At 42.2% G+C, this 60,948-nt stretch overlaps 1 protein-coding gene across 2 annotated transcripts; it reads right to left on the bottom strand.

Moving 5' to 3' along the window:
- Positions 1-2,943: 2,943 nt before the first annotated feature.
- Positions 2,944-25,972, bottom strand: BEND4 (BEN domain containing 4). Of its 2 annotated transcripts, XM_042871897.1 has the most exons (6): positions 25,715-25,972; positions 24,656-25,222; positions 12,849-12,940; positions 9,837-10,077; positions 6,453-6,644; positions 2,944-4,156 (listed from the first exon to the last, which is right to left on the bottom strand). In XM_042871897.1, exons 1-6 carry the CDS (start codon positions 25,719-25,721, stop codon positions 4,113-4,115), a joined length of 1,143 nt encoding a protein of 380 aa, XP_042727831.1. In that variant the 5' UTR covers positions 25,722-25,972; the 3' UTR covers positions 2,944-4,112. The 2 variants fall into 2 exon arrangements, with proteins under 2 accessions (XP_042727831.1, XP_042727832.1); XM_042871898.1 differs by lacking the exon at positions 2,944-4,156 and having other exon boundaries at positions 6,552-6,644; positions 9,908-10,077.
- Between the last annotated feature and the right edge of the window lie 34,976 nt (positions 25,973-60,948).

Genomic DNA, 60,948 nt, shown 5'->3' with positions numbered 1-60,948 from the left:
CAAAGCTACCTTGGATGTTTCCTTGGCTTTCCTTTTTTTTCATCAGATTATGTTAAAACTGCTTGTTAATCTGCTTCTGGTTTTTGAACTATCCTTTTGGAAAAAAAATCCCCCTTTCCATCAGTTCAATGAATAGCCAACAGTTGCTGGCTCTTTCAGTTTCACATTCTTTTTTGCAAGCACACTTTTTAGTTTCTCACTAATGTTACTACAAGGCATTTTTGCAAAGCTTAATTAGACCTTTTCTGCTGTGTTTCTGACCCTGTTCCAAATGGAAACTAAATTTAATATTAACTTTTCTAATGGGAGTCATTAGCAGATCTGTTTCCTTCTATTTTCCTACAGACTGCGGTGATAGTAGTGATTGTGTCTGCTAGATGAGTGAGGGGAATTAAAGTGTTTAAGAACAAAGGACTTCTTAAAATTTTTTTCCCAGCATTGTTATGTCATCATTTTAAAAATCTTGACTCAGATAATTAATCTGTTTTATTTTCTCTCTCTTTCCCTTAACTCAATACATCTGCAGTAAAGCCTCATTGCAGCCTTCCAGTACCTGAAGGGAGCCCACAAACAGGAGGGGAGTCAACTCTTTACAAGGGTAGATAACATCTGGACAAGGAGAAATGGTTTTAAGTTGAAGTAGGGAAGATTTAGGTTGGCTATCAGGGGGAAGTTCTTTACCAAGAGAGTGGTGAGGTGCTGGAACAGGCTGCCCAGACGGGTTGTGGATGCCCCATCCCTGGAGGTGTTCAAGGCCAGGTTGGATGGGGCCCTGGGCAGCCTGGTCTAGTATTAGATATGGAAGTTGGTGGCCCTTCCTGCGGCATGGGTGTTGGAGCTTGATGATACTTGAGGTCCCTTCCAACCCAATCCATTTTGTGATTCTATGAAAGCTGCTTTTATGTGCTTCGGATTTTGGTGAGTCTCTGTAGGAGAGGTTTTACGTTCCCTGAGCGCAGCACAAAGATCTGTTGAGTGCTCCATGGGGCTCTGTTCAGCAAGAGGGAGGGTTTCTCCGTGGAGAGCTTTTTGTAATTTAAAGCCATTCCCCCTTTTCCTAACACTCTCAGGCTATGTTAAGGGTCAATCCTTCTCCCATTTATAAGCTCCTTTCAAGTACTGGAAGGTTGCAGTGAGGTCTCCCAGAATCTCCTCCACACAGAACAAGTGCAGCTCTCTCAGACTTTCTTTACAGGTGAGCTGTTGCTGCCTCTGATCATCCTCATGACCCTGCTCTAGGCCCTCTCCAACAGCTCTACGTCCTTGTCCTTACTCTTTGGTAAGAGGCCTGGTTTTGTGTTCTGCATGCACTGCAACTACTCCAGAGGCAGGTTTGTTGTCTTCTTCAAGGGCTTTTCTATTGTGCCTATCACTGTGGCTGAGTTTTTCAGCAGCATGCATCTTCACAAAACCGCCTTTGAAGGAGGAGGCAAAACTATCCTTGTGTCCTAATTCTGGGCACGCTGGCTGCAGATTAAAACTGCAGATTAAATGCTGTGCTCCCTTGCAATGAGTGTTCCAGCCTCTTCTGTGGGGTTAAAGAAACTGATCGTGTTGGGTTCACTCACAGCTGGGTGCTCCATGGCCAACATCAGCCTCCATGAGGCTGGCAGGTGGGTTGCAGCCTGTGCTTACTTAGGGGCTCTACCTTTAGCATCTGAGGGCGGCTTCTGAGGTGAATGACATGTGGCTCCAGTGCAGAAGACATCAATAGGCCACAGAGGGCATCTGGCTGTGAAACCACAGGTTCCTGTCTGACCAAACTCCTGGGAGCTGGCTTTGGAGTTGTCATATTTTAAGATTTTTATACTGTAAATTTAATGTTTCTACAAATAGCTTTATTAGTGGAGTAAAACCTACATTCCTTCATCCTCCCAAGATGTAACAGCTAACTTTTGACCTCAGGTCTTGTTTAGGGTTATCCACATACTTAAGCAAAGATGCAAGCAGTGGTGGCCGTGCTTCTCTGCATGGAGCAGCCATTTAGCAGAGAAGAAGCACAATTTACCTGGTGCCATGCTGCTCTGTTTAATGGGTGTTCAGCATGAGGGTGCTATAAAGCTGTAGTACTGAATAAGGCTCCCTCACCCCTCTGCCTGTTCCACTTCAGCTGTGTCCTGGCACACATTACTACATTTTTCAGAATCACCAGAAATGATTTCTTCTCTGGAGATATTCAAGACCCACCTGCATGCTTTCCTGTATGACCTACTATAGGGGACCTCTACTATAGAGGTCCCATCTGCTCCCTATGATTCTGAGATTTGTGCTGCAGCTTCCCTAAACAAAAAATAAAAGAGACTGAAGTCCTACAGCTGCAACAACAGCAGCTCAGAGGGTTAAACTCCTGCAGGCACCCAAAGGGATGGGGATTTTGTGATGACAGCACCTGGCACCTTCTCTAGGAGAAGGCAGCAGTGTGTGGCCAGGCCTGTCCTGCTTGGCTGGAGTAGGTATCTGCTGCTGCAGAGAACATAATTCCCAGAGCAGTATTCTCCTCCTACTGGAAGCCAGGATTTCCTAAAGCACGTAAGAGGAGATGGTCAGCCAGCACTGGATTTGGGATTAAAATGGGATTTAAATTTCACTGCCTGAAAACCCAAGTCATAGCACCACAGTTGGGCACCTTCTCTGAGCACTCTGTCTAACCAGTGCATCAGTATATAAACACTGTCATGTTTTGAGGCAAAAATGATTCATTTTGTATTCATACTTGAATTCTTCGTAATCTTTCCCTGTGTTTTCCAGCACTTCATACCAAACACGCATTTAATGAAAAAGGCAGTGTTTGAACCTTTTGTATAAATCTAAACCTAAAATGCGTTTATGTTTAGAACCAATGCCGGCCGCTGTCACTGTGGTGTGTACAGAGGGAGACAGAAAAGTTAACCAGAGACAACTTTTATTGTGCATTGTTATGCAACAGAACAAATGGAACTGGAGGTATGTAGTAATAAAACCAATATTCAAATTAGGATTAACACCTGAAATAGTAAACTGCAGGTAACAAATGTCTTTATAATTAAAAAATATTGACTGTTTAAAAAATTCTCTAAATTTTTTATATTTTTTAAAAGAAATGTGTGTTGCCACATAGAAAACAATTCACACATCCTATAGAAAGTGTCACAAAAACCTTACTAGTCTATATTACACTATGCACTTTTTTTGTACAATATCTGGTAAAGGTCTATCCCTAACCTGTACTTACTCTACACAGTACAATCATCGTTAGAAAGTATTCATAGAATTAACTACACCATAACAATAAAAATATCAGGATTAATGGTTTTTTAATCACAGTTTCTCCACAAATATTTGTTATAGAAAATATAGCGAAGGCATGTTGGCACAGATGGGCGTGCGGTACTGCTACACAAAGTTTGAGAGAAGGCAGATACATAAATGACAGTAAGATTAAAGAGCACGGAGGGATAAGACAAGGATCTATCCTCCTGGGATGTGCAGGAGTGACATGACGGATAGCAGCCTCCTGCTGCCAGCCCGCCGCCAGCAGCCAGCACAGAAGGGATGTGCTGGTGTGCAAAGCACGGCGTGTCAATCCTGGTGTCTCGCTGCGCGAGGGCTTACAGCTATCTGTTATTCCAGGTTCCAGAGCGTTATGCCTAACGTCTTGCGGCTACCTCGATGCTTTGATGTGTGCAAATTTATAATGCCTTGTGACTCAGGTAATTGGAGCGAGCGGTGGTGGAGGGTTTTTTTAAATGAGATGGGTGGCTCAGGAGTCAAGTGGCCACAGCAGCAGTTAAAACTAGGGAGATGCTGTTGTTATTTGCTGTTGTTATTTTAAAAACAAGACTAAACCCAAAAAGAGATGAGCTCCCTTCTTCTGATGCCTGTCTGTGGCTGCTAGTCATGTACTGGTGATTGCACGCAAGCGGTTGAGGGAAAGATTTTGCTCATAAATGAAAGGTCCAAACCTGCAAAGCCATTTCCAGCGCTTAGGTGGCTTTTGGGACAAAACTATACATTTGGTTATTTTGCACAGTATGAGAGTGCAGGACTGTGAGTGGTACCAGGACACTGGCTAAGCTTTTTACACTAAAAGTAAAGCTAGACTTACAAGATATTCCAGGAGAATCTTCAGGCTACTAAGTGAGAGAGGTCTGTCCAGTCCAGTAATTCTGTCCTGAGACTGTTAAAAATGAAGCATCCGTATTGTTAATCTCGTATGTTGAAACATTTGAAAGGAACCTTCACAATGTTTACAAAAATACAGCATGATACATATCGCTGTGGACAAATTTACAGTATAATGCTGACTCGCACGCTCTGACATGTTTTACCAAGTAGTTTTGGAAAGTGTCACCACATAGAACATACACCAGCAAGACTTACACCATCTGAGCAATGTAACATCTTCTATAATAGTTCTCTTAAAAAACGTGTAAGTTCAACACAGAAAAGCTACTATAGGATATCTGTACTGTGACGTTTCTATACACCAAGTTTCTCCCCCTCCGCCACAGCACCTCGTTGACTGGTCCAAGCAAGTCACCTCTGCCTGCCATGAGAGATGCTGCCCCAAAACCCCTTGGCCTGGTAAGGTGCAGTGTGACTGAACTGCTGTTAATGTTAGAAAATGAATTGGTTCGTCTGCGTCGGATGAGTGCCTACCAGCCCCCTTTTAAGAAGTACCAAAATTAAAATAAGTCCAGAGGTATTGGACATTTAAAGGCCTAAAGCATATCCTGGCTGAGCAGGGTGTATACTGAAGCCTGTAGGCTGCTCATAGCAGCAGGTGACGAGGAGGCCAATGCCAGGACAGAATGGTGATGTGGGTGAGCTGCCATTTGTGGGAGTGCCCTAGGTCCTCGTCTCCAGCTAGGCCGGGGCTATGGCTGCACTGCACTGCAGATGGCCCTTCCAGGCTGTTAAGGGAATGGGCTGTGTGTTTCCTGCCCTGCCCGGTGCATGGGTGAAGGTTGGGAAAGAGAGGAGAAGGGTGGAAGGAGGAATTAGTAGCTTCTCCAATGGTTTGAGCAAGATGGGTGGGAAAGCTGGGCAGTATGAGACACATGTTCAGGAGAATAAACACTGATGAGGTAGCACTGAAGTTGATCAAAATTTGGATTTTCTTTCCAAAAACCAGTTCCCCATCCCCATCTGTTGGGAAACATCATCCCAAGGAGGCTGGGCCAGGCACTGCCCAATACCAGCAGCAGCCTGGGCAACTGACCAAGGTATAGAGATGGAAACACCCTGATGCTGAAAGGAAGGAACTGTTTCTTTGGCATTATGTATTTCAGGAGTGCATCAATTTAGAGGGACATGGGACTCCTAAGCCTTTGAAATTAAATATTTGAAAAGGACAGATTGTTTTTCCTTTACATCAGCATCCGTTTCCATATTGTACTCTGCTGTGAATTGGCTTCTCTTCTAGAAAACATTGTTTTTTTTTACAACTCTTAGTCTGGATCCCAGGCTTACTTCTCTTACAAAGAAATGCTGAATTAGGTTTTTCTAACTCAGCTCCTCCCTGAATGCACCACTGAACATCTGACTGTTGAGACCATCACACTGCCTCATCTATTTTGAGGACTGGATACAAAATACAAATTGAAGTAAAAACAAGAAAAGAAAATTTAAATCCTCTAAAGCTACACAACATAGCTGCAGAATAGCAACAGACAAAGCAAACCTGTCTTCTGAAATAGCTATTTGTTTTTAGCAATTTTTTTTGGGGGGGGATGAAAAATGTCATGGTCAAGTCTAATTCCCTAGAAATCTAGGTAAACATAGTCTCTATCTAACACACAAAGAAATTTTTATCTATTAGAAGTGCCTGTTATTGTTCTGGGCCTTTGAAGGACTCTGTGGTTGACGACTGGTGCTGTTCGATGCAAGAAGCTTAATTTCTTGGCATAGTTGGCTAAAGGATGCCCCTGAATTTTCTGTCTTACATGGTATTTTAAGGTAGCATTTGTAATTGTGCTACTTTTTGTTATGAAATGAGTGACCACTTCTTTCATTGTCACAAGCAAGGAGATGTGTTCTTTCATCTCCTTCTCAGGAGAAGCAAATAGTATCTGGTTGTTATGTCTGAAGGTCCAGAACTGGGCCTGTTAGAAAGATGCAAATAAAACAGCAGCTTTTGTTTCTTTTGAAATTTTTGTAATTTTTAAGTGATCTTTTCTCTAGAACTAGATGAAGCAAACTGCAGTTTCCCCTTGGGGTGCTACAAAGGGTTTGCAAATAATAGGCACTGAGAAATCCCATAGGGCAGATTTTGAAGTGGATTTTTCTGTAAATGAGGATATGATAGAATGGAGAAGCTGAAATGCACGCAGTATGTGTTCAAACATGCTTTGGACTCTTAAATGACTTCACGGTAAGTATGTTTAACAAATAGTCTCTTCTAAATTAACTGCTTGCTACTGTTGTGTAAGTTTTCTCTCACTGCTGTCAATCACCAGATCCATCTTGCATACCTCTATTGAAGACTTCGTCCTGTGACCCCGGATGGTCAGTCCCTTCGTAATATGAGTTCCCATTGTGAAGGAAAGTCCCCACTGCTCGCCCCTGACGAGCGTGTCCTACTGCGTCACTGAACACCTTGTTGATTTGCTCTTCAGATGGCATCCACCAGTCAGGGTTGGAAGTGCAATGCATTCTAATGAACTCTGCAGGAAAACAGGTAAGAATACAAAAAACAGCTTGTCTTGGCAGCACCCGCTATCGCCCAGACACCAAAAGCCCATGGGAAATAAGAAACAGGGCATCACTGTTCTACTTAAGCAGAAGTAAAGCCTTATGGGAAATGCCATGATAATGCCAACTGGACCTACTGTACTTCTCTACAAGTGTGCTTCTCCACATGCATGTCTGCTCTTCTACCTGATGGGACCTGAAGATAAAATCCCTTCTTGTAGAAAGAAAAAGAATTAATTCTAAGTGACATTTACGATTCAGCGTCTGCAATACATGTAAACGTTAGAAGTTAAAACTGGGATGCGTTTCGCTTGAAACCTGTCATGTATGTGGTTATTGTCAAGGACCTTTATCATCTCCCTCTGCTGGCTGCCGGAACACCAGCAGGATGCAGCAGCATGCTACCCACTCTAAAATGCGTCCACTGGCATTTCAGTTCTGTGCTACTTTCTCCTTGGAGTTTCTTTCCTTTGAAAAGAGTCCTGCTCTTTTCATCTTTTGGAATCTGACACTTGTTTTTTGGAGTCTAAACTGGCCTTAGAAACAGCTAAATGAGATGAAAGGGCTAAATTGGGGAGCCATGCAGTAGCTACCAATGTGTGGGAAAGTGAATTGTACTGTATGCAATTTGGCCATTTAAGCTGCTGCTGCTTCTATAGACAGCTGTTCGTGTGTGATGATTAGCTCTTAAAATTTCCTTCCAGATTGTTTGATGTGCAATAACTTCACTTGCAGAAGGTGCCTCACCAATTCTGGAATGGTAACTGCTAAACAGATTTCCAATAGGTGTTATTCGGACTTTGAAACATCTAAGTCCAATTTTAAATATGTGGGAGCCTCATTAGATGTATTGGATATATTTTATCTTATAAGGTAACACAGCTTCTTATTTATTCTGTAACATTAGTTATTCCCTCATGCAGTGCTGCATCTCCTAGGATATTTTTAAATTCCATTTTCTCCTGTTGACAAGCCAGCAGCGCACAGTAACTGGAGTAAGGTAACTTCATTACTGTCACAACATCTTGAGACCAGGTAATGCTGTGCTCCTACATGAGTTGCTGTGCCTGCAAGATATCTCATCTGCTGGACAATTAGGATGGGATTTTTGCATAGCTCTTCCAGCAGTGTGTCCGCAGAAGTGATAGCTATCTAGGATTTAAGTTCATGAAGTTCATAAGTTCCCTGAAAATCGACACAGGCAACAGTAATTCCTAGTTATGTTCACATGAGGCTTCACAAACAGATTTCTTTTCTGAAAGAAGTAGTCACTATGTAAAGGATCAGTCTGATAACTCAGGCATGCCAGGCTGCTGGAAAGCTGGTTCCAGACAATGGGCTGTTGTAGGAATACACTGAAAACATTTACAGATGTTTAATCTACTCTGAGTGCAGAGAGTAGCAGTTTGCTCTTCTGGCAGTGGTGTGATACACTGGAAATCAGTCAGACATGTGTTACCTGGGCTTGCAAATGGGTAGGAGCCAATAGCTAACTCTTGGCACTGTGGAATGTCATAATGTTCTCACCCACACAAGAAAGCCCAAAGGAACAACTGTCTATTTAACTTTCTTCACTACACTGAACATTCTGATTTCCTGTTCAAACTTCTGAAAATTAAGGCAACTGGCCTTTCTCTTTCTCCCAGAGAATGCTTCCACATTCGGTCAGCTTAATGCCCAAAGAGGCAATTAGCCATACACGTAAATTCATCTACAGGTGCAATTACTGTTAGTCCTAGTGGGAAGAAGCAGGAGAGAAAGAGGAAGAAAAGGTTATTAGCTCTCCATTTGTGCACAAATCATTAGATGAAATGTAAATCCATTTAGCAAATAGCATTCAGCCCTTCAGCCTTCAGTTTCCAGGAGAACTTCTGAGACCCTGAATCCAGCTCCAAACTCCACTGTGGCATGCTGTGCAATGGCCTTGTCCTTCTGCTGAATGCTCAAGGAGTGTAAGTACTGCCAGAGCATCGTGTAACAGGTTAACAGGTTCCTTCATAGTACAAGAACATCTTTGCTTAATTTGGCTGTGTATAAAAACTGAGTTCTTTACCTGGTTACATCAATGCGCTACAATAGAATTTATGATTTGCTGAGCCTTGCTGGATTCCTCTAACCCAAGTGGGAAGAGGCTCCGTCCTATGAGTAAAAACTTAGGGTTGCTGTTACATGACTAAAAGTCATTACTGTTGGCTGCTGAAAATTTATCAGTTTACACTGCATTGATGAGTAAAACATTCCTGAAGTCAGCTCAATCTAAATTTAAGGCATGTGCTCATAGAACACTACAAGTAAAGTTCATTAAATAAATGATAAACAGATGCATTTAAGAAATGCAGGCACCCATATGACAAAAATACTTTCTTTAAAGCAGAACATTAAAGGGTCCTGCTTTGTATGTTTCGTTATAAAGCACAGTAGCAGGTCTTAAAATTTCAGAAAACCCAAGTACAAAATGCCACAACAGAAAATTCTTCTAAATCTAGGTTCTTTTTCTGTATTGTCCAACATCATCAATGTTGTTGTAAAATGCTTGCAAAACTCTCCTTCTTTTTGAGGCCAGATGTTCCCTAACTTTCACAGTAAATGTTACATGGGTACTTCAAAGAAGTTAAATCCTTGACAATACTTTTGTGCATACCTGTATTTATCTCTCTAACCTGCAGATGTTCTTGGCCCTACTGAAAGTCCAAACTTATTCTGAATCTTGTAAGATTTTGACTCAATGGCCATTCACTGACTTAGAGTGCCATCTGCTAAACATGTTTGGCTAAAAATATTCCTTTGGTTAATTTTATTGTGTATTAGCAAGAATGCCCTGTTGTTTTACTATAAAGGAGGGCAATCAGGACTGTATGATGTTCCTTTGCTGTTTCACATACAGTGGTGTCATGCACTCATTGACCTATCTCCTCCCTCAGGTAAGCAGCTCTGCTTTTTTTCCCCATTCAAATATCTATACACATAAATAAAATACATACATACATACATGTATGTATGTATTAAAAAAAAAAGGGGGGGGAAGAGGGTTTCTGGCTGCTTGTCACTTCTCTCTGAAACCCCTTCTAGATGTGCAACTGTCAGCCAAACGCTTCTACTGAGCCAGAGCCAATGCGGTGAAATGAGATCACATATGGTGGACACTGAGCGAAAGGATGCAGTACCTCTGAGACATGTTACTTTTACTGGATCCAGAGGACGTCTTTCAGGACCTGTCTCTCCTGACTGCACTGACCTTTTCCTTTTCCCAAGGCCGCATGAGTACTTAAGCTCATCGGTTGTGAAAACAAATCTGATGAGATATCGAAGGAGCCGCCGTCCATCTTTCTTGGATGAATTTACAGCCTCATCCCACTGTTTACTAGTGATGTAGACAGGGTAGTTGTTCAGCAACTGCTTGCTCCCCTGAAAAAAGGAAATATTTCCATTGCTTATTTTACAAGGCAAATAGCTAGTGTCAGCTGCAATAAAAACACATGCTTCTTAAGCAGCTGGGATACCACAGGGAAACACACACCGAGGTGAGCACATCACTGCTCTTACTGAGTACCTTTTCAATTATATTTCCATTTTTCATAACTGCAAGTTGGAAAGGTGAAAGGAACACGTTTAAGAGATGGCTACTGATAATTTGCACTTCAGCAAGTAGGTCAGAAAGTGCTGAGAACCAGCGACTGGATTATATATTTAAATATAACCTTTCTTCTTAATCTGTTAAAATGCATAGAAAGGGGCTTTGAAGAGCGTGATCAAATGGAACACTTCACAGCAGCCAGCAGTTTTCTTCAGAGGTGGCTCTTTTGGTCTATTTTTATAATAAACTCATCGCTTCTGTAGTGCACACCTGAAACCTGACAGCAGTTACATTACTGTGAGAAAACATAAAGAAAATAAATAAAGCAACTATGAAAACTAAAAGCTTCATTACTATTAATGAATGCCATATTAACTCAAATTACAGCTTTACAGGAATGCCACCATGTCAGCTGGAAAGAAATTTTGCTTTTAACCTTCGTAATTTGTGTGCTTTAATATTCCAACATTAAATGAATGCTGAGGGACTAATTATGGGGATTCTTGTAATCCACACCCATTATAAACCCTCTTGAGTCAATTGTACCTCAATTGCATTACTGTTATTCTTGCCTCCTATAAAATGCTACACTTTGTGATCAGTCAATTAATATATGATGATACTGTTAATAGACTAAATCAATAAGGAGATTAACCATGCAAATAACCCAACACCATGCCTTCCTAGACACCTGTACCATGATGCCTGCAATAAAAGCACTTTAATAAAGTGTTTCTTACACTTGCATGTTACACTTGTGGTCAACTGCTGCAAAGTTACCCTCCCTGCTTTCACATCTCTGATATCTGAAAACTCTTTTAAGAACTGCTCTTGTCTCTTTTCATATGGTTATAAAAGCATGCTGGGGCAGCTTGGGAGCCTCTTTGAAGCTTTTCCTTGAGATTTCCTTTAATTTTTTGATAGTTTGATAAGTAAGCATGAAGCTAAAAGCAGTGAAGGCTGTGAAGAGGGGGTCACTGAAGAGTCTTTTGGTACGACTTAAAACTTTGTCACCTCCCAGTGTATGGAACACCGCTAGGAGCATCACCTACGTGATGGCATGCCACCTATTTGCCTCACTGCAGACCTAACTGGCTTTGTGCAAACCACCGCAAAGACAGCCCCGGGAAAATCCAAAACTCAGCAACAGAAGCCAAAATATAAAGGAGAAGATGGGCCTTGTTGCTATGATGGCCAAATATCCCAACGCAGTTGGAGCTGACACTAATATTTCCTTGGCTTGTTCCCTCAGACATGAGGCACATCTAACCCTAATGTTGGCACTTTTTTTTTCCAGCAGCTTGCTCCGCATCCCTTTTATTTATACCATAGATCCCTGAAATCTCCTTTTTTTCCTATTAAGAAAAAATACAATGAAACAAGAGCCTTACCAACACTTGTGCAACTGACTCCGGGTGATGCCTCGCTTTTGGGCAAGCCAAGCAGGAGCAGTGCAATGCCAGTCCTTGCACAGCCTTATGCTCCAGGCTCACTCACATGTGTTAGGGATGGATGCTCATGGGTGGCTCTGTTAAGCAGCAAGTTATCCTAAAAGCCACCTTTCTGTTTAAATGTATTGCTCTAATGGAAATGTGGGTTTTTAAATGTAGTGCAGGAAGGCCTTACATCTAAATTTCATGAGAGCTCCCATTACTATTAACTGTGGAGAAGGTAATAAATTTTGCGTAATTTCCTCAGCCCAAATTTTATTATACTTCTCTCTTATTCCCACTGAAATTTAGGATATTTTTCCTTGTTCTTCACCAAAGGCATGATGCAGTGTTATGATATTCTGTTGAACAATTACTCTGTTCCTGCTACACATACACTTTCATTACTTGCTGCCAGAGGAAGGCACTTCTAGGCAAAATATTTGTGGTAAGTATATGATGCAGTTTGATGCGTCCAGCAGTCATTAAACTAAAACAAACAGAAAACCTTCCAGAAATGAAATAAGCAGATCCTGAAGGATGAACTACAGTACAAATGTGTTCATGCTTGTATTTGTACATGATTAAACTTATGAATAAAAGATTAGCATCTAAGTGTTTAATTGAATAAAAAATTCTGTCACATCATGACAAGTGATTCCATGTGGGCATTACAGAATGGCCCCATTTTCACAGTGCCAGAAAAATTTAGTTAAACAGAAGAGCATGAAAAAAGGAAAATGAAGCACTGGAATATATTGGAGTGATAACATGCAATGATATATAAATATAAATATATACGTATTGCAATTTGCGCAGAGTAAAACTGAAGAGAGAAGCACTCTGCTGCAAAGTCTGAACTGCTGCAAAGCATCTTCAGCAAAACTGTGCTCAACTGGACTCTGTGAGACTTGCATGACATGTAATTTATATGATGAGCAATAGGAGGTCAAACTAGACCTACATCTTCCCTCCTGTGATTTTGCTTGCATGAATGATGTGTAGTGACACGTATGGACTATACTTATGTAAGCATGCATAGAACAATCCCAAAATACAGACTTTTTACTTTGTCTGAAAAGAAACATACTGGAACAAAATTAACGAGTTACAGCAGAGCTGTATGAATTTTCAAACACAAAAATAAGTATCTTGTCTTCACTGTATACTACCTCAGTTGGATGGTCTGTTGGCTGTGGTACCATAAGTTGGTTGTGATGCTGAAGTACAGTCTTCAAGTAATCTAAAACAGTCTGGCAGGGCACTGCATGAAACAAATGGCAATTACTGTATATTAGCCAGCTAGCACAAAATAAGAAAACAACATTAAATCAAGCAGTGTTATTCAGGATCTGTATACCTCTGTGAGATTTATTTCAAATAGGAAATATTCCTCATTTTGATTTGTGCTGTCATTTCATTCAATAAATACACAGCTGACTCTGTATTATTATTTCCTATGTGGAGATCTGTGACATTCATTTTATTTTCTGCCTGCTGGTTTGTAAACTAGGCTTTCTCTAGTTTGAAACGACAATTATTACAAATGCAAATTAGGTCAGCAGTAATGATAGAAAAAAAAAATAAATGTGTAAATACAGTAAACAGCCCAAACCGTACAAATAAGAAAACATCCAAGGACTAAACCATGCAGTGATTAACACATAAACATGCTCTAATGTTTCTGAAACCACAGCATGATTAACTATACCACACACATTTAATGATTCATATTCTTTAATTTCTTTTTCCCTTTTTTCTTTTTTTTTAATAAAACTAGGTGACAGGCATATTGATTTGTCTTTCCCTTATCCTACCCCCTTTTCATCCCCATTGCTCTCATCCATTTCAGTAAGTTGTACCAATGCCCTATTCCCTTCTGCTGAGGTGATAGGTTAATTAGGGATGATTCAATTACAGGTCTCTCTTAAGCAGATGCTGCCACATCCCTGATTAACTCCGGAGTATTTTTGAGATACAGTTCTTTTCTCCTGAGCCTGAAACACAGTAGCAGACTTCAACAGATATTAATCCAACATTAAAACTGACTCCTCCAAGACTAAATAAGCATCATTTTAAAGGTACCAGTCTCACATTCTGTGTGGCTTGTTTCAGTAAAGTATTCAGAGATGTTCTTAGCTTCAGCTAAAAATCCAGGAAAAGAAATCTCAATGTTTCTCCTTATTTATTTTTTTAGTTTCCAGCCTTTACAGCTGGCATCTGGGGCTTTGTCTCAAGCTGGCAATCAGAAAGCAAGCACTCAAATCAGCAACATTCTATGAAGGCAGGATTTACAGTAGCCTTCCCCAATATTTTGCACTCTTTCCTGGGCACTCCCAGTGGGTAATAACAAGCCCCTGCCTAGGCAGTGCTCTCTGCTTAGTCCTGTGCGAAGCAGTGTCATACTCAGTGGTCTGCACACAAAGCCATGCAGAGTCCCTGGCATGGGTAACAAATTCCTACCAGATCGTTCCACCTCAGGCTGATGTATCTGTAAAGACTCCTATATAATTTGATATAACAGGTAAGTACTTTGCCATGAAGTTGTGAGCTTACGTGTTGGACAAAAGTTAGCACTTCCAGTGACCTGGACTATAATATCTCTGGTGATCTCACTGCTTATTACTAGACCAGCAGCATAGGTGCTACACAGTGACACTGCTGAAGTGTATGAGGAAGAGAGCATGTGTGCTTTTTTGTAAGAAGAAAAAAAAAAGAGCCTTTTAAAGTAAGTCATCAGATGGCTTTGGAAAATATTTCAATTTCGAAGAAGTCAGAATGGCAGTCAAGCTTAATAGTCTCACCAACCTGCTCGGTAACCTTTTAATGACAGCTGTACTGCAGCCTATAGCAGCAATCAGAAATAAACAGTACAATAAGTTCTTAGGTGGAATAAAGGAGAAAAACGTGCTAACTACAGGTGGCACATTGGATATTCTTCAGAGGGCATAGAAAAAAAGATTTGGCTTTTCTTCCCCATTTTTATATACAGGAAATGGAGGTTATGGAGAAAGAACATATATAAATCTTTTAGTCCCTGTGGACAGGCTAAATGAGACGGTATTTGAATATCATTTCCTTACATTTTGTTCAGCACAACCAAGCCCCTGTGGTCCTGTGCTAGGTGACTGCCGCTTGCCTGAAGAGCTCAACAAAACAGTGCTGTCCAAGTCCCTACAGAAAATTAAATGCTGAGGACATCATAGCTCGGTGAAGAGAAGAAAGCTCCTTTCAACTATTTGACTGTTTCACATGAGGTTGGAAGTGTTCTAGTAGAAAAACTGAAACTGTGCCCTACTCAAAACACATCGCTTTTGCCTGTGTTTGCTGTTTGATGTGTCCAAAATTAAGTCTGAGCTGGGGATGCCTATGCACAGGTTACTCCACGTTTAAATACATGTCCAGGGAACACAAGGGTCACAAAGACTTGTTCCAGGAAACTTCAGAACCTGTGTGATAGGGTCACCAAAACCTCCTACTCAGATACCTGGGATCTTCTGGCAGGTTACAGGAAAAGCGCAAAGGGATATAATGGGTGATTCCACCATTGCTGGAAAGAACTGATCCTCAGACCTGAAGGAGAGCTAAGGAGTAGCTGGGAAACGCAAAGAACGTGAGAAGAATCCTGCTCCTGTCATTGGAAGTCACTGCTCTGAATGTGCCCCTTTTTGCCTAGGGGTTTCATTGAGTACATACAGCTGCCAAAGCATTGGTTCTTCCCTGGAGCTTCAGGGATCTCCAGGCCTTATGAAGCATTCTTCCACATTCTTCCAAATGAACGGGGCAAAAGTGAGAAGACAACAGGAAAGTATTCAACCTGTTGTGTTCCTGGTACAAGTATAGGTCTAATCGTTCCCTGCTGACAAAATGCTTTCACACTGCTGGTAAAAAAATATAAAGGTGCTAAAAACTGGCTGAAGTATGTAAACGTACAATCAATGAATATACAGATGTTATAGTATAGCAGAGAGCTTAGCTACATTGTTGTTACACCAAAGCAGAAAAGACAGGGACACTCACCTGTATCCTGGGCTCACTTAAGAAACTCCAGAGGAGGGATCTCCAGAAGAGATCCTTTCCCCCTGGCAGTCAGCTCTTAAATGGCTCTAGGAGAGGTGCAGCCAGGCTCTACCCTTCCGGCAGCACAGGAGAATTGCCTTCACCTGTGCTCCCAGGGCTGACTCATTGCTCACCTCAGGTGATCAATCAGAGGTTCAGGCTGTGATTCAGCAGCTCCCATACAATAAATAATTCTACCTTCACAAAAGCAATAAAGTTTCAAGCACAAAACTGTATGATTTTTGTATTGTTCTGGTAACTGATGGACTTTGAGCACTTCTGACCCATAAAATCCTCATGAATCACACAGCTTACTGTTGGCACAAGTAACCCCTGCCTTTCAAACATCACATGCTGCTTGTGATCCAGGCTTCTCAGGCTGCCGTTTCACTAAGCCCAAAAATGAAGCCTCAAAGAGGGCAGTGAGAGGCCCCAGAGGCAAAGGTTCAGGTTTGGTTCCATGCCCTTCACTGAGCTTTACAAATACGCCCTTTGCTGAGAGATAAGAGGAGGTGTTTCCTCTGAACTCTGTAGTAAATGTAACTTTAGAAGAGCATGTGGTTCCCAACAAGTATGAATAAAGATGTAAGCCTGGTCACTTATTCATTTTGTGTTTATTTTGCTTTGATTTGGTCTCTAGAGAGTTAACAGGATCATAACCTGGACAGCCAATTCTCTGCATGCTTCTGCATGTATCAGGTAATGTCAATGCCATTACTATCAGGGATCTGTGCTTACTGTAACCAAAGTGAAAGATGCTAATGTAGAAATAATGTTTGATCTGATTTAGCAGAAAGCCTGGGGGCAGGCAGTAATTTTCCTGCCCATTAGGAAGAAGTTCTCATGGCCCTTACCTTCTGTGTGACTCAGGAAAGACAGCAGCACAGCAACCTGGCCTGCAGGGAGGGACAAAGGAGTGAGATCTCTGAGCAAGCTCGACGGCGAGAAGGTGCTAGGAGAATTTAGTACGTTGGAAAGGCTGGCCGTGCTGAGATGCAGAGTAGAGACCAAGCAGAACATTCTCAGAGGTAGCAGAGCTTCATTGTTAATTGATCAAAGTTACAGACCTCATTGTTATTCCACACAGTAAACTTTGTTTCTGAATGCTGTAACAAGTGTTCCTTTGGCATCGCTTGTCACAGCTTTCTCTGTGGAATAGCCTATTTTCCAATAAACAGTTGGCTGTATCAGCCACCAACTATACTGGCTACAAAGTTTCCCATGCCTCACCCATTCTGCAGATGGTGTGAGCTGGTAAAAAGCAGAAACACTAACGGCATCCTAGCCATGCAGGGTCTACTCTCGGCTGGTTATTTTTTGGTACCTACTAATTCTCCATTAAAAATGCACACTTTGTTTCAGGTCTGCAATTTTCTTTTTCTTCTGTTGTGCTTCCTCAGACTTCTGGAGGACAAGTGCTTGTTCCCTGTTACGCACTTACAGTCAGCAGCCAGATTGTTTCTCAATTTTCTCTTTGCTAAGCCAAACACTAACCTTCCTGATTTTCCAGGGAAACAACTCCTTCACAGAAGGCTCCAGATGCTTTTTTTAATTATTCATTTTCTACTGTTTCTCATCCCTGGCTTTCATTCACTACTACCAACTTCTCCTTTACTCCATTTATTACGTTTCTAATTGTCCCTTTGCTGTCCCACTAATGTTATCATTTCTGTAACCAGCAGGAATCTCCACCTCCTATATAGTCTTTGGGGACTTCCAATAAAATGCTTTTAATATTTCCCAATTATCACCCACCCTTTCTTTTTTACTTTCAGCTCCAACAACATTCTTTGGTTTTGTGAAGCCAAATTTTCATAAAGTGCCAAGAATATTTGTAGCATTGGTTTGGTCTGCACTCATTCTTCTCATTATATACATTGACTCATCATCACTTGTGCTCTGACCTGTCAAAACGCGGCCTCCATTGCAACACAATGCAGGCGGGGCTCTGACCTTCCAAGAAAGCAGGTGGCAAGAAATCTGGTTATTCTGTTCCTTAATGAGATGTGGTGGTCTGAAGCTGATACTAGCTAGCATCTTTCCCTGTGCCTCACAGAGCAGAGCATGGATTTCAGCACCACAAAATTGGGAAGTGTGCACACGCACATCCGTCCCATTCCGACTGACAGCTGTTCATTAAGACTTGCTTGTCACTGCAATGTGTCCTCCTTTGCTTGACCTTGAGCTATTCTTCACTTGAAGTTCATTTCAGGGCATTTCTAAAGTGATGTCTGACTGTCAAAAAGATGTGACATATGATATGGGACCTGCTGAAAAGGTGAATTTCTTATAACATTAATTGAGATCCTTCCCTGTCTGAGATTTGGACAAGTGTGCAGCATAACATAACTTGTCTCATTTCAGCCTATACACACATTTATTTCAATAGTGAGCTGAAAGCTGTGTAGATAACCTGTAAAGAGAAGTTGGGGTGCGTTGAATTTGAAAAAGATTGAAGGGCAATGAGAGATGGGAGTTAGTAATGAGTTCCAGATCTCAGTGCCCAAGTCCTGGCCAATTTGGATTCTTTTAATTGGGTAGCAAAATAAAAGCAGCTCTCTTTTTTAGTGAAAGCAGACAGCAGAAAGCTGAGAGCTGAGGAATCAACATTATATGCATAAGGGCATTAAAGATTGGCTGAAGTGGCCCATCACCACTGCCGAAAGCAGGGAAGGAAGCAAAAAAAAAAAAGACAGCAAATATCCTCTTACTTCTAAAATCTCTCTTACTTGTGCTTTCCGGGTGGAATGAAAAACCATGTTACTTCTGTAAATCTGAATCTGAAGAGGCATTTTATTTCTCTTAATTTTCTTTTGTGCAAACATTTATTTCAGAAAGAAGAATGTGCTGCTTCCCAACCTCCCATGGCTTTTATTTCTGCCTCTGCTCCTTCCCTCTTCACTGACTTAATAGAAGTTGCCTATTCTCCTTCAAGTCTCAGCCACAGCTGCAAAGTCTGCAGGACAGGGACCTCTCCTATCAAACACCATATTACATTTACACTGCTAACAAGTAACAGTGAAACCAAAAACTTCCAGGAAGCAGGAACCGCAGAGCGTGTGACACAAATACTAATGCCTGATCTTAATAAAAACACAAACCCAAGTCCAGCTGCAAAAGCCAGACAAGCTGGGGGATGAAAGGATCGAGCACAGCCCTGCTGTGAAGGACATGGGGGTACTGGTGAATGGCAAGCCAGTAGTGAGCCCTCACAGCCCAGAAAGCCAACCATATCCTGGGCTGCATCAGAAGCACCACCAGCAGAGCGAGGGAGGTGATCCTGCCCCTTTACTCTGCCTCTACTGAGGCCTCAACTGCAATACTGCATCCACATGTGGAATCCTCAGTACAGGAGAGACAGGGACCTGTTGGAGTACATCCAGAGGAGAGCCACAGAAATGATCCAAAGGATGGAACACATCCTCTCTGCTGACAGGCTGAGAGAGCAGGGGCTGTTCAGCTTGGAGAAGTCTGACTGTGAAGCACCAGAACAGACTGCCCAGAGAGGTGGTGAAAGCCCCGTCGCTGAAGACTTTCAAGGCCAGGCTGGATGGGGCTCTGAGCAAACTGACGGAACTGTGGATGTCCCTGTTCATTGCAGGGGAGCAGGACTACATGGCCAGTAAAGGTCCCTTCCAACTCTAAGGATTCTATCACAAGTCAACCAAATCTCTCTGCAAATCTGCAAGAAAGCCTGCCTGCACAAATTCCCATGAGTTTTCACAAGGGCAAATCTAACAATGAATGGACCAAAAAACCTTAATAATGCCTGGTGTGCAACACTTAGGTGTTATTAAGTTCAGGCTGATTGTTACTGCACGTTGAAGTTGAAAGCAGAGCCATGCTACAGGCGGATTCAAGCAGGCCCTCTTGCAGAAGAGTCCCGCTAAAGCTGGCGGCAGCTGCAGTTGAAGCTTGTAGGGTAAGGGAACCTCACACTTTGAAGCTGAACAGGCCAGAGATCAGACCAAAACATCCCAAGCTTCAAGGGAAACTATGGAACTGGTTAAGCACGAACATCAAGAAAAAAGAACAACAAAAAGAAACATGAAAAACTGTTCATCATAACCCTTGATGGCTGCTTTATCTCTGCTGTTGCTGTAGTAGGCTCTTTGGAAATGTGATGCTCTGAAAGTACAAAAGAGACAGGATTTCTAGAGGAATGTAGTGTGTCTTTTATTAGATCATTCAACTTAGGGAAAAGTGTCAAGCCCTGGGCACACAAAATGTTCAGGAACACTTGTCTGACTTTTTCATTACCCTGATATTAACTTTATCTGCAAACCCTGCTTTGCTTTGGCTACTTTCAGCTAGCACCAGCATCTTCTTATATTATCACCTCTACATTTGAGGGCTTTGTTCACCCCTGTTCTTCCTCCTTCTGCTACTGGGCCAAGGTAAGAGTAATTACTGCAGTCATCACAGATCACTTTGTCTTACTTCCTTGTGCTTTTCTGCTACTTTCCGGCTGGTTTGCCTGAAATCATACAGCAAAGCAAGAGCACCAGGAAGCAAACACTCACACATGACCCCACACCTTTGCTTTTAATGTGCAGAAGTATCTGTCCTCTCCCTTCTAGGCAGAAAGCCATGAGAAAACCCTGCTGACAACAGTGAAAGAGAACTGCATAATAATCTTACCTATTACATGAGCTAGATCCAGGCCTTACCTGCAGTTTCACACATAAATCTTTAATTTTAGTTTTGGGAATGGATCGCAGCCCTGGTAATTTTAATGCTGAAGACGGAGATTAGGCCACATTTTCTCCCTCATACAGATGGATTTACTCTGCTTTTTACAGTCTTAGAACCTTAAAGAGCTAATGGCAAGTTGGCCAAACTTCCTCCAGGAATTACCTAATCCTTCTAAAATTGTTCTCCAAAATGAGAAAACACACTGAACAAAAACACTTTCTTGAACTGAACACTTACAACACTCAGAGCTTTTGTCTTAGAAAACAAACAAAACAACCCAGAGAAAACTGCACAAACTGCAAAACATCGCATTGCTCCTCAACAAATGCACCGAAGTACAAGTTTTTCTTCATACATTCACATAGCCGAAAAAATTACGATTTCATACAAATTTAGATATTGTTTCAGTGAAATGGGTATTTTTTGAGAAAAAACAAGCACAAATAAAATGTAAGCAATATTTCATCCATGTAATCATTTTTCTCCAGTGGTGATCATCCAAATGGATGATGTTAGGCTATGGGAAAGAGAGTACCGGAGGGCACCTATAGCAAGAGGGCTACAGGGAAGAGTGCTGAAAAGAGACAAATCTTTTTGCGTGTCCATCCAAGATTCTGTTTTTATAATATCTGTTAAAAAACAGAAGTGGTTGCCTTCACATTTCCTGAAGAGACACTCTTCCTGGCTGTCTTTCTGCACGCAATGCAAACAGCGTTCTGCACATCTCCAGTCAGACGTGCAGGGCAGGCATTATTAGCACACAAACTCTCAGGGATTTTGAAAGGCCTTTTGCATACGGAATGCAAAAAAAGAAAAGCTAAGTATTTCAGGAAAGGGATGAAGATTCATTCACAGTTATAGAACAGAAGGGTCGGGCTGATGCTTTCATCTTGCTTATACTGCTGCTAGCATGAGCCTCAGCTTCCATGCTGCAGGCACTGGGCAGCCCTCATTGCCCTCCAGGCACAGCAGTAGCTCCTGACAGGGCCAACACGAAGCCAGCACAGCACTCCTTCAACAGCTGGGTGGCATGGTATTGTTGCGTCCATACTAACTCAGCTGCCTCAATGCTACATCAGTTGCTTTTATGGAGAAATTTCTCTGCACTCACGGCCCTGCTCGGCCTGCTGGACACAAGTGTGAGATGCACAAAGGAGCAGAGAAGGAGGCTTGTGCTCCAAGATGGCTCTGAAGTGGCAGGTGGGACCAACACCATCGAGACATTTCGCTTTCAGGAAAGCCTGTGTGCCTTAGAAAAGAGCCAGAAATGCCTTGATCAGCTCTGGGCACTGTCCCTGCTTACATACGGAGCATTTCAAGTTACGGAGCAATTTCTGTCAGCAGCTCTGGTAGCAGAACGTGGCTAGAGCAGAACCAGGATGTGAGGCAGAAATACTCAGACACAATCTTGATTTGCTTAAAGTCACCCACTAGCAGCTGTGGGACTGCAAGAGAGCCCAGGTCGTGGCCTAGCATGCAGCAAAGTCATATGGGACTTCGTGTAGCTCTTGATGTTTACTCCAACACTTCAAGCCTATACTCATATGTCACCCAGACAGTATCAGGTGACTTGTGATTGTATTATGTTGGCTGGTGAAGTCATTCATCCTTGCACATTTATTTTAGTTTTTTCTGCTTTCTCTGACACACCACTAACAAGGCTTTTCAGTATTGCTGGGGGGTGACAAAGACCATCTCTACATAACTTTACTCACTTTTAAAGTGAGATGAAGGGTAACCATGATGACCCACGTGAGCACTGTTTGCTTGGGCTGGCATTAACCCTGTAACAGGTAAACGCAATGGGATTTGATTGACAAAGAGCCAAAGAGTATGAATAAAATGAATGCCAATCAAAATGTAGAATGCGGATCCCATCAGGCTAACCTGACTGCTGCTCTTTACTGAGGTTTGATTGAAAAAGTTTGGTTGAACAGATATAATATACACAGGCTCCTGAAGGGCTTTTAACTACCATGTGTTACCTGCAAAAACAGCAACATACAACATCAGTAGACTATAGCACACATTCATTAAGAAACTGCTGCTGACATCTCTTGTGTTTGTCACTGGGGGAATTATCCTGAATAAATGTGTTTCTAGCAAGGTTCTACAGGGACTGACAGCAGTCTCAGTAACATTCATCAGTTCTAACCAGGATCAGGAAGTTAATTTAAAAACAATCAAAAATACTATGGATAATTCAAAAAACTGTGAACCAGCAAACAGTGGGAAAAGTAGTGTATCCAAAACAACATGGATTATGTAGTAAATTAATACAGCCAAAGACAAAGTGGGTATGTGTAGGAAGAAATGCAGACAGAAGGAGAAGCTGCCTTCTGGGAAATGAAGAGACTATTTCTCCTTCAGCCAGGCAGATATGAGCATATTGTACATATTTCCAGTGCCCAAACTTCAAAGAAATGAGCAGAGGGGAGAAAAGAACTATAAAGAAGGTTCCAATACATACTGGTAGCTTTAAATAGCTCTGTCTGCTTAGTTTATCTAAAGATGAAAATTAAGCCAACTTTCAATTTCTAAGCACCTTCGTCTGGAAGAAGTGCTTGGTGGTACACAGCACTTGATTTAGCAGAACAAAGCATACAAGCCTGGAAGGAAGCTGATTTCAGATAGCCAGGTAGGGAATGAGGCACACATTTTCACCCATATGAGTAACTGCTGGAGTCAGTCACCGAGGAAAGAAGCAGAGCCACCTGTACAGTCTACAGGTCAGCATGGGTGGCTTTCTGGGATGTTACTTCCATAAAATGTTATACTTTAATCAAAGTAAAAAAGAAATTGGGTTCAATACAAGTCACTGACTGAAAGTCGCAGGTCAAATTATAGATTCTAGAAGAAATCCAACTGATTTCTGACCTCATGTTTCTAAAACTGGAATTCAGCAGGAGCTAAAGTTCACACAACTCCATCACGCAGTGTTTCCATGTGATCACTACTAATCACTACTAAATCCAGCAAGAACATACGAGTGACTCCAGATTTTGGGAGCTCTACAGGGAAATATTCTAAATGTTGAATCTCCTCTGCTCTGAACAATGTTGGTTATGTGATTTGCTGGTACCACGAAGGGTCCAATACATAAAGGAAAACACAATGCAAATAATTAATGGTAACTGGGGAGAATGATGAAAATGAAAGCTTCTTTCCTGATTGCTTTTTGCTCAGATTTTGAGACTAAGTATTCAGGATGCTGCCTTCTTTCTTTCTGCACAGTTAGCAGCTTTGGAGTATTTTCTCTCTTGCAGTCCATACTGAGTTATCTGTACCTTCCTGCCAGTTAGAGATTTGTTTAATGAACTTTGCATGCATCTACTCCTAGCACTGCAAAGTTTAGTAAGCAAAGCTGTACCTCCCTAGCATTCAGAGATGTGCTGGAAAAGAAGTGTGGTGTACATATATTTTCTTTGATAACTTCTAATTTGCTTTAAGTATTACTCGAGGTGCATTTTCGCTTGTCCTTCAAGTTTAGAGGATGTGGGCAGAAGATACCTTGTTCTCTTCTGATCCCACTCTTCAAGTATCTCAATGCATCTTAATAGTGAGCAGTCTAAAGAGTCTAAAGATTAAAGAGATATGAGAAGGTTTTCACAGACAAGCCTTCTATTGGATAAGGTTATTCTGTCTGCTTTCTTTCCTCCAGTGTTGCAACGGAGAAGTTGCTAAGTCTTTTGTTCTCTGGGTTTTATTGGAAAGTGAATGGGGGGAGATATATCTATACCTCTCACAGAACTAAGAACAGCTTAAGAGATACTATTCAATACAAAAGCTGAACTAATTTTGTTAAAGGTAAGGATAAAACTTTGAATGGCTTCATTAAGTAACCAAATCAGGAGCCCGCAAGGGGAATTAGATTCATAAGCTGCAACATTACTTAGAGAACAACACAGGCAATTAGGTATGAAAGTATATATTTGAAATTACCATGATAAAACACTTGATGCTTGGAATTTGGAATTACAAGTATATCCCATCCTGAACACTGCTCATCAGTCTAGAATTCACAGTTCACATGGATAAGTAACAGCAGATAATTTTTCAGTGGGCACAGCTATAGGAATTTAGGATAGAGACAAATGCCAATGTTTTATAACTATGACTGCAAACTTAAAAAAAAAAAAAAAAAGCAATTACAATGCAAAACAGTTTATCACCTCAACTACTTCTATCACTGACTGGAAATACTACATAGCAGGGGATTGTTTACCTGGAATGCTCTCCAGTTTTCTACGAAGCTCCTCATTTTCTTGTTGCAATGAAATTACCTCCTGTTCAAGCTCTTGACAGCGAGGGCAGTAACCTTCCTCTTCTTCTTCCTCTTCCTCCTCTGGAAGCGTAGAAGATGATGGGTGACCATGAGATTCAGAAGTTGCTGGAGATGTCCATCCACCTAAAGTGTGTACTGGAGAGGTTGAAAGTGGATCCACATCTGCCAAATGGCTAAAATCATTTACTGACGAGGTGTTCTGAGAAGGGAAGCTCCCAGAAAGCAAATAGTTCTGAAGCGAATCAGTAAAAACTCTCAGAAAGGCTGAGGTTTGTTGTTTCTTTTGCATATACTGCATCTCTATGTCTAAAATGTCTGACGTCTGACTATGGACCATTTTTCCAAGCTGACATTGCTCTTGTCTTTCACTATAATTTGGGTTTTCCTGCTTTATACAAGAAATCATTGACTGAGAGTGATTGTTGTCCAGTAGTTTTCCACCACAATTTAAAAGACTTAGAACCCGGCTGCACTGTTGGGCAAAGGCATCCAGAATCATTCGACTCTCTGAAACAAAAAAAAAAATGAATCACAGCAACCTAACACAAACAGTTACGCCAGGCAGCAGCAGCTAGATGAATGTATGCAACCATTTACAGTAGCAGGCATTTTATTTCTGAACATATTAAAATTATGGCTTCTGCTTTAATACTTCTGCAACACTGCGATTTAAAACAATCCTGACTTTGCTTCTATTTTGAGAGTGCCCTTGTGCCCTTGCTGTTAACCAGAAATGCACTGTGATGATAGTCAGTGCTTAGTGCCATGTTCTTTCAGAGGGATTAAGACAGAGAAATGGGGGAAAAATATAAATTCCATCCAATATGCCACAATAAAAGTTCACAGGAGCATTTCTTTCAAAGCAGATTTCAAGCTGTGGTGAGCATTGCCTATACCTATCTGCAGGACTTTGTGCTACATCTTCCTCCTATGCCCTGCTCCTCTCCAACAAGGCTTCCAAGCTTCAGTTTTTCTCCCTTTCACTTTTGCCGCACTTACCTGGCATTGGGCATAGGCCACTTCATAAGACCCACTCCATTTACATGGATTTTAAAGGCTCCTTTTGTTTTCGCTTCCAAAGTGGTCCAGAAAAGATTTGGGAACAACGCTGTCTGTTGTGACTGCCCACAGAGTTGTGGCCATGCTGCTATCTCACAGCAGATAAAAGGGGCTGAGCAGTTTCTGGAAGCAAGGAAGCATGCCACGCCACAAATGCCAGGTCCTGCCCCTAGTGATAGGAGGAGCAAAATACACCACCACTACAGGATGGCTTACTTCTGTAGGATCTGTGTGTGTAGAGTTGAGCTGCTATAACAGTGCCCGCACTAAATGCAAACGGCCAGTGTGTCTAGCTCTGATTTATGGTATGACCTGCTACTTTCCCTGATATCAATGTCTTTAAAAAAATTATTTATAGCTTATAGCCGAGTTCCTCTAGGCATCTGAAAGATGTAACTAACATTTTGCAGGAAATAAAAAAAAGTGGTAGATTTAAGCGCTGCCAAATCTGGAGAGTTCTTCTAAGACAGGCTTGACTTTTAGTAAGTGACAAATGCATTCGCTTTTGAAAAGGCAACCTGCTACAGATGTATGGAACTAAGCACCCCAAACCTTCACTTAACTTAAACTTGTCACTAGAGATGAAAAACACAGCCTCGTCACACTGATAACACATAAAGACCAGAAACTTTGGGAATTCAGATCTTTAAGAGATGGTGCTTTTCCCAGCACTTCTCCATCACCCTGCAGTTTTGTTTGCTGGTGGAAAATTACATCATCCTGAGGTTAGAACAGTGTCCTGCAGAATATCTGAAATGACACTAATTTGGATTTTTACCATCCTCCAGCTGTCAATAAGGAAGAACTAAGGCAGCATACACATGCTGCGAGTCTTAAGTACAGACGGAGTAGGCCTTGCTGACACACAACCCAAGGGTGTCATCTCACACAGGTAAGAAGAGAGGCATGAGGAAGACAGAAGGGAACGTGCAGTGCAGTGTTCTGAGATGGCTGGGAACAAGATGAGAGCACATCAGCACGTGAAGTACAGGGGGCTCTGAGACAGCTCTGAGCAGCCCCACAATCTGTGCCAGCAACTCACATCACACCCTCACTTTGAGTTCTGACCAAGCAGGACAGATTCCTCCATCTTTCTGTCATCAAAAATGCGTGGGTGCTTGGTAGCCTCTATACCCACTGTCACTTCCAAAAGCAAGGAGTCCTGGTGACACTGCAGCTTTCTAACTGGTACCTATGGACAAGAAAGGAAATCATGAAACTAAAATACCACTAACACTCTCAACTTGTGCTTTCTTTCCCTTATGTCTTTACTTCACATATTTTCCCTTTAAAAATATGAAAGGATATTGATTGGAACTTTGCAATCCTTCTACAGAGCAGTTTTTCATTCATTTTAATCCTATAATCCGATTCCAGACCTGAAGTCATATTTACTGTTTGTATTTTAATCATTATGGTCCCTGTTGACAAAACAGTTACTCAGTTTTTTTGCATATCTCTCTTGCAAGGGGACGAAAAATGAATGAAACAACTGAAAAGGGATTAGATTAGCATAGGAGACGCTATTCTAGTATCATGGCTCCTGCTAAAACACGGCCAGGAATAACCTGCCATTTCAAATACCAGTTCTGAAGAACACTTTAATAAATACTGCCATCAGTAAAGATAAAATTAGTGATTAGTTTTGTTGTAAAAATGAATGCCTTAACGCATTCACTGTGATAACGGCTTAAAACGTAGCTGAAATTTTATACAGAAATGACAGCATTGATTTAATCTTCAGCTCAGTATCAGATCTACTACAAAGACACAATAACAGCAATTACTGTCTTTTTTCTTAGCTTTAGCCCATACCCAAGGATGTAAAAATGAAAGCTGTGACACGGTGAGGCTATTACAAAACGTGAGCACAAGGATTTGCAAATGCTTTCTGCCAGTGCCACTGGGCAGTGACAGTGAGAGATGCCCTCAGCACACAACCCTGGCTCCATGTTGAACCAAGTACCACTGCAAAGTACACCTCTAATACTACACGTACCCACAGTCTGAACAACCCTGAGTGAGAATGGCAATAACAGTTATTCCTTGTGATGGAAAGAAAAATAAAAACAAATGCTGCCTATTTAGCATTTATTATAGAGCTTGGTATTCCAGCTTTTGCAGGGTGACTGTAATTAGAAACACAAGCAGCATGCAATGTCTAATCAGTAATAAATGACAAAAAAATTGTTTTAATGTGAATACTACCGAATAATCACAGATCTATGATTCTTAATTGATTTAATGTAATGTATGTATTTTCCAGGAAAGAAGGATTCTGCTGAAATGACTGCGCGAGACTGAAATAAACTACTTACTGAAACTGTATTGTGACACTCCTCTTCCTTATTACAATGCTCACCAACCATGTAATTCTAATGTGTCAAACCCTGCAGTCTTCAGTCTTACAGAACTTCTATTGACTTCAGCTCCACTTCTGCCTGGAGGTGGGCTTGCCACATTAGGCCCATAAAGTGCTAACAAGAGATGATTAACTCACCAGAAGTGTAAGCAGTTCTAAACGGACTATTTCTCTGAGAATGCAAGCAATCAGCTGACAACAGTACCACGTGGCAAATGAGGGACCAACTCCCAGATACAGTTCTTCATTTTCACTTCTTTTTCTCATTGATACTAGTTTCTTTTTTTGTTTGTGTGTTTGTATGTCTCTGAAGCTGCCAGACTGAAGACAAGGGTTTAGTAAGAGCATGAAGCTCAATCAGATGACTTATGGCAATGCATTAGAAAAGTTGTCTGGAAAGGCTTGTGGGTGCTACATCAGATTTTTCTACACCTAAGGATCTTTTCAATTCTTAGACCAGACAGCTTTATTAATAGACACTTTGCTGGATCTCAATAGATCCACATTCAAGTGTTGGCTTTTCCATGGTTTCCTCTGCGACCTCGGGTGGATGGTATGAAAAGATGTCTTTACTGAGCTACTGAGGGGGTCCAAATGACAAACATTCTCTCCTGTGGGGAATGTACCCATTCATATTTGATCTTCAATAAGGTTTGAAGTTTCGATTTCAATAATCTCACTCTTCACTTTGCAGCGTTTCAGATTTTTATCTCTTGATTTGTTGAATAACTGTATTCTATTTCTTAAGGTCCTGGGGTAACAGCTCTGTATCCCCAAATGGCTTTGTCCTTGTATACAAATCTTCTCATCACATGGTTAGATAAGAACATTGCTGCCTGAGTCAAAACTGGGAGCATGTGACACCCTGACTAAGGGATGCTTTTGTGGGCATTTTACATGAAGATCACTGAGACACTCCAGCACAATTGATCTATCCACTCCACATAAGTATTTCCAACTTCTTGCTTAAGGCCAAATTGATGCTCTCTTGACCTTCTCTATTCAAATATAGACATATATAAATACATACATAGCCTGGACACAATAGAAATTGCTTAATTAGTCTCGCTAAGTATGCCAGGTCTTTAGCACTACTGCCTCTATGACAGCTCTGCTTGTCTTGCTTTCCACTTACTCCCTTCTTAAATTTCAAGGCACACTGTAAGGTCTACATCATGCTTTCCTATGGAAGTTTCTTTTGGAGCCCATCACGCTGCTTAATGCAAACAATAATAAAAATAAAAAATACACATTATTTCCATACCAGGAAAATATTTCAAACACTAAACTAATAAAGAACTGATGCTCCAAAGGAGAAAACAGGTGTCTGCCCATATTTGTCTGCCCATATGTACTCGTGTGGCTTATAATGCAGCAGTCATAGCAAGCACTGCTCACCCGAGAAAAGGGGAGGCTTGTATTTGCAGCACAGCTTCCCATTTCTCAAAGTAAGATGACATTTCTCAAGCTGAAGCCTCCCCTGAAAGGTGGGGTCCCAAGCTGGACCTTCCCTCACAATGAGGCAGGGTGGAGAACCACTCCTCTGCTCTTCATCCTTCCCACAGCTCTCTCCCTGCTGTTGTTTTGGAGCCCCAGCCAGGGCAGTCTCTTAGTTCAAAGACGACACTGCTTATTTCTGGCAGGAGCTCTGAACACTTGCATATGCTTGAAAACATGGAAGCATCCTTACTCATCCCCTTTGGCTGTGTTATAGATGCCCACTTTCAAAATGAGACTCGGTGCTCTGAATCTACAAGCCTCAGAAACATCGTGCCTAAAGATTAAGAACCAGCTGTATCAAGTGTTTAAGCTGCCAGACCAGAGTAAGATGTACCAGGGATGGCACTTTACCAGTCAGTTTATATTCTGTTACCTACACATGTGAAATGCCAACAGAAAGCGGGAAACCCCTGAAACAGGTGTTGCTGTAGAACTGCAGCTCTCTCCCACTGCACTGCAGATAAGCTAAGGGGGAAAACCCTGGAAGCCAGGGTAAGGCCTGCCTGCCCTCTGCAGAACAACAGCACACAGCTCAGACTGTGGTGACAACCCACACGGAACTCCCCTCCTGCACACTGTGGCAAGTATGGGGTTTGCTTTCTTCTATTTTGTCTGTTCTACTTGGTAGCTCAGCCTCAGCCTGTGAGAAAGGTATGCTGGGATCAGATTGGGAACCCAAAGTGAGCCTGATGTGCAGGTGATGAGGTCTGCAAAGACCTTCAGAGCACAAACAGCCACTCCTCAGTCATCCTCTTTTGCACAGACCCAACTCAGTGACAAACTCCGGAGCTCGCTTGTGCTCCTGGTTCATACAGCCATAGAGGCAGGAGGAAGTCCAAACTTCTGCTCACCAAAGCCCAGAGTGCTCTGCTGCAAATATGGCCTCATCTGTCACCTACCAGGCAGCCGAATGTCTTCGTGGAGTGATCTGCTTCTGTGAAGAAATGCAGGTGTCACATTTATCAGCAGTGTTTTGATTGAGGGCCACAAATATGCTGAAATAACAGCATTTGGGCATCTAAATAACAGGAAGTTTCAAGAAAAAAATCCAACGTGACCTTCTGCCACAGATTACAGGACCATGCGTCAAAGCAGAGAATTTTCACACTCATCTATTAAACTTTTTTTGGTAAAGTACGTGAATTATTTGTTACAAGAGGTGATAAATCCATCCCACGTGTGGCAGCTTTGGAGTGAACACAGGCCTTAACACACAGCCATATATTCTATTAATCAGCACATCTCCCTGTTCGGTAAAGAAATGTCATCGCATTTGTTACAAAGGCAAACAGCAACATAGCAAAACAGGATCCAATTTTTCTAAATAAATAAATCAATGATGTGTCAAAAATTAACAGATGAGTTAATATACCCAATGTTATCAAAACCAGATGGTGCTTCATAATATTCATCCTGTTCAGTCAAACCCTGAATGTATTCTGGACCATCAGTATATAAAATAGGATGCTGCTATTTGTGATGGCAAACAAAAGCAATCATGCCTGCCAAGCACATACTATAACAGGCAGCATTTCAGCTCTGCTAGACAGAAAGTAATTAGAATGCTTTTAATGTCCAAAAGAATGATGCTGATAGGCTGCCACAGATGTGTAGATTTATGAATATTTATATGGTGGTTTATAGCTGACACTTTTATCAGTTGAAGAAGATAAAATATCTGCCTGACTCAAAAGCTTGACAGTCAGGTTAATAAAATCTCATTAAAGAGAATGACCTATGCAATTATATAGGATTTATTGTAATTCATTTTTGATTGTACTCTGCTTAAAGATGCAATTTCCCATTTCCTGATGCCAAATTTAGGTTGCATATCAAGATCTACGTGGTTTTTAACTCCGAGCCATCGCCAGAAGAAAGATACGCGTTCAGCATCTCGCTATCTTACACCTCGCAGGAAAAAATATTAGATATTTTCACCTCCGTTCCAAACGGCGCTCCGCGGAAGCGGCGCGGGGAAGCGGCCCATCTATTGCCCCCGTTACGCCCCCACCCCGTTCCCAGCCGGCAGCCCGAAGCGGCGGACGGCAGCGGGCTCCTGGGGGGCGCCGGCCCCGCCGAGCCGGAGCGGCTCCGGGAGAGCCCCGACGGGAAGCGCCGAGCCGCGCCGCCCCACTCCGCAGCCCTCGCCCCGCGGCCGCCCCCACCCCCGGCGACGCCGACCCGCTTCGCCCGCAACTTTCCCGGGAGCGCCGGGACGCGAAGGGCGGCCCACCCCGCGGAGCCCCGCGCCTCCGCGCCGCCGCGAAGTGCCCCGCGAAGTTGCGCGGGGAGGCGCGGAGTTGCGGTACCTGCGCTCAGCTCCGCGCCGCCGCCCGCGGGGCAGGGGCCGTAGCGGCCCGAGGAGCTGGGGGCCGGCGGCGGCGGCGGGCGGGGGTGGCCCTGGGCGGCGGCGGGGCGGGCGGGGAAGGGGCCGTGCGCGTAGGGCAGCGGCTCGGCGGCGGGCGGGAAGGGCTGCCCCACCGCGCGCCCGCGGGGCACCTCCACCATGCCGGCTCTCTCGTAGCGCTTGGCCAGCGCCGCCCGCTTGCCGGGGAAGGTCTTGAGGACGCTGTAGGGACCCCGCTGCTTGTAGATTTTGGGGGTGCTGGGCCCCTCCTCCGCCGGCTGCATCTCCTCCTCCATCCTCCGCTTCCTCCTCCCCCGGCCCGGCGCAGCCCCGCTCCGGGGCTGTGGCCGCCGCCGCCGCGGCTCGTCTCTGTGGCACGGCGGAGCCCCGGCGCGGCGGGGCGCCGGCCTGATTGACAGGCGGCCGCGCCAATGCCTGGAGGGAGACGGGCGGCGACCGCCGAGTGTTTGGGGTAATCTCTGCTAATGGCAACGGGGCGGGGAGGCGGGCCCTGGCGGGGCCGCCGCCGCCCCGTTCGCCGCCGGCGGGGGCAGGTGAGCCGCGGGAGCCGAGCGGCGGCGCGGAGCGCCCTTCCATCACGGCGTGGCCCCGCGGAGCCGCCGCCAAACTTTGGCGCCCTCGGGCTGGGCGCCCGCCCGCCCGCTGCGGGGCGGCGCGGGGATAAAAGTGTTGGGAGTGCGGGACCCGTCAGAGTTGATTAGGGAGCAGAGGACATTTTCTTTCTCGTTATGCAAAAAACGCTTCGTGGCGAAATAAAAAGCGGGTCCGCCGTAATTCATGTATGTCAGATTTCCATGAATCTGGGAGATTAATCGCGTTTAGCGTGATTTGCAGCGTGCCCTCCCCGCCCCCCGAACCCGTCTGCTCGGTGCAAAGTGCTGTACCGAGCTGCACCCGTCCCTCTGCCCGCCCGGAGCCTTCCAGGGCAGTTCGGAAATAATGAAATGCCGCTGAGAGACAGCTTGAGAATGAGATGCCATCGAGAGACGTCTCTGAGAAATGGAGGAGATCTGGGGAGATGGAGACAGCTGAAGCTGAGTGATACGTTGGAGAAAAATAAACGATAACAAACCGCTCGCTCTCCCCATTCTTTTCAGCGAGGCAATTTGATATTTTGCATTAACATTTCCCTTCTCCTGTCCCACTTCTCCCCTGCTTTTGCTGCTGTAATTTATCAGGATTACAATAAGCCCTCTGGCTTTGGGAAGCAAAATTACAGAACACCTTAGTTCTATTTAAGTCGTGGCGTTGGGAAATCATCCTTCTGCCATCGCGGGGCTCGGCTGCGTGCTGCGGTCATCGCTCTCTGCTCCTATGGTGTTTGTTCGGCGGAGCCGCGCTCGCTGGGAAGGGCAGCAGCCCCTCTCCGTGTGACCGACCCCGGGCTCACGGCCCCCTCCTGCGGCTCTCTGTGGGCCGGGTCCCGTTCCATGCGGGGCACATGGGAGCAGGGCGGCTGCGGGTTCTGATTTTTTGACAAGTAGGGTAAATCGATTTCTTGTAGCAGCCAAAAGCCTCTAAATAAAGGCTAGTGTAATAGAAATCGCTGTTTTACTTAAGAAAATCAATTGTAAGTCTTTGTTTTCCAGCCGACTCCTTGATCGCCTGCGCTTTAAAGAAAATATTGTACTGTAATGCAAAAGACAGAATGGAAATAAGCAGGAGAGGAATTTGTGCTTCCACTTGGAAATGAGACATGGAGGGGATGAGGTCAACACCTGGCATTGGCCACTGCTGTAGGAGACCCCGCTACATTCAAATAAACAGCCCCAAGTTAACTGTTCAGGTATAAGCTGCAATTCTGGGGGCTCACTGTTGCTTGGCGCTGCCCCTGCTCCTAGTGAAGGAAACAACCCTGTCTTCCATGCATACCCTATTTCCTCCTGCAAGCAGGGAGAGAACCAGTGCAGTGTGCCCTTCCCTCCTGCCAGGGTGCCTGCAGCCCCACCTGCTCCAATTCAGGGCTGGAGCCACATGGACATGAAGGGAGAAGGCCATGTGGGGATAACAAGGTGTGAAGACTCCCGCAGCTGAGCCAAACCTTGTGGGGTACTCCTTGTTGGGGAACAGAGCTTTCCTCAAAGCTCTGAACAGGCACGTGGGCACTCTGAGGTGGGCTGATGTTATTTTAACCATTTATCTCTGTATTGCAGTCGCATTTCAGCTGCACACTGGATTAAAACAACACACAGCCCTCACCTTGATTATCCTCCAAAATAGCCTTAGCTGACACCAGCAGCTTGTTCTGAGAAGTTAACATCTTTGTTCCCCTCCCCATCCCCTGAGTGAAAGAGTTCCCCTTAACCTGTAATCTAAATCTCATTTCTTTTAGTTTAAAGCCATTTCCCCCTGTCCTGTCACAATCAGACAATCAGTGTAAAAAGTCAGTCTCCCTTCTGCTTATAAACTCCATTTAGGTACTGGAAAGCTGCAATGAGATGTCCCCAGAGCCTTCTCTTCTCCCTTCTGAACATCCCCATCACCCTCAGCCTAGGAGAAGTCCCTCTTATGATCTTCTTGGCCCTCCTCTGGACACTCTCAGATGGAACAGGCTGCCCGGAGAAGCTGTAGATGCCCTGTCCTAGAGGCTGTCAAGGCCAGGTTAGATGGGGCCCTAGGCAGCCTCATCTAGTGGGTGGCAGCCCTGCTTATGGCAGGGGGTTAGAACTGGTGGTCTGTAAGGTCCCTTCCAACCCAAGCTATTCTATGATTCCCTCAGGCTGTGCTATGCTGACATGATGGTTGCATCTTTCCCTATCTGTTTACTGGTGTGAGTTTCCATTTTTAGGGGTTTGAGACCCGTAACAGGATTATTGCAGACTACTCTGAGTGAGTGGAGAAAGGATGGGAAGTAGCTGGCCCTCAACAAATACTAAAAAAAAGCTAATCAAAACAAAGACAAAGGGCGCAATGAAAAATAAGAAACCCAGCGTTGCTGCAGCGTATGCTCTCCTGCTCCTAGAAATCACTGCAAAGAGAATATTTGTCAGTGTATAGAAAAATACCCAATCCAGACACAGGCCATCAATCACTGGGCATGCCTGTGTGAAGGTATTGCGAGGTGCTCAAAGAACAGAAGCGTGATCCATCTCTATCTGCCGAGCAGGGCTAAATCTCACGCCGCTTGTTTGCGGGAGCCGCGCTTCAGTGCTGGAGAGAGCCTGCAGGATTTGGCCATGAGCTGCCAATATCGCTCTGTGCGCTTGGAGTGCACGATGAGAGCTGAGATTGGCAACTCTCCCCTGTAATCTAAAGCACTCTGCAAGCAGGCTGGCCGTAATTTGCTGCCCTAAACATTTAACCCTAGCTAGTTAATTTAAGCTTAGCTCAGTTGCTCATGTTTATGGATAAAGAAACAAAAGAGAGAGCATCAAAAGGAAAAGATGACTGTGGAATTCAATATTTCAGCAGCTGTTGATAGGTAAATGTTATTGAAGTGTGGCATTCAAAACCGAAGGCCTGCATTTATGATAATGAGCCTAACAAGGAAATGAGATTGACACAGCAATTCTCTGTTTTTGTTGTCCCCTGAGGTTAGAGATTATGCAGTGCGTGGTTCTGTTTTTAGCCTCTTTGGTGATTCCAGCTGTGAGAGACAGCACTGTGCACATTTGTCAAGGTTGTGCTTCAGTCGGGTGACTCAGGAGCTTGAGGGGAACACGGACTGCTGGCCTCACCTCACCTCGAGCCCACATCCCATACAGAGAGCAGCCCCTCCACAGGCAGGCTGTCCCCCATCTCCTGTTGGGCTTGCTCTGTCCTTTGTGAAATGCTTTGAAATAATTGAAATATATCTATCACTGAGACATTGTGTTTTGAGAATTACTGGAATGTTTCCCAATGACATTAATTGGTTTAAAAATATTTTTCTTTTTCTAATTAGTGCAAGATTGATGAGCGGTGGAAAGGGCATTTATACAGGCAGACACATATTTCCATGCTACATTCGTGTCTTAATAAAATGGTAGCTAACTGGATTCTAGTGCTGAGTAAACATTGGCGAGACAGAAAATACTGTCTACCTTCAGGAGGAGGAAATATCCAGTGTTTTAAATGGAATTGTATTGTGTGAGGAAAAAAAAAAACCGAACTGGTCTCCCTGAGGACTGGAAAATGGATAAATGAATTATTTAAATATAGTTAAAGGACACACAGGAAAAAGTAATGGCTTTGATACCCAATGTAGGAAAAATTATTAATATTTTAAGGGATCAATTGTGGACACATGGAAAAGCTCATTTTAATTAAAGATCGCTTGCATAGAGTGGTTTGAAGAAGGGAAGAATTGTGTAGGGTATTTGTTGCTTAGAATTTCTTAGAAATATATCTTGGATAAAACTGATGATAAAACATGTTCATAACTTCAGCCTGCCCCGTTGGGCTGGTTCTGAATGTCTTCAGCTCCTTGGGACATTCGCTCCTGGGGAGACCTCATTGCAGCCTTCCAGTGCCTTCCAGGGGCTTATAAACATGAAGGACATCAACTTTTTAAACAAGTAGATACAGATAGGACAAGCGAGAATGGTTTTATACAAAAAGAGAGAAGAAGGTTAAATGTCAGGGGGAAAATGTTCACTGAGAGGGCAGTGACGCAGTGGCACAGGTTGCCCAGAGAAGTTATGGCAACCTGAAGGTGTTCAATGTCAGGTTGGATGGGGCCCTGCGCAGCCTGATCTGATTCCTGATTTAGTGGCTGGCAACCCTGACCATGACAGGGGGTTGGAGCTAGGTGATCTTTGAGGCTCCTTCCAACCAGAGTTATTCTATGATTCTCTCTTGTGTAGGCTTGGTGCTTGCATGTTGGTCAGCTTGTGATTGCTCTGTAATATTTTGGCCTTGTCTTGCAGTGCTTGATGTTTTCGGAGCACCTCTGAAGGTGTGACTACTGTGGGCTAACAGAACTGATGCTCTGCAGGTTGGGATCACACTGCTTTTCCAAACCTATTTGTCACCCCAGAATGGGGCCATAAAAGTAGGGCTCCATAGGAGCTGAGGGGCAGGAGACCATCCCTGCCTTCACATTCATCACTGATCCATTCTCAAGCAGCCCCTAAACCTTACATTAAACCATGACAAATTAACAGCTCGTTCTTAGAAGCACAGTTCAGACACTTCATGGAGATGAAATAAAAGGCTTCTTCCACATTAATAATTTTGTAACGGTAACACTGGTAATCCTTTGGGAAACCCAAAAAGCTGTCCTCAGTGGCAAAATCATTACTTACAGTCCAGAAGAGCAGAAAGCAATGGACAAAACCTGGAATCTCCTGAGATCTCTCAACAGCACTATGCGAAATGACTCCACTGGGAGAGGTGCTTAAAATCTTCAGAGCAAAAACCAAACTGAGTGCCGCACTGAAAGAAGTGGGGAAAAAAAAAAAAAGTTAACAGTACAAAAAGGCAAAATTTTGGGGGAATAGGGCCAGAAAACTGCTGTGGTCTCAGGCAAGAAGAAATTCTATCACCCTGCAAGTACTGTGTGCCTGGGAACATGTCTATCACAAGCTGAATCTGCTAAGGGGAAAACAGAAATGTGAAGACATGTTTGCATAAAGGCAACATACAGATGTGTTTGCAGAGGCTGAAATTCACCTGATGCATCACTCACATCTGCACACAGATGTTTCACCCAAAAAACATTCAGAGGGGATCTCTGAACAGCATTCCAAATAAGTGACATCCTGAATAAATTATGTTTCTACTTGCTTAAATGCAAAGAGTCTCAAATAAAATTGATATTATGTCTGTGGTTGTCTCAGATCGTATTACGATAATACCCGGAGCGTATATCAGCCATATATCAGCTTTGCTTTTGTGATGCTATATCACGGCACTCTTTGCGTCCTGGTCATTATTCAGAATCCTCATTACTGTGTTTGTGTTTCTTTGCTATATGACGATGGGTTTAAGTCTTAAATCGGGAGGGAACCTCACCCATCAATGTCAAGAGAGCAGTGACAGTTAATTTTAACTAATGATATGTTCCCAAAACTCTTAGTTTATAGCTCAGGAAATCTTATGTCACCTACCATCCCTGGAAATGCCTGCTGGTTTTGGTGCTGATTCTACTAGCCTTACTAAGAGTAAAGAAGATCAGAATTTAGGTCATTTACATTATCATAATCTGGACTAACATTTAAAAATTTATGAAAATCTTCCACCCAGCTAGTAGGAGAGTGGCTCTTGAAGAAAGACAGTATGTCTTGCTCTCCTTCCACAAACATCCATTTCACTTACATAGGATTTAGCTTGTTAAGGAAAAAAGGGTTGTGGGTGTTGTTTTTTTTTTTGGGGGGGGGGGGGGGGGGGGGGGGGGGTGAGGGGGTTTGATCTCTGTGTGATTCTCCAATTCCTTTACATTTTTTATTACATTATATCATTTTCTTTTAGCGGGGTAAAAATGCTCAGCTCTATTAATGGTGGAGGAAACCACGCTTTCTAAAGTAAGGGCTTTAGTTTGCCTAGTTTTCATGTTCAGACCATATATATATCTGAAGGCAAGAAACTGTGGCCCTTGAAAAGCAGTAGTAACAAGAAAGCTGTCCAGATTTTAAAGAAAGTACATTGCACAACCACTTCTGGGCAAAGTATGAATACAGGTATGTCCTTTCTTGCTTTACGATTTATTGCAGACACATTCAGGAAAATAGAAAACTAAATATTAACATCTGACATACACACAGTTAAGATTTTAGAGGTTTGTCTACATAGGCATCTCATTAAAAATGCAAATGAGGCTGGCTTCTGAGAGTGGCTGACCTGAGATCAAGCTTCCTGAAGACAGGCGATTTCCTCCTTCCTCGGAAGAAAGAAAAAAAAGCACGGGGAGCTTTTCTTCACCTGGATGAAGCACAAAAAATTGTGTGAGAACTATTTATAAATATGTATGAATAAATATTTAATGATATATATGCTGAACAGTTGAACTGTTGTTCAGCAAATACATAATTTGTTAATTTTGCCTGCTTCTACTGAATAATTTATTCATCAGATCAGCTTTTTTAATATTCACTAGATGATCGTCTGATCAAATCCTGTTAGCTGAATGTGTTATTTGATTTTTTTTGCCCTTTTCAAAAATCACTTAGTTTATTGGAAGAACATTGCTGTGATTTATTAGAGGTATATTCCGTCCAGTCCATGGTGACATTCTTCAAGAATAACCTCTGAAGACAGTAGATTTCTTGCTCCTGTCATACGATATTAACCTTTTGTAATCCTGACATGTATTAGATATTTTTGGCCAGGGAAATTAAGCCTCGTGTCCAGCAGCACACTTTTGTGTCTCACATCCATGACAACATGTATATGATGTGGTTTATTCTTTATTTGTTGACTGAATATTGAATTATTTAGATTAGCTACATCAATCAGTACTGCATTCTCGTTCATCCAAGTGTCCCTACAGTTCACTCAGCAATGCATCTCTGCAAAGAATTTCTTCTAACTCCTAAAATTGTCATGTAGCTTCAGAAAGACCCTGACATTGCAGTGCAGAACAAGATGCAAAAAGGACAGTGTCTAATCCTTTACGAGCCAGCCTTGAAATCAATCATCTGGTGTCTCTTTGTAGCTTGAAAAAGACTTCTTACACTTCCCACTTGAAGGGAAGTTCCCAGCCTTCTCTTGAGCTGTCTTCACACCCAGGGAGGCCTTCAGATATCGGGGCGTACAGCCATGATATCATTACATCCAGAGAATCATTTAATGTTTTATAGTATTATTTTACCTTTTCATAATTTTTAAAGCTTGTAAGGATGTGCTTTTTCTTTTAAGTTACTGAGGCCTAAATACTCAAATAAGGCTATCTTTGAAGAAAAGAGGTTGTAAGAAGCAACATTGATTTGTTTTTTTTTTTTTAAAAGATCTTTCTCAAGTTAATCACCTGTAAACTTGCTCTTTAAAATCTCTAGTAATTGGGGAATAAACAACAGGGCAGTAAGAACCAAAAGCACTGAGAGCACTCTGAAATGACCTGTGTAACTTGGTTTGTGCCATTGCCATCAAGGCTAATGCTGACATCCAGGATTCAGATGTCTGTGCCATATCTGTGAGGCACAGCCTAATGTATTCCATATTTCAATATGCATGCATATGTAATAGGCTATATAATATTCCATACAAAAACTGCATTAAGAAAATGTTAAAGTTGCCTAATTCGGCATTTAAAAGTCAGGAAATAAAATTAAGGTTGTACATGCAACATTAACTCTGTTCCCTAGTGCATTTGCCTATGATACACTCTAATTACATGATCAAATATTATTTCTCAGATTATACAGTATAATACCTAGATTTTTTTTTTCTTCATTTTACAAAGTGTGAAGTGAATTAGGCAGGACTCAGCTAAATTTCATAAACCTCCATGTGAAGAATTTCTAAACGAACAGAGGCTCACTAGTTTGGAAAATGAATGACTGAAAAAATCCTGACATAGTGTTATAAAACCAAGAGTGTTGTGGAAAAGGTAAACGGAGAATGATTGCTCCTTCCATAGCAAACTGGAGGGCATTCACTCAGGTTTGTATGTCACATACTTTCACACTGTGGAACTTCACCACCACTGATTATTCAGGAGTTTCAAAGTGTAATACTACCCAAAGCCACCAGAGAAATGTGTAGAGCATCCAACTATCACTGACTGTTAGATGTGAAATGTGGGCATGCTGTCCATGCTGGGACGTCATTCTATTTTTGATGGTGAGGGAAAGAGCTGCAAAGGCAACCCCTCGGTCTAGGGCAGATGTGCAGATGTTTATCAGCTGAGAACCCCATCCTCTGAGCTATTCCATGGGGCCCTGAGCAGACTGGTGTAGTATTAAATGTGGAGATTGGTGGCACTGCCTGTGGTGGCGGGGGGGTTGAAGCTTCAATGTCCTTGAGGTCCCTTCCAACCTGGGCCATTCTGTGATTCTGTGATTCCTTACAGGAGATGTTTCTGTGCATAGAAATAATCCGACCTCCTAAAAACCTTGCAGGACTGTCCCCAACACCATTCCTCCTCCCTGCCCCACATTCAAGCATGCTTTAAGCAATACAACATGCTTTAAGACTTCTACAACTGTACCCTTCTCTGTATTCCCCTCGGTTAGAGGCACGCATCCCTGTGCCTCAGTGGGTTCTCTCCCTGACCCAGATGCCAGAGATATTGGTTGTATGATTGCTGGCATGGGATGCATCCCTGGGGACCATGGCCCAAAAGGGCTGTGTGTCCAAATGCAGCTCAATGAATGGCAGCACTGCCTAATCATAGAATCATAGAATGGCCTGGGTTGAAAAGGACCACAATGATCATCTAGTTTCAACCACCCTGCTATAGCAGGATTGCCAACCACCAGACCAGGCTGCTCAGAGCCACATCCAGCCAGACCTTGAATGCATCTGGGGATGGGGCATCCAATGCGTGGGGAAAGCTGGAGTGAGGAACTTCTGGGGGCTGTTTTCATATAGCATGAAAGTGTATGTCAGAAATAAAGCAGGTGGAGATGACAGCCATGTGATAGACAATACTCACAATAAATTCAATTCACCTCGCATATATTATCTGCCTGCTTCACCTGCACTGTCACTGCTAATTCATTTCTACCAGGAGTCTTTTTCTCATGCTAATGAGGATCTTTAAACAATTGTTGCTAAAAACCGAGTTGCTAGAGAAATGCTCTTTTCTTTTCCCAAAATGCAGAGCAGTCCTTCCTTCCTTCCCCAGCAGGCCTGACATGACAATGTTGTGCTACTGGCAGTTTTAAGGTGTTATTTCAGTCTTTGTTGGGTATACAGTTCAGTATTCTTGTAACTAAGGATCAACAAATATTAGTTCAGAGGCATTAGAGTTTGTGAAATGTTGCCAGATAGCAAGGTATTGCATACAATTAACATGAAATAATCTGTAATTAAAAGATTAGCTACATAAAAATGGTTGTTCTGGGGGAATTATGAATAGTTTAGAAAATCTATTAGTGATGATTTTTACGCTCTCTGAAGTCTGAGGAACTTTGTGACTTTGCAGACAGAGCAATATAAAAACAAAGTCAATTTTCACTTCAAAAGGCTTGAATTCTTAATTTTGTATTTTGTGAAATGTCTGTAACCGTTGGTGATGTTGATCTGTCTGTAACAACTCATGATTGCATCTGGCTGAGGTACCAAATACAAAAGCTGGTCTCTCCTTACAGAAGAGTAAAACAAACTGGATGCTTACATCTGCCATGATACAGTGGTTTCTGCAATAGGATTTTCAGGTGGAGAGGGGAAAAATATATGTAAGAGGAATTACGATCTTGTGGTAAGGACACAAACTTACAGTGCTGACTGTACGCAGCTCTCCTGTTACTTACCTGCATGGTAAAAATGAGTTCATTGGTAATTTGGAGGATTTGATTGGCTTTTTTTCCTGCCACTCAGGTGGGTTGTAAATGGAAACCTTATGGAAACACTTTGCACTGGAGCAAATCACTGCACAACACCACAGCACTGGGGAGTGCAACTCTGCATCCCATGGGACATTCCTGGGTAGAGATCAAAACCATTTCCTTTATCTCTCTATTTTATTTATCAGTGCTATTTTCTCTGTCTCCCAGACTGGAGAGAGACCATTGCAGTGAACAGCCAAGGGGCCACTGATCTTGTCTGAGAGATCTCATCCCTCTGTCTGCTCCCACTGCCAAAGTTTCTTGTCCTTACAGCTTGTTACAGGCAGAACAAGGAAGGAATATGGGTTGGTAATGTAGCTGCACAATTGTAAATCTGAGTCCACAAGTTGATCTATCCACAGAAAAGCAGAAAAAAGAATCAATGCTTGAATGCCTGAGATCTCACAGACTTGCCTGTGCTGGTGGGAGCAACCGAGGCTGCTTCTTTGTGAGCATCAGGAACAACAGAGATATTTAAAGAGGCAGGAACTTATGGTGTCATTTGCACAGACTGATAGAAGCCATTAAATGTTTGCAAAGCAGTTCTTCTCTGTAACATTACACTTAATGGGAATAAATTATCTGAAAGATATGATTGCAAGAATGGTAACAGCAGGATTCTGTATGAGCTCCAAGCTTACTGAGTGTTTTTTCTGCTCCTCCATAAAGAGTTTTTTATGCATAATTTCTGTGGCATTTTATATACACATTTGAAGCAAATAAAGGAGGATGTAACTCTTTGCCCTTAAGAATGGCTTGAGTTAGATGATGCACAGATACCGATGAGATGTGGTTCTGAACTACTGCATCCTTTGGGAATAGCACAGTTCTTGTAGAATAGGACTTTTCAAAACAAGATGAACCTGGTTATAATAAGTAGTAGAAACTACATGGCTCAAATATGATGTGAAATCAATCAGATGTTAAGGTTGGTTATGAGAAAATTTGAGAATGAGAAAGTTATGGAGAGAGCATAGGTAAGACCTCACAGGAAGAAAGGGACAAAGCTCTATCCAAACTGCCTTCTGTAGCAGGGTTGTGAAACAGTTATCTAAACTGTTACTCAGTAAATCATTAAGTCTTTGTGTAAGAAGACAGGCACCCCATGCCTGAGTGTTAAAGGTATCTCCATCAGAATGTGCTCTGATGTCCAGCCACGCTCACTTGTACGAATGTCTCTTAAGCTTAGTCCTTCTTTATTGCATTTCTGGATTTGTTTAAACATTAAACAGACTCCTGCTATTCCCAACATCATACCTGAGAACTTTTACAACATAGAAACTGCAGAGGACACATAATTTCAAAATCATTATGCAATATTTCACTGTCAGTGTATGCCCTGAACTTACATTGTGCTCAGCTCTTCCAAAAAGTAAGTTTGAGAGGTTTACCCAGGGCTGCATAACAAAGCTGGGAGAGCAGAATATGATTTAGGATCAGCCACCCACCATAAGGCTCTCGCTTCTCCATCCTATGCTTCCTGATCATGCTAAGTTAGTCACAGCTCTGGCAACAGAACTAGGAGGAGCTGTTTATTATCCTCAGCATAGTAATGATACCTCAGGCCACAGTGACAAGTAATTGAAACAACAGGAGTCTCAGAGATACTTAAAAGCAGAGATTTTAAAATATACAGGAGACCGGCACAGACAAATGGAATGTATAACTAATAAATAAATTGCCAACTGTATGCAGAATAGTATTTGAGCCCAAATTCAGTTATTCCAGAGAGTTCCACAGTGCCACTTAGTTCCCTTCAGAGTGTAAATCTGCACCAAGCCAAGGCTAAAATAACATCAATAATAATAATTAGCTATTCACACATACTTTTGCCTAAAGGGATTTTCACTTGTAAATCTGAGGCAGGTGAAGAGTAAATTTAACACAAAGGTGTGACAACAATCACATCCAATTACGGACCTACTGCTATGCAGTACTGAATATCTAGGGCTTGAAGCTGATGAGGACTTAATCAAGTAAACGATAATCTTTATAAATATTGTTGACTTATTGCACTGTGTTGTGCTGACTTGAAAGTATTGTTATGTTATTCTGATGATGGGCTTAGAGATGAAAAACAAAACAAAGTGTTTCCTGCACTGTTTTATTTGCCCTAAACAGATGTCATGGAGCCTTTTATTGTAAGCTCTCAGGAAGGAGGGATGCAATCTTCAAAGTAAGTCTTATGCCATTAGACCCACTGATGTGTATTTCTTTATGTTCATTATTAAATGAAATTGCATTTTATATTTTTCATTTGCCTTTATGATCTATTAATAACACTTTACTTACCCATCAGTCTGTATTTTCTGCATCATTTTATCCGGTGCCTTTTGCTCTTAAGATGGTCCTAGAATTTATAGTACTACTCAATGTACTGTACGCATTTTGGGCATATATTTTATGCAGCTGAGATATATCATACTTAACAGAAAGTTTTGCAAAACCACAGTCTCACACTGTAATGAGATACAGAGAGATTAAGGCTATTTTAGTACTTTGGCTACTGGATGGCAGATGAAGGGCAATATGATTAAATGCAAGATAAAACTGTGAGCAGAGTAATAAAAACAGACAAGTACATGAAAGACTCTTCTGTCAGAGGTTTTTCTCGTTTATCATGTAAATATTGCCTGAATGTGCTATTACTGAAACTAAAGTTTGTAATTTTGCACCTAGTATTTCTCCATTAGAGGTACCATTTAATTTATCACTATGTGAATGTCTTAGCAAGAACAGGAAATGTGGTGAAGAATGTGATTATTATACTAATAATCTCCCTTAACCCATGCTAATCTGAATGTGCTGTTTACCTCTGGTAAGATACACATTTTGCTAGAGCTGAGCAAGATATCCCAGTGCTGCTGAGTGTTTCTGCCATTACAAGTACACAAAAGTGGAGAAGAAAAAAAATCTGCCTTTGTAGGAAAGGAATGGGTAGGAATGCAAGTGTACAGCTGCTGAGACGGTAAAAAATGAACATCATTGGCTAGTGTTGTGAGAGTTTGGTCTCTTCTTGCCTATAAAGGTCTGCTGGTTTTGTTCTGGCTCTGAGTCCAGTGGCCACCTGCACAGGTATGCAGATGTTTGCAGAGGTGGCTGATGCGGTCGCTGAAGTGCTGCTGGGATGTCCACCTGCTTCTGCAGTCCTGGAGGAAGGCAGCGTTCTCCAGGAGCTCCCCAAGCAAATAGAAGGCTCTGTGTAAATTGCAGAAATCACTGGCCAAATATTTCAAATAATGAATACTTTTGTTCTCAAGGTATTTATGAAAACAAACAAACAATTAAACACCACAAAACCCACTGGTTGATTGAATACACTGGTATTAATGGATGTCTGAAGAAGCTGGGCTGCATGACTCATTCAATCAAGCTGTAGAGGAAATCAAAGAGGGTGAGAGATTCTTCCATAAGAATTCTACATTCTTCTTCCAATTCTATATTCTTCAAACATCCCAAACTCCCAATGAGTTCAGTACAGAACCATTTAGATGTTTCTAGGTCTCATGTTTCCCAGCTACTTTCCATAGAGACTTAATCATCTCTGAGAGGTCGTACATGAGCTATGCAACTGCCCCTCTGTGTATTACATTTCTTATGTGCATTTCTAATTCCTGGGATGGATCTCATCTATCTGGGTGTGCCCTGTTGCACTCTCCCCCCAAGGCCCTCCAACTCACCTGGGAATGGGGACCTCACTGTGTAGACTCAAGTGCTTTGTTAATGAGCTGTCTGGATGCTCTTGCTGAAATTCTTGGGTCCCCCGTGGATACGAGGCACCCAGGAGTAAAATGGAATTACCATTATAAAAAATCTGATCTTTTCATGCCTGTAATTTGTTCCTGTGTTTGTGTGTTATTGCACTGCATTAAGCTCCCTCTAAAAATATAAAGCAACAATTCATAATCAGAGAGAGAGAGAGAGAATAATGCTGGAAATCCCAGATTACTGAAAAGGAGAAGAAAAAAACAACAATGTAAAATTGCTGCCTGGGATGATTAAAGACATTTCATAATTTTGTAGTGAACAGTCTTCAAAACTGCTACTGAAAACAGTGAGAGTAAAAGAAGAAGAAGGGTTGGCTATCAGAGGAAGAAATTGGGGGTGAAAGAAGTTGCCATAGGAAAATATCCTCTCTGGTACCCGAAAATAAAAGGTGCCAAGAGCAGATATAACGTAGGAACATATAGATGATCTGTGTTCCCATGCTTCATTCAATCAGGCAATCAAGATAATTAGAAAGTATGGGCAAGATTGATTAATGGCCAAGATAGACATTGAGTTGACCTTTTCTTTATTACTACAGTAGTTCATTTAAACAGTCTCCACTTAGTGGGATTTAAAATAGAGAGTGAGCTGTTATAGATATGGTAAATGTGTAACTATGGATGCATTATCTAACTCTCTTGCTTGCTTGCTTCCCACCTGTAATCTTCACACCATCTCACCTGAATATGAATTAGTTTAATTTCTTGAAACCGTGCTCCATCAGCAAACCCACAACACTGGCGACCTCTCCAGGCTTTGCAAAACACAAACAGCCTCAACGGGGAAGAATCTTTGCTAGGGTATCTTCAGGATGCGTGGTACCCAAAACACGTGCTACTGGTGGTGTTTATTTGAGAAGCTGAAAACGTAACACAGGTTACAAGTGACTTGTGCTGCTGGGATGGTGGCACAGATCTCCGGCCATGGCCACCACCTGGGCAGTAGACTTTGGTCACACAAGGAAACGGGAATCAAGTGTGTGCAGGGAACATTCCCTCTCTAGGACTTAACCCTTCTTTTTGCTCAAACATCCCTAGCTCCTTTCTTCTGTAAGGTATCTCTCAAGTAGAAATAATCCCGCACCAGTGTTGGAACAAACATTCACATCATGCAAATCAGTAAATCAGCAGAACTCCTCTGTTGTCAATAAAACCTCCTTGATTTACTATAACATGAGATCTGGACTATATATTGTTTTGAAAAATGGAGGTGTGCACACGTTTATTGTTTCAAAAGTAGAAGCCTGCTTGGTTCCAGTGGGACACTGCTCTGCTGTGTCTGGCTGCCCTGCGAGGTCCCCATAAGGTGCAGGGGGAGAAGGGTTTGCTCACAGCTCGTGCTGTGCAGGACTTTGCTGAGCAAGGAGCAATTCCAGCACTCCCTTAGGAATGTCTCTTTACCCTATTCCATCACAAAGCACTTGAAATGGTGATTAATTCGTTCTGGGAATACCCTTCAGTGCAAAGGGCCAGATCCAAACCCTCAGTTCTGCTGGCCTCAAACAGCACCCAGCTTAGTCTGAAAGATCTCTTTTTGGAGTCTGGTGATGGTGCTTTATATGCATCTGGGTCACATTTCGTGACCAGACAAGTGAGCTGTGATCCTGCGCCTGTCTCGAGGTGGGTGTTGGGCCCCCTGAGCCTCTTTTAATGATCATTTGGCATCAGCATGGGAGCAGAGGGCTGTGTGAGTGTGCAGAGTGCTCACTCTGACTGCGTGTGCTTGACTGGACCAGGCTTTGTAGTCCTGTTCCTTGTATCACTGGTCACTAGGTGAGATTTCTGGTCTTGTTTAGAATGATGCTCTAATTCAAAGAAATATACTAAACAACTAGACAAATGAAACATGAGCCTCGCAATAAGAAAATGATGCTGCATTTTAAACAAGAGAGAAAGAAACAGCCATTTTGGAGACTGCAGAATGTGCCAAGTAGGGTCAGAGCAGAGCTTGGTTTGGCTTTCGTATTGCATTCAGTACTCCGGAACTGGCGGCTCAGTGTGCCAAGAGGCTGAGCACTTCTATTGGGTGCTGAGCATTTTCTGCTCTCATTGACTTCACTGGAGGCCACTGAAAGAGCTCAGCACCTTGGAAGGTGACTGCAGACTCTGGCATTTGAGGCATATTAATGAAATAATTTCCCTTTGTGGAGTATGCATTTCCCTTCCCCCTAAGTTTCAAACCACACTACTTCTTAAAGTAGGAACAAACATTTTACTTATGGCTAGAATGCATTTATTGGTAATTTTCACATAAATCAACTTATATGAAAATGAATTCATAATCCAAGCCTTCTCTATAGTGATAAAATGTTTCTGCTTCTGTGATAGAAAATAGCTTATTATGCAAACAGCATTGCTAGTGTTACATTATGCATGGAAGTCACCTGGAGAACATCACAAAAGCTTCAACCAAAAGGCAAAAAAAAAGAGGGGAGAAAATCGGGTGTTCCATTTACTGCACCACTTGCCTATTATAATTAGCTGTAAATGAGCTGATATCTGTACTTTGAAACGTATCTCATATATGCCTTGGTAATACTATACAAATAAGAAAAGCAGAACAGAATGGAAGAATATGAAACTCACCAAGGAATGGCCTTGAAAAATGTCATCCCAATTAAAAAGCAAAAGTCGCATTCCATTTTAAAACTGGTTAGTTGTATTTACTTTAAGAATACCTTGGTTACATTTTTATACCACTTGATTTAATTCAGGATGCTACAAATTCCCACTGGATTGTTTTTATTTGAAATTACATTGTCAAGAAGTTTGATTAAATAATACCTGTTCAGAGAAGACAGAAAAATATTGCCTTAGATTTTTTTTTTTTTCTTTTTTAAAATGATAATGAAAAAAGTACTAGTCCCAGCACAAACATCTGAGACACAGTGCCTTTCTCACTTTGGGAGAAGAGAGCAATTTTAAGGAAGGATCACTGCAATCCAGGTAAGTCTTCTGGATACTCATCTTTTTAGGAGCTGTGGGGACACACCACATACCATGACAGCTCTCTCCCAAGTTGGTATATAGTTGGAGTTCAAGACAAAGTGTCTGTGGTTTTTGTGTTCTGAGGACTGGCATTCAATAATTCTGAATCTTTCACAAAGCATAAGACGCAGTTTTGGGAATGTATGAAGCTCCTTTCACCAGATCTATTTCGTCCCCTCTCTTTATGCCTAAAATGTTGTTAAATCTCATATATTTTCGCTGGAGGGATTGTTTTGGCTGCAGTCTTGTTGCAGGGGCCAAATGTTTCCATCACCTTCTCTAAATCAGCATGTGAGCAGTGAGACTTCTGTGATGTTCTTGGCTTTGTCTATAGTCTAATTGAATAACCAGTATCTCCCTGAAACATTTGGTTTTAAAAGCATTTGGCTCAGTCAGAGCTGTCTCTGTTATGAAGCATTCATTTGATCAGTGCTGCTGTCGATGGCAGGACCAGTATGAGAAGGGCTGTGTACTCCGGGGCAGAACTCACCCTTCCAGCCATGCCAGCCAGCCCAGAGCTAAAGTTATCCTCCAGGAGAACAAGAGGAAATCGAGGAAAGGAAGAGGCCATGAGAGAGGTATGAGAGAAGAATTGCTTCTGTGGGTCTTTTGCTTTTTGGCACTGTATGACTACCAAAGGACACAAGGCAGTAGGAGGAGAACAGCCAGATAAGTGTCCTGAGAAAAAGGCTGGAAGTCAAATGTTAGATGTTGAATCTCTCTGAAAATGTGCCAGACAACTGGAGATGGTTTCCATCTCACTTCACCATTTACGAGATATGGAAGCCAGCAACAAGAAGATAATCAGAAGGCAATTTTGTTTCTGGCAACACTTTGATCTGAGGCAGCTCATCTGCTTTATAGTTTTCATTTAATGCTCTCTTGAAGAGATCACTGGGAAACTGTACATGTGAGGTGTACTGTCCAGCCCATAAGAAAAACATGTTGCTAACACTGCATACATATATTATATATATAGGTGTATTTGTGCACGTGTATGTCTGCGTGTATCTATCTATGTATCTATCTAGAAATTCATGAGTCAGTGCAGAGAAACAATCTGTGACTCATGTAAGGCTAACAGGGCAATCCTAAAGCCCCAAATCATTATGATAATATCATGATAAGAATCTGGTGCAATATACTCATGGGAGTGACTGAGAAGTCAAAATTAATCTGTGGCAAAGGAAACAACGTTTCTAAAAAGCAGTAATAGAAACTGCTTTATTTCTTATGAAGGTTATGCTATGGCCAGTAAAGGCAATCCAGAATACTGTATAGAAACAGTAGCAGAAAGTCATGGCCAACAAAAATAGCATGTAGAAATGCACTGAAAGTTACTGTAAGCAAAGATAATGCTTGATGTTTGAGAAGATATGCAAAATTGAAATGGATTATGCTACTTTGTAAGAGTGCATACACCAGCACAGTGTGCACAGCATGGACAAAGCAGATGACAACAGTATCAGTGGCTCAGAGCTGTTTCTTCTTTGAACAATGGATGCTGCTGCAGAAGACGAGGGGAATATTAGCTTGAAATAAAATGGATCATTTATGAATTTTAAGTTTGACACAGGTAGACAAGCTGGTGTGGGGCCAGAAACACTGATACTATCACAGAGATGAAAGCCACAGGCAGAAGGAAATGAGCTGGAAATGTTGGGGCTTACAGAGGAAGCTTATCTCTATCAAGGGAGCGTGTGAACTAAATGCATCAGAAAATGATAATTTCAGAAAAGAAAAAAAAAAAATCAGCAGATGTGCCAAAGGTGTGGGAAGGGATCTGTTTTTGAGTTAGAAACATAACAAAACATGTACAGCTATGTCAGTGAGATGAGACTAAATCTGTTTGGTAAGATTTTGAGGACATCTTCCAGAGGATAAGCCAGGTATTTCCCTCTTTCTAAATCAGAAGGCAAAATTGCAATTAGTTGAGTTGTTGATATTAAATCACAGAGTAAGTGAAGCATCCCTTCAAAGCAGATACAGCCTCTGGTCACTGCAAGAAAAAAATCCTGCAGGTATGCCTGACAGACTGGTTTTACTTCTGCACAGAAATGTGCCATGTCTTCTTATTCCACCAACCCCACATACACTGTCCCTGTTTTCTCAGGGAATTTATCTCATACCTTCAAAAACAGGAAATAAGGGGCTTTCTACGGAAGCTTTTCAGGAAAGGTAAGTGAGGTTTTGGGATGGAGGCTGGAAGTAAGAAAGGAACAGGAATTTCTGTGCAGGTGTGGAGAAAGGTGGAAAGAAGCCCGTGGGACCGTGAAATAAGGTGTCCTTTCAGGCTGCTAGGCAAGAGGGAGCAGTGCTTCTTCAGACACAAGGCTGGGCTGATAGGGTAATAGCTTGCTATACTCAAACTGCAGACGGGGTTATTACGGGTTTAGATAAGAGCTATTAACTATTGTTAAGGTGATTGATCACTTTTATCATTTTGTCATGGAAGGAGATTCACAATCAGAGCTAATCATGGGGCATTACAGTGTTCCTGTCTGCATAAATGCTGAAATCCAGAGGGACAGATTGTGAGATGATTACAAAAATTGCAGGACTGTCATTTCCATATTCAACAGGGACCAGGCAGAAATCATAACAACACATGTATTTCTGAGATACCCCATGTGGGGGAAAACACTGCTGAAATTTGCTTTCAGCCTCTGGAGAGGGAAACAAACAAGTTTGCTTACTGTTCTGTTTAGCTTTTCCAGCACACAAAGTTTCTACAGTTTTAGCCCGTGCTACTGTGCAATTTCTATGGTATATGCCTGTCAGGCTTCTCTGGTACCAAATTCTGCTATTGTCTGCAAGGTTTGCTAGGAATTCAGCACAGAAAGCTTGGAGAAAGGTTTTCTTGTGAACATATTTAAAGGAAGGTTTAATAAGAGTGCACCTCATATTCAAAGGAATGGATACTGAGATTAAAAGATTGGAACTGAGAACTGCATGGCAAAAAATATGCATCCATGTTTCTCCTCAGCAGTGAGATGCTTTCCAGAACCACAGAATTCCATCCTCACATGCTCTTGGCGAGGCATTACATGAAGCTTTCATCTGAAATGTTGAAGACTCCAGCCCAATGCCTTACTGTATTTGATGGGGAAAGAGAAATTGATATCAAATAAAAATTATGTAGATTCTATGAAAACCAACTGGTCCACGTCATGTGAGGTCTGGATGAATCCAGCCTGAAGATCTGTTCAGAAGCAGGAGGAGACCTAGCTCATGAAACACACTCAACAGCAACACATGGCTACGTTAAGATTTGAGATCAATTACATTCACACCTATGCCCGGATCTCATTAGTGATGGGTGGGAGAGCAGAGAATACCTGCAACTCTGCTCTTAGCATCCCAGGAAGCAGCTGTGCCTTTTCAAGGCTCATTTTTCACCTTGGGCACTCCACAAAGATCTACCTACTGAAATAATGGCTATTCACCCTAAACGCTGTAATATGCAGCTCCTGTTGGAAGGCACACAAGTTCAGTTTGACTTTGCAGAAAATATACACATAATAGTAAACACAACAGCAATAAAAGACTAGAGACTGCATTGATGCTGGGCAGAATGGAAAAGTGTAAATGACACTGGCCTCGCACTTCAGGTATTGATCAAATAGTACAAATAATAAACAGTACAGTTTAGTACAGTAAGTAGAGTACAGTACAGTTAGTACAGTACTGTACTCTGAACAGTAAGAATTACACAAGTAAGTAGTGTATTATTGTACATCATATTAATTATGTGCAAGGCCACCAGTAATCTATGAACTAGGGTGTCAGTGAAGATGTGAGTTTTGTTTTTTTTCTGGATCAGTGAATTTCAGCAAAAATGCATTTACATGGATAGCCAAAAGGAGTCTTCTATGGGTATTACTTGTAATCCTCTGTCATGAATGACCACATACCAGAATTTAGCCCATTTGCCTCAATTCATCTGTCACTAATATTCAGAGAGTCCTGTTGACATGCATTGTATAGACAGTACATGCACAGGATGAATTTGGAGATGCTTTTTTATGACTTACCATGCCTTCGGAGACGATGATTTTACAGGTGATGGAGAGTCAGTCTCATCTGGCGTACCCAGATTTCAAACTGCCTTCTGAACAGAGGGGAAAACCATCTCTAAAGTCTCTGAATGTGCATGCCAGCTAGATTAGATTTGTACCGATAGCTTTCGTTTTCGTTCTTTTCCCTCTCGCCTAGCTTAATATGCATGGCTATATATGGAGAAAATGTGTCTTTGTGCTGGCATAGCAAAGATAACCTTGAAGAGTATAAATGAAAGTACGTATTGATGGAGCAATTTGTGTTTTTATTGATTTCTTGCTGTGTCTCACTGAATTCCTAGTATGTAGAACAGGCTGTAACTATTTCATTATGAAGAATGCTACAGAATATATTTTCCCACACCAATTCTTAAGGGACAAGGGCAATTTATACACGAGAATACAAGAGAAAGCATATGGTATGTATTGATTATTATTATTTATCACTGGAAGAAAGATTTAGGGCTCTGGCAGGAGATACAAGACTTGAGATCAAGAAAGGGTGCCATGTTTTCTGTCTAGAAAGGTGGAGCTGCCAAGATGAAATATCTTGTTTTTAAAGTCTAATACATGGACACAGGAGTCCAATCTGTACATATCAAATCAGAGATTCCCTGCTTGTAACTTAAGAACCCAGTTTGAATCAGTGATACAATGACTTGTGATATTCAATTGAAGACATGCAGACAACTCTGTGGGTAACTTGGCTGGACTTTCTTCTGCTAGTTTGCTGTCCTCCTTCTACACAGTAATCACAGAATCAGAATCACAGAATCACAGAAATAATCAGAAAAATACATTGAGTGCTGGACCCTGTGCAGTCTTGCTCTGTTCCCAAGATTCCATTTAGAGACAAGGGCACAAAACTGCACCTTTCTTGCCTGGTTGTTCATGAACAAGGAGATGAGCAGGGTGTCCATCTTCCCACACAGACACTGGTAACATCAGGGACACCATGCTGGGGATAATGTACTTGCATTTAGCCCAATATTTGTTCTCCATAGATGCCTGGAAGAGGATGTCTAAGAAATCACATAAACCGTAGTGCACATGTAGCTTTTGGCATTTGTAACATTCTCTAGTAATAAACATCATAATTTAATTATATATCTGTGAGAAAAAGGAATTCCTTTGATTGTTGTGTAGATCTGAACCTCTTAATTGCAAATGAGCAGACGTGTCAATTAATAACTTTTTTACAATGGAGAAGGAAAGTCACAAAGCTGATCGTATAGATCTGGTGCATGAGGATGGACACTAAATTGTGGCAGTGGACAATGTCAAAAGGCTAAGCAATGAAACTGAATAGTAGAACTTTACAGATGTAGCTAGATTTACACTTCTCCAGAAAACAGAATAATTATGTGAAAACATAAGAATATGTCAGAACAACGATTGTGTGATGTGCATTACCAGTGCAGTGGTGAATCATCACATAGGTATTGGTGTCTAATGAATGCCTGTAAATGAAGACAGCTCTAGCATGTTTTTCCTCTCCATTCAGTGTCCTTGCCAACGCTTGAACTGCACATTTTTCTGCATATACCACGAGTTTGTACCATCATACATTGGTATCATATTTTCCTCTTTGTTCTCATTCTTTTGTTATTGTTTCTTAAATACTACATTCTCAACAAAGAGATACAAGTCTTCATTATTGAAGAATGACAATCTAAACATCGGACAGACTACAGAAAGATGCAGATTTAACAACAGTGACTTAAAACTGCAATTTCTATGCACAAGCAAGAAACAAAGCTCCAGATACGTCAAAGCAGCTCATACCTGAAGGTAGCAGACAAACCCAGTGACCCTTACAGCAGCAAGGAAAGCAAAGTGTTGCAGCTCTCAAAATCTGTGTATCCTCACCTGCTTCTGACCATGCTGTGGAGCACATCTCTGTACTCTGAGTGCTTTAAAACCGTGAGTTTTTCCTCACAGTACTCCTGCAGACACAAACTGTAGCATTTATTCCACAGTAGTGGGACCAAGATGCACATACTGAATGATTTCTCTAAGGGTGAGCAGACCCAGGATAAAACTCACACCTCTCCCTTGTGAATCCAGCATCTTAATTTAGGATTTTGTGCAGGGACAGCCATCTTCTACACATTAATGTTCACCTCCTTTCCTTTTAAATAAGACCCTAACCCAGACAACATCAATCTTTTTCTCTGCGTATGTGATAGATGACTTGTGCAGTAGCACCGCATTAGACAGGAGGAGACAAAGGGGCCCACAGCTCATTTGTTTGTCATGGAAGATTCTCAGCTTTAGTATTTTTGTTGTGGGAAAGAACTTCTGCCTCTCAGTCCAGAGGAGTTGCACCCACCTGGCATAACATGAGAATGGGCTTTCTGGAAGCTGATGTCCAAAGATGTTTTACTTAATCAAACTCTGTGTGAAGTGCAGGAGCCATCCTACCCCCGGACTAATCTGATCCTGAAACTGTGAAACCTGGTACCCCAGAGTTAAACCATACTTTCACAAAATGGAGCATTAAGGCCTTTTTTTTTTTTCTTTCTTTTTTTTTTTTTTTTTGCATTTAAGACACTATTTCTTGGCCAACCGTGCCACTGAAGAGAGATAATGCTAGTGAGGTGTCATCTGAATGATGGCAGCTCCATGTCCACCAGGAGCCCAACAGAGTGGGACACATAGATGCCCTGTAGTCTTGTCCCCCACTGGAGCTCCTCTTAGAGGGAAATTTGGATCAGTGCTATTTGGGAAATTTCACATCTCATGGACTGTTTGCACCATTTGCTTTTAAGAAGAAAGTTTCCTGGAGGAAAGTGGTTTGATGACAAAAGAGCACTCAAAATACATCCACAGAGCCAAGGCAGAATTATAAAGTGGTAATTTGTGGATCTTGAAGGCACTGTGCAGACTATTAAACTAATGGAACAGCTGTTCATGGAAGAGTTTCAAGCTTTGGGAAACTCTTTTAATTACTTGTTAGGTTTGGAGCATTGTTGCAGTTGTTGGAAATATAGACACTATCTGTTCAGCAACTAGATGCAATATAATCTTTTCCACAAAAGCAACTAAAGATTAGAAGGGAAAGTATTATCCAGCAGGATGGCACCAAAAGTCATTTAATGATCACTCTGAAAATGATGCCGCTTTCTCCCAGACTGCTAGAGAGCCATCTCAGTCATTGCTTTTGCTAAGAATATGCATCCATTGCTCAAAAAGGTGGAGATAGCTGCTTGTCTTTGGAGGTTTCATGGCCCTTAGATCACAAAAGCCAGTCAGGGGATCCTTAGAAATGGTCTCTGGTTGTAGCGACAACATAAGAAGTAGGAGATCTGGGCTGAGCCCAATTCAGTTTAAACACAGCTCTTGCCTAGCAAAGGTGATTTAATCCTGCAGCTGTTGCGTACAAACTCCTCTTTTCTACCATAATGTAAAAAAAGTTGCTCTGTGGCCAAATTTTCATGATGTCAACATCCAAGAGAGTTGCATTTCACTAGACTAGTCAACCACTGAGTGGGATTTGCTTAGATTTTAGCAGACTTCTGGTACTTAAGTTTGCTTTTGGATGGAATAGCAGATCTGGAATGGCTTAGGAAAATGGTCACTCGAAGTATCCTACTTTTGATCATCAGCGTTTCAAGGCAATTGTCAAACTGAATAAAGAAAGCAAAAGGTTTATGGCTTTTGAGTTTGTAACCACTGTCATCATGTCTCTGAGAAAGGTTGGTCAGTCCTGTACATAAATTTAAATTTCCTTCTGTTCTGAAATACTTGTTTTCCAGTACCTCTGGCCAGAATCCCATCAGTTTGGATCTTGTGTGAATCCACAGAACAAATAGCAGGTTGTGATTCAGACAGAATGAAGCTCCAGAAACAAAATTCTGATCTTCACATCTAATGCCTCCCCCTCCAAACTTACCAGAAATTTCCAGAAAAAATTGGGCATCAATTTATTTTCCTTTTTATTTTAATGACAACAAAGAACTTCTTACAAAATGCACGCATCAAAAGCAAATGCTCTAAGAAGTTTAGAAGCAGAAAATTAAGAACTGATGGGCTACATCTGTATTGATTCTCGATTTTTTATTTTTATTTTTATTTTTTGCTAATAATTATATGGTAACAAAATGCTAAACTAATAGTACCAAATACAAAAGAAAAGAAAAAAAAGTCAATACTTATTATATTCAGCCTCAGAATGGTTAGATAGATATGACCACTTTTTGACACATTTGCCAATATTTCCTTCTATCCTCCTGTTAGTAACTGTCTGGTGAAACCTGATGAGTGGACATAAAGGGACAAATCTATCCAGAGTCTAACTTCAGAGGAATTACTCAGGGGACACGATCAGTCCATTACGGTGGGCAGGGAATGCATGCTGATTGGAATCCTGCCAGCATTATAAGGTTGTATTTAAAGCAGGAAAAATTACACATAGCACACATTGTTTGCTCCCCCTGAATGTATGCACAGCAACTCACACTGCATTCTCAGGAATCAGATTGCCCTTGAAAGGTAAGCTGCTGGGATATATTTTTTATTCTTCTGATTTATTTATGGAGTGGTTTCCCTTTGCAGGGGGTGGAAGTTTTTTTTTATTTTGTCTGGGTCTCTTGTAGGAAGTAGCCCATCTATTTCTAATAGGGACAGCATCTGTAGGGGTTCAATTAACCTAAAGTAACATCTCAAAGTTGGATCAGGAAGATATCTGGGCTGCACTTTTTTGCCTTAGAAACACCAGTAGGTCTGTTTTGATGACACTGCTGAGATCAAACCTAGAAGAAATCTTCTAATTTGGAATCAAACAAACTTATTTACACATGAACTTCCCAAGGATTATAAACTTTAATACTTCTAAACTGGCACTCTGGAAGGCCAAGAAGCCAGAGCAGGGCCATCCCATTGCTCTGTGGATGTGCAGTGACTTGTCCAAAAGGCTTTGATAGTGACCAGGCCACCAGAGATTGCGGCAATAAAAAGGACTTCCCTGTGTCTTGCTGAAACCTGCGCTTTGCTTTCCTTCCTTTCTTGAAATTGGCTTCTCCAGATAACAGCTATATGGGTTTGAAGGGACCTACACAGCAAACTTTGCCAAACACAAGGCAGAATTTGTAAAACAGGAAAGGCTGCCAGATCTAAGAGGGTGTATCTTCACACCTTTCAAAAGCACAGTTGGAGTGAGCTTCAGCATGGAGGAGAACCAGGCCAGTGTTCTGCTGAGGGATGGCGGTTGTTTGTATCCCTGTTTTTCACAGGACACTTCCATGTCTTCTGCTCTTCAGAGGGACAAAGATATGTGAAAGTCACAAATGACCACAGTGCCAGAGCCTTCATGCTCACGCATAGTTTTTCTGAAGAGTTAAGTGGCAGATAATGCTAATGAAAATATAACCAGACGCTCAAAATTCAGTTTTACCAAGGCAATCTGTGTTGTATCATGTCTCTGAGAACTGAGGATATTGCAAGAAAATGTCTTTGGCAAGCTCAACAAGGTATTTTTAAAAGTCTTACTTCTAAGATAAGTGTTGCTGGATTACATCTGGATTTTGTTAGCACTCCATGTTAGGAGTGTGCTTTATCCCCTGTCTATGCGCCAGGACCACCTGCAGGAGGCTGCTAGCAGCGTTACAGCCTTTCCTGCCATCACAGTGCAGATGTGGAACTTCCCTGAAGCAAGAGGAGTTATCAACATTCACAGAATCATAGAACAGTGTGAATTGAAAGGGACTCTGTAAGGCCATCTAGTCCAATTCCCCTGCAATGAACAGGGACACCTATAGCTAGATCAGGGTGCCCAGAGCCTTGTCCAACCTGACCTTGGATGTCTCCAGGGATGGGGCACCCACACCTCTGGGCAATCTGTTCCAGTGCTTCATTACTCTTATCATATAATACAATTTTCTTATATCCTATCGAAATCTCTCCTCTTTACCCTTCTTGTGGTATCTGAAGTTCACATGTTACTGTCCAGAAATACTTTGTATTATTCCTAAAGGCCATTGACTCCCACTGGTTGTCTTCCAGTGCCGGTCTGACAGCGCGTGGGCAATTCCCACATCGCCCCCAACCTCTCCAGCACTTCGCTTTGCAGGCACAACGAGGGTTAGCATTCTTTAGTTCACAGGGAGCTCTCGCAGGCCAGGCTGCTGAGCGCGGGGAGTTTCAATCCTGAGTAGCTGGATTTACAGGAAGGGCATTTCGGCCTGTCCGAACCCCAACGCACCCCTAGAGGGCACTGCCGGACTCTTTTTGGAGCGGGTCGACTCCGCCGAGCGACAAGAGATCGCGTTTCTTCTCAGCAAACTGAGAGGGCAGCCGGGGCCCGTGCTTAAAGACACTGACTTGAACAGCACTCACATGTGCCTATGCAACGTGCCGGCACCCAGCCCACACCTCCTATCGTGAAATCCACTTGAAAGCGCAAGTTTCTGAATTAATACATCAGATGAGATAAATTCAGTCTGGATTTTTTTCCATGCCTCTGGAGTTTGGACAACAGGGATACAGGTAGTGTGACCTATATGTTCCAGTCTCAATATCTTCCCATGCATCAATATCATGAGGATAGATCTCACTGAGTTCTCCTGTCCTTCAGCAGGCTGTTTGATTGGCCTCAGAAAAATACAGGTGCTCTTGTCCCGATGTCAAATACGAAGCCTGCCAAAGTAATAATCAGGCTGTCTGAACACAAAGGCATACCAAGAAACAGTCCATGGCTTCAGTTTACTCAGACTGCAAACAATGCAGTGTAACGCTGTGGCCATGATGTGTCACAGTGCTGCAGCTGCCAGCCCAGGTTCTGCAGGCACAGCCCACATCTGTGCGCAAACAGTGGAAGCAAGCTCTGTCGAGGCACAGCAGCTTTAGCAGATTCCAGGGATTTGCTATTGCTATTTGTTCCAAAAATGAGCACATTTCCTCCTAATAAATGTCATATGCAAATACAGCTCAGTCATTTCTATGTGAGATTTTAATTCATTCATTTAAAGACGCTCATTTTGTAGTGTATGCAAATTTGCATAAGTAATTCAGCAAAGGCAGGAGCAATCTTTTATTCTTATCACTTCTGACATTTTAATCAATGATTTACGTCTTATGTTTATTAGCCCTCTCTCAGAATGCTAAGGCAGATTATTACACATGATATTTCCATACATATACAAAGCTCATTAAAACTCTCTGATAGAGGGATGACCAAAGTGCAGGAATGGAGGCAGGTGTTTGAGGTGTGTGCCTTCCTTTCTCTATAGGCTGGTTGCACTTGTTTGACTAACAGCTTCACTGTGCCACAGCCATCCCAGCTGTATGATAGAGATAGCATTACCCTAATGCAGGGGTGAGGCTAACAGGAGTGTTTCAAGCTTTTTGAGCTCCCCAGATGGTAGCTCCTGTATAAACATTCCTCTGGTCACAAAGAGAATTAATGAGGTACAGTCCTTTGTAACAGATATTATCTGTTATTTCTAGTTTTTCTGGCTCTTAAAGGCAGCTGAGAAATGGCACCTTCTTATTCCAGAGATTACCCCTTGTAAGTATTCACCATCACACACAGGTTTTTGTTTTTAGTTTCCTCCCCCCCTCCAAAATAAGGCTTTCACTGCTGTTTCTTTCCTCTGTTAGCTTTGCAAATCTGAAAGACTAAACTAAACTTTATTACCTCTTGGGCACCACGAGCAGAATAATTTATCTAGTCTCAGTGCTGAGTGGTCAATGCGCTGTGATTCTTTGGAGAGCAGTTGATGA

The sequence above is a fragment of the Lagopus leucura genome, unplaced genomic scaffold (assembly GCF_019238085.1).
Source record: "Lagopus leucura isolate 7727_CA_CO unplaced genomic scaffold, USGS_WTPT01 Super-Scaffold_100004, whole genome shotgun sequence".
Taxonomy (NCBI): domain Eukaryota; kingdom Metazoa; phylum Chordata; class Aves; order Galliformes; family Phasianidae; genus Lagopus; species Lagopus leucura.
This window is presented reverse-complemented; position numbering and strand designations above follow the sequence as displayed.

Excerpts from the sequence above, each read along its gene's own strand:
- BEND4 (XM_042871897.1), bottom strand. Across the intron at positions 12,941-24,655 it reads AAAACTGGAGAGCATTCCAG|TGCCCTGCCAGACTGTTTTA; the intron begins GTAAACAATCCC and ends TGTTTCATGCAG. Across the intron at positions 6,645-9,836 it reads AAAAGTAACATGTCTCAGAG|AGTTCATTAGAATGCATTGC; the intron begins GTACTGCATCCT and ends GTTTTCCTGCAG.